General features: G+C 47.7%; 2 protein-coding genes across 6 annotated transcripts; one reads left to right on the top strand and one right to left on the bottom strand.

Annotated features, from left to right (window-relative positions):
* Positions 1-926: 926 nt before the first annotated feature.
* LOC122384372 (neprilysin-2-like) lies at positions 927-34,803 on the top strand. The gene is made up of 19 exons (XM_043371731.1): positions 927-1,078; positions 16,312-16,421; positions 17,080-17,388; positions 17,657-17,740; positions 18,037-18,251; positions 19,316-19,501; positions 19,718-19,837; positions 26,148-26,278; positions 26,485-26,619; positions 26,793-26,889; positions 27,075-27,173; positions 27,389-27,466; positions 27,822-27,925; positions 28,160-28,221; positions 28,505-28,556; positions 28,745-28,812; positions 29,024-29,154; positions 33,093-33,254; positions 33,570-34,803. The coding sequence occupies exons 1-19, from the start codon at positions 960-962 to the stop codon at positions 33,744-33,746; spliced, it is 2,439 nt and encodes an 812-aa protein (XP_043227666.1). The 5' UTR covers positions 927-959; the 3' UTR covers positions 33,747-34,803.
* A 13,515-nt stretch (positions 34,804-48,318) lies between these two features.
* LOC122384367 (alpha,alpha-trehalose-phosphate synthase [UDP-forming]-like) lies at positions 48,319-71,339 on the bottom strand. 5 transcript variants are annotated; one of them, XM_043371723.1, is made up of 11 exons: positions 71,235-71,339; positions 58,621-58,747; positions 58,239-58,395; positions 57,013-57,138; positions 55,596-55,754; positions 54,174-54,291; positions 53,500-53,646; positions 51,216-51,400; positions 50,675-50,957; positions 50,320-50,498; positions 48,319-50,070 (listed from the first exon to the last, which is right to left on the bottom strand). In XM_043371723.1, the coding sequence occupies exons 2-11, from the start codon at positions 58,722-58,724 to the stop codon at positions 49,033-49,035; spliced, it is 2,496 nt and encodes an 831-aa protein (XP_043227658.1). In that variant the 5' UTR covers positions 58,725-58,747; positions 71,235-71,339; the 3' UTR covers positions 48,319-49,032. The 5 variants fall into 5 exon arrangements, with proteins under 5 accessions (XP_043227658.1, XP_043227656.1, XP_043227660.1 ...); XM_043371721.1 differs by lacking the exon at positions 71,235-71,339 and adding an exon at positions 65,500-65,632; XM_043371725.1 differs by lacking the exon at positions 71,235-71,339 and adding an exon at positions 61,024-61,033.
* Positions 71,340-72,089: the final 750 nt, after the last annotated feature.

A 72,089-nucleotide genomic window follows, 5' to 3' on the forward strand; every position in this document is an offset into this window, starting at 1 on the left:
GTCATTTATCGTATATTGGGCCATTCCGACGCGTTTTAGTGGAAAAAACCGGAGGTTGATTCCCCCCCCCCCCTCATTGACTTATAATGGAGTGGTCAAGATATTGTCCTGACCTTAGGCCATCGATATCAAAATTCCGAGATGTTCAAATTGTAGCTATCAATACACTCATCAGATCCTACAACTTTCAAAAGTCTCCGTTGTCTATTGTAGCTCTGACACGATGACAAAATTGCAAAGAAGTGATTTGAGGTTGGGTCATTCGAACTGAAGTCACCTGTTGACCTGACCTTGAAAGATAGGAGGTTCAAACTTGCACACCATGTGTAAAATTGATGAAGAAAAAACCATGCTAAATTTCGCAGCGCTAACCGCTGCAGTTTTTCCACTATTTACGAAAAACCTCAGGGGGGGGGGGGGCGGTTGGTGCGCGGGCTAAGTTGCCAAATAACTGCACTCTTGATAAGTTATACTTTTGATTTCTAATATTTTTTCATCAAACTGTTGATATTCGTATAGGGAAAGCCAATACAAAGGCACACATTTTCCCACTGTACGTCAGAAGTTTAAGGTCCTTTATTTTCATCGTGATTACTGCAGACAGCGAGCTGCCGCTGCTGTCTGGAATCTGTCCACATCAATCAGCCTTATTAGCGTGGCCAGCGGCCCGGTCCGGCGGCTGCATTCCGCCGCGGTGCGCCGACAAACTGTGGACGGCCGTCTGCGGCCGTCGGCCCGGGCGGCAGCCGGCACCTGGCCGCCGCGCTGCAGCCCGCGCCGAGCGAGACGAGCTGCCGCAGCTCGCCGGAGCTGTCGGCGCCGCCCGGGCCGACGGACAGAGCTGCGGAGCGTCGGCCGGGCAGAGGTGCGGAGGGCAGCGCGGCCGGGCGGCGCGCGGCAGCCGCCGCCGGCGGCCCGCTCGATCGATCTCTCAGTCATGGCTGGCGCCTCCCGCATCCATGGGCGATAAGATACCGGTGTCGGCTCAGGACAGCACGGCCGAGCTGCTGACGCCGCTCGACCTCGGCTCGCGGCCCAATGGCGAGGCTGAGGTGCGACTGGCCGGCCGCCATCACAGGTGGGTGACAGGAGCGCGGCGTCGGCACCGGCGGGGCTGCTGACCAGCCGGCCGGCGGCCGCCGCAGCCGACGGTAGGATGTCGGACTGTCTAAGAGGCCCAACGGTTAAAAATTGGTGCTTTTTAAATTGCAATTGAAGAGATAATTAGGCCTTCTGCTTTCATAGTGAAAAAAGGAGTGAACGTTTTCCAATTTTAGTGCAAACATGTTCAGTAGAAATATCTGTATATACCTATGGAAGTGGTTACTTTTGTGAGTTTTTTTTTCGGAGGAAACGTCTCAAATAATTTACAGAGTTGTGCATGCTGAGTGAGATCTTCTGTTTGTACGTATCGAATGTGGATTTTTGGTGGAACTGCTCAAATGATCGGCATTTGTAAAGTATTCGGCTCCCATGGGACATCAAGCAGCACTCGGATGTGAATATCATTCCTTCCCCTTTTTCAAGTTCTTTCTTTCGTTCCTTCTTTCGGAGGCGAGTCAGTCAATGGTGTACACATAAGTCGCTACACCTTCTGTGGATGGATGTAATTTTATAGTGTGGTCGACTAGTCTAGTGAGATAGGTATGACTGAATGGATATATCGGTAATCCAAGTGTTTATTTATTCGTATGCTATCGAGCCGTTCCAAATGTACGAATTATATGTAATTGTAATTGTTCAACCGTAAACCAACATTCGTCACATTCAAACGACAAAATCCACTCACAATAGCCTAAATCGTTCAATTCGTTTCCTTAAAAGCCTACTCGTATTAAGCACATTTCCAATGATTTTTTCATAAATACTGTCGGTTGTAACAATGTGTGACTTGTGGTACACTATTACGACGAATATATCACGGGTTAGCATTTACATAACGTCGCATCATATTAGGTACAATGTGCATGCATAGCATATTGCATACATGTATGCTTATAGGTATGCATATAACGCTCTTTCAATGTTCGATGGATAGATGATCGATGCAAATATGAGCGAGCTTCACGATTATTTCATTCGTTTAACCCTCGCCCATGTAGGGGGGGGGGGGGGGGTTGGTGCAACCCCCCCCCCCCTGAGGTTTTTCTTAGCTACACGCCGAACCGTTTCAGATAGTCTGATCAAATTTTCAGTACCCTCTGGGGCATCCTTTGCGCAACTTTTGTTTTTTTTTGTCATGGTCATGTCAGGTCACGGAGTTATGACGTCATAAAGGGAACAACCTCCGGCCAGATTTACGCTAAATTGGAGATTGCTTCACATTGGTATAAATGCCGACTGACCTGACACACTGATGGATTGTTTTAGAATCATAACTGGCTGATTTGACATTGGCACAATGTCCGTTGACATTTTGAAGGTTACTAAAGGTCAAGGTAAGGTCAGTGACCTCGGTTGACCTGTAATGACTTCTTGCACTTGTATGCCTTTTCGGGGTATTTTGATGCCCTGAATTCGAATTTGCTATCCATTTCAGGCATCGTCGGTTGTTTCTTGTAGTTCATTTTGGGTCAGGGTCAGGTCAGTGACGTCACACGCCTGACGTGACCCAATGCACAAATGACCTTGCAGACTTCCGATGCTCCCAACGCATCATTTTTAGAGTTATGACATCGAAATACACACCAAACGATAGAGAATTGATCAAGGATCACGATAGTGAAAGTTTCAAGTCGATATCTCTTACCGTTTTGCCGCAATCGGCGCGGAAATATGAAAAAGTTAGATTTTTCCGAAAATTTGACCTTTGACCGGTCATAGGTAGGTCAATTGTTGACCTAGGACCAAAAAATATACCACCAATCGCGAGATCTCGTTGAGAGCAATCCGTTGGCCTTTTCCGCTAAGCTCTACGACGCTCCGTTTTCAAACGCCGGGGGGTCCCACCAACCCCCCCCCCCTGCATGGGCGAAGGTGGCAAAACACCGTTTACGGGCGAGGGTTAAGCATTAAAAAACCTTACCACTGAACGACAGTTCTTTACAATGCCTGGGATGAAACCTCACCGCAAGCTGAATATAAAAACAGGGTAACTTTTAAAGGGGGGAGGGGAATTTCCCCCTTCGAAAATTCCGCTCCCCTTTTCAAATTGTGCGTGAACGGCTAGGGAGGGAAGGGGGAATTTCCCCCTTTGAAATTTATTTTTGAGCCCATTTTCAATCATTTCGCTACTCAGATTCCATAATCATCGTTGATCAGACTCTATAGTCATCAATCAACGTTGCTGGCGCTTAGATAATTTTCAATTTAAGGTTCCATCCAACCATTTTACGTTCAGTGCAGCGGGAACTCCAGATTTGACCCAATACCGATGGGATGGTCGGTGGGACCGTCTCTTGTCTTGTCTCTTCCGTCTCTTCGCAATCACTGACGTATCGCTACAGGCGTCGGCGTAGAAACCGGCGGGGGACGGGGGTGATGACCTCTCCGAACCAAGGGTCTTCCTTCGAACCAGGGTCCTTCAATCGGTCTTGGCCTAGCAAAAATAGTCACGAGTTAACCTCTCTCTATTAAGAAAGGCGCTACTTGATGTTTGGTCAGGGCAATAGGTTGATACTAGCCGTTTTCACGACGGGCTATCCGGCGAATGCACCTGATTTGACCAAATCTGCACCTAATTTCTTTTACAGCAAATATCTTCATTTTATGAATTTGTTTCAGTGTTTTAATCGATGATGCTCTCTGATAATATGACAAAGCAGGCATATAAGCAATTAGTGGAACCCTAGCTGATAGCTGCTAAGAGACACACTGAACCTGATTTGAACAAATCTGCACCTAATCTGTATCAGATGTGCACCAAATGTGTAACAGATGGCCATCGTGAAAACGGCTACTACAGGGTGTCTCAAAAGTTCGTTGACACATTTCCCATGCCAATAAAGCATATAAGAACCGGCCAAAAATCTAAGGTTTTGGTGTCTGTGTGTACACTAGACAAATATGCATGCTTTGACAACTGATTCGGAAGGTTGGAAACCAAACCCTTTGCTGTATCTCCAAAAATATTTGCCCATACCGATTTTCGTCGCTCCGTCAGCTGCCGGAGGCTGATAAAAGGTTACCAGCTTTCAAGCTCTTGTAGGTGAATCCCCTGCAGTTTCTGCGTCGGATTTAGGTTTGACGAGCTCCCCAGCAACATCCGCTTCTCCCTGAAAGCCGACAGCTTGCATCGACATCATCCGTGAGTATTTTGTAGGTCTTCTCTGCAGAGAAGACCTACAAAATAGACCTTTTTCAAGACCTTTTTCGCCCTTGCTCGGATCAGGGATCAGGGCCGCCTTCGCTTTTAGGATGGGGTGGTAGTCAAAATGACTCCCAGTGTAACTCAAAATCCAAGAGGGCTAGAAAGAAAAAAAAAAACAAACGAAAGCTCGTAATGAAAACTCATGAAGTTGCCTCGACCATTTTTCACTTAACAAGAAATCCCAGTCAAAAATTGACTATTTCGGACATTACCGGATAAATGCAACCGTAACTCGAAAACTGGAAAAGTTAGATTGACCGCACAACACATTCGACATGTGTTCTTGTCGACATTCTTGCGAACCGGTTTCGATAATAAAAATGCATGAAAAGTTGGTGGGACAAGTCTCCTGGTGCCGATATTACCCAATTTGGTGGTGAGAGTCTCCATTTTGGAATTTGGATGTTCTATTAATTTTGTCCCATTTAGATGGACTTGTTCGTTGAAAAATGCCTAAAACGTGGTTTAAGCATTATTGTGATAAATTAAAAATAAATTTACTAGACAGAAATGTGGCCTGGTAAATAGGGAAAGACTGATTGGTGATGTCACAGATGACAATTTTGAACAGAAGCTGAAGCCTGCAAACCTAAAAATAGAAGCCAAAGCCCTGATTGAACACCTCACTTAGCTGCGTTCCTGGATCATTTTCCCTAAATAGCAATACACTAATTTGATTTAACACCACATCTCAATCTCAATATCCACACTTTGACTTACCTTCGCAGTTCGACTTGTTGCCCTTCGCAAAATCACCGTTTTACACTGCGCAGTGAGAACCAACCGCAAACTGAAACACCAGAAAATGGCGGCAACCGGAAACCATGCAGCGTGCACGTGCTACCTATAGTGCAAATTTACAAATATAGGTGCAAAATCAACTTTCAAAGAGTAATTTCACTCCACCCCATCGCCATGCTGGTTTGCTTTTACGCTTTATTTCAGACGTTCCTGACGCAGCAAGCAAGAGCTCAAATTCATTTGGTAGCAATTGCCGTTGCTACCAAATGAAGTATTTTCACCTTAAATTGGAATAATTTTATTATCCTTCTGCGCTTATATAGGAGGAAAGGGTGGGTGAAGTGGACGTCTCCACATTAATAGAGATTCCATCGACATGAGTTGCCACGTCCAGGGGCGACGCCACGGTGTGACGACTGGAGGGGACATTGACCATTTTGGAGGGGACGAGGACCATTTCAAGTCGATTCTTTCCATGCAACGCCATAGGCGTAATGTTAAAGTTTTTTAAAAAGTGGAGGGGACGAGATCCCCTCCGTCCCCTCCCCTGTGGCGACGCCCTTGGCCACGTCCATGCAGCCAAGGCCAACCAACTGATTGGTACAGGTCTCGCGGGTTTTAAGCGTAGGTTTTGCCTTTCCGGGTATATCTTTTTTGTCTTCAGCTTTGTAGGCTTGAAGATATGACCGATTTATTCGTATAACTCCCTTTCATGATCATGGAAAAAGGTTTGATCGTATGCCGGCTAGTTTCGGAGAAATTAAAAGAAAACCTCAAAATTCGCCGTTTGGGGCATTCTGACCGCGGCTTCCCTACAGTCGCCTATGACTACAGTGGCGCCACCCGACGAGTACGACGCTGAAACACAGAGGCATGAATGAATCCAGTGCGTGGTGAACGGTGGATAGAGGCGGGACTTGGCAGAGGCTATCACTGCGGCCCGCGCAGGGCGTCCTTGGATGCAGCGGGCGGGCCTTCGGGCGGTGAGGCCAGAGGTCACGACAGCCAGGCTCTGTTTGGCATGAAGGGAGGGGAGGCGCTCGCCTCAGCCAACTCAGCCGGTTTGGTGGTAGTGGTGGTGGTGGTGTGGGCGGCAAGCGACAGGGGCTAGAACGAACGGGATAAAATAGAATGGAAATGTCGTGCCGTAGTCAACTTACAATATTTTTTACATAATAAGCATTTATTAATATTACGAAAGAACCCACCATATTACCCCGCGCACCGACGGGGGTCTGCGCCAACTTCGCACCGACGGGGGGGGGGGCGGATGACCGCCCCCCCCCCCTGAGATCTCGAGAACGAAGCAAGATAGCGACAAGCGGTAAACGGCATCGGATACGCACGGTCAAGATCTACAATTTTTACTAAGGTCATTTTCAGGTCAGGTCAAAGATGACGTCACAGGGGTCGAAAAAGTCAAAATGGCGGCGCTAGATATGGAGAGAGTTTTTCTCGAATAACTTTCGAATTAGTCAAGATAGGAACAAACTAAGGGCATCATCGTGATCCTCTCGTCAATCCGCATCGAATGATATATATGTTGACCTCGAAAGGTCAAGGTCAAAGGTTGACCTCAGGTCACGTGACCTCGAGGTCATCATGTATATCATTCGATGCGTCTTGACGAGCTGAACACAATGAGACCATCCACGCGTCTGTATCTTGTTCTTGTACGGAGTTATTGGCCAAAAACCTTTGGTGACCTTTGATGACGTCACATGACCTCACAGCTGCCCAACAGCAAAACAGACCTCAAGGTAGTGAAGGTTGATCGTATATGAAGTCATGTATGGTATATGGGGCCATTCCGACCCGTTTTAGTGGTAAAAACAGGGAGTTGATTTTTCCCCCATTGACTTATAATGGGGAGGTCGCGAAATTGACCTGACCTTAGGTCACCGATATCAAAATTCCGAGATAAACAAATTGTAGCTACTAATGACCTAATAACATCCTGCGACTTTCAAAGGCCTCCGACATCTACTGTAGCTCTGGCACGGTGACAAAGTTGCAAAAAAGTGACTTGAGGTTGGGTCATTCAAAGTGACCTGGTGACCTGACCTTAATAGGTAGGAGGTTCAAACTTGCACACCATGTGTAAAATTGATGAGGTAATAGTCATACCAAATTTCGCGGCGCTACGCGCCGCGGTTTTCCCGCTATTCGCGAAAAACCTCAGGGGGGGGGGGCGGATATCCGCCCCCCCGTCGGTGCGCGGGTTAAATTGAGAAATATACCTACAGGAAATATTATTTTTCGATGTTACCGTTTACTTTTAATGGAAACCCTACTTCTTATTAGGGGTGATAAAACGAACCCCTCTCCTCGGTTTTTCCTGAATATCTCGCGTAAATAGTGGCGGATAGCAGCGAAGCTTTCAGTGCCGTAATTTATTTTTCTCACCATACCTAAGTAAATTTATACCCATGCGGTCAGGAGTGAGGATAAGTTCAGGCCATCTGCCATTAAAAGTTTACACACCCTGAAAATTTTATGACCCTGACCAAAATGACCTTTGGTCTGTGACCAGTTTTTAGAGCCTATTACAGGCCAGAATGGGCATTCGGCGTGTCAGGTCTCATTAACCGTTCGTTTCTAGAGTAATGATTAGAAACGTTCCAACATGTGAAATTGTGTTTGGTCCCTTGTGTCTTATTTGGCCGGGACCAGCGCAGGAACTTGGCCGGTGCCTTCCATATTTGCCGATCTGCGGAGCGCATGGAGCCGATCTAGCCAGGTTCAAAACCACTAGGAATGACATTGCGGCACAGCTAATCTTCAAGGTTTCCGCGCCCCTAGAATATCTGCTGTTTAGCTGCCGGTTTCCGGTCAGATGGCCTAAAGGCGAGGTCACTAGCGATGGAAATGGAAACACGTTGAACAGGCTAGTGAGAAGGATCCACGTTCATTTTAAATCCGTGCATATGTCGCTTAATACCTATACCGACCGCTTTCTAAAAAGGCTAATTTCTCTCTCTCTCTCTCTCTCTCTCTCTCTCTCTCTCTCTCTCTCTCTCTCTCTCCCTCCCTCTCGCCCTCTCGCTCTCTCTCGCTCTCTCTGCCTCTGTTTCTGTCTCTGTCTCTGTCTCTGTCTGTCTCTGTCTCTGTCTCGTCGGGAGGCCAACTCTGGTCATCCCATGGAGCACTTCGCATAATCTCTCTCTCTCTCTCTCTCTCTCTCTCTCTCTCTCTCTCTCTCTCTCTCTCTCTCTTTCTCTCTTTCTCTCTCTCTCGTTCTCTCTCTCGCTCTCGCTCTCGCTCTCGCTCTCTCTCGCTCTCTCTCTCTCGCTCTCTCTCTCGCTCTCGCTCTCTCTCTCTCTCTCTCGCTCTCTCTCTCTCTCTCTCTCTCTCTCTCTCTCTCTCTCTCTCTCTCTTCTCCTATACCGGAAGCTCCATAAAAGCTCACGACAAAAACTTCTAGGCAGGTCAAGACCCTTCCGACTATTGGGTCATTAAACTGACTTGGAAGGTCAACGTATGACCTATGGTCAACGAATGACCTATGATCTATAAATTGGATATAATCGGCTTCCTCTCATCACGTGCAACAAGCTTCTTCTTTTCAAGAAGCTCTATTTTGATCAAGCCGATCAACTGTGGGGTCTGATCCATCCCCGCCCAAACGTTAGCGCCTGCGAAAACACCGATATGGGTGCGAGTTATGGCATATTCCAATATAAACAATGTTAGGTATGTTTTGCTTTTTTAGTGGCTCACTTCGATTTTGTTCTAAAAATAACGCAACAAATCAGCATACAGTGATGTTACTTAAACTTTTACGCCTGGGGTTTCCTTTCCTAATACTGCAATTTCATTCATGCAACATATTTATTGGCCAGTTTTGTGGAAAAGTTTTGGAAATAAAGTGCAGCAGAAAAAAACTTTGTTGTGAAACGACCTCCAGCATCAGCAGGTCACGGTCAACCCTCACCCCGTTGGGGGGAAGGCAATATAGCCCCCCTGTGTATTTTCCTGAATAGCCAGAAAACGGCGGCACGCAGCCCCGCTAAATTTTCAGTAGCTTGCCGGGGATTAATTTGACACCTTCACACAAAATATCAAGTCTAAGGCTACCTTAGGTCAGGAGTTATTGAGGTCAAAGTGAAGTCATGTTCGAGCAAAAATGAGCAAAAAACATGAAATCTTGAAACGCTCATAAAACCTACAGTTAACAAGCAATAATTTCAAAGCTCTTTATCTGGTCGTGTAGAGGAAAGACGGCGCTACAAAACTGCAATCTGGGATTTTAAAACTTTTCAGTTTTTGAACCCCCAAATAAAAAATTGGTTTGTTATAAAATAGCAAAAAACCCAAAAGTTTTTTTCGAATTAAAAAACGGAATCCATATAATAGTCCCTGCTTTCTTCGATCTTCATAACAAATTGTAGATCGACTCCTCCTTTTTTGGCCAAGTTATGGTGAAAAAAAAAAACAGTTAAAAATTGATGACGTTACTTTTAACTAAATTTTTAGCAATTCTAGACCACGCAGCACCAAACAAAGACCACCATTAGCCTTCCCGTGACGAGCTGCATCGAATCGATACCCATTTTATGCAAAAATATCAAATCAGAAATTTGACCAAATTTGACATGACCTTTACCTGACCTTTACCAGAACATAACCTTAACTAGCCCCAAAGGTTGCCTGACCCACATAATCGCATTTGTCATGTAAAATGGACCAGAAAACATGCATCACATAATAGTTATTTTCATATTGTGACCCTCAGTGACCTGACCTGTGCGACCTGATCTGGTATCAGTGAGCCCAAATAGCAAAATATGTGTTTGACGAACAATTCCTCATCGAAAATTGTCATTCATCGATTTCTTATCGATGAATGACATGCATTTTTCTCGATTTTACAACACATTTCTTGAAATGCGTGTTAACGGTGAAAATTCGACATTTGACCTGTCCTGTGACGTCATCGGTTTGACCGAGGTCAATGAAATTGAGCCAAAAGGTAATTCGTCGTTGGGGCTATCCAACACCGTTTGCTGCTTGTCGCTATGTTGCGTGCTTCTCGAGATCTTCGGGGGGGGGGGGGGCAAAATACCCCCCCCCCAATGGGACCGATGCTTGGTAGACCCTAACGAGGCGCGGGTTAAATGACAGGACTGTTCCCAAGAAATAACATTACAGACCAGTCGTCTCCCGGCCTCAATGGTAAGCGGCTAAAACTTTGAACGACTACCTATGGATCGGCACGCTGCCGGCTCACTCCGCCCGCTGGCTACGGGTGGCCTTAACCGTTCAATGCCGATTGGCCAACGGCCGAGGTCGTGCGCTGGTCAGCACGCAGAGAGGACGGGCCGCAGTACTGCACATTGTGAGTGACCTCTGACCTTTCCCCGTTCCCTGACCGCATGCCGTGTCGCCGGCCCAGACGATAGAAACCGGTTCTAGCCTCTACGCAGGCTGCCACTCTGACCCTTCCCTCCCCACTTTACTATGTGCCGTAGTACGCACTCGCGAGTAACTGGGCGGAGCAAATGGTCACCGATACAGAGGCGGAACTGGTTGCCCTCCCGCTCGCCGAGCGACCTACCGCTAAAACCCGCGAGACCTGTACAGTGGCGTATGTACAGTGGCGTATTTGGTGGTGACATGGGGACAACCGGAACCATATAGGTGTAGGTTTGCCGAAAAAGTTGGAGGGGCTCAAAGCATAAAAATGACCAAAGTACCCTCAAAATTCTTCAAAAATCCGGATTTCTCCTCGGATTTGATCCACTTTCTGACCTAAAATGGGAGGGCTCAAACCCTAAGTTGGGAGGGCTCGAGCCAAGTTGGGAGGGCTCAAGCCCACCCAACTGCAACGATCTACGTCCCTGACCGGGACAAGTTCCCCACTTGGGCGTCGAAAGCGCCCTCACAAGACTCCTACGACGCCCTAAAAATTTGTAGCCTCGGAGCCACTTTTCAGGGCCCAAAATTTAGACGGCGCCCACCAAATCAATTTTAACAGCCCTGCCTGGGATACCAAAGGGCACTGCTGCCATTTATGAGCTCCGTTGCCGCCCAAATGTCCTGGTCGACCAGGGTGCCCTGGCTCACCAAAAGGCCCTGGGCCGCCAAAGGTCCCTGGGCTTCCAAAGGACCCCGAACTTCTGAAGGGCCCTGGTCCACCAAAGAGCATTCTGGGCATTTGAAGAACCCTGTGCCACCAAACGACCTTGGGCCACATAAGGGTCCGAGGTCACCAAAGGGCCTCCTAGCCCGATTTTTTTTATATAGAAATGGGGAAAATCGTAAATTTGGGCCCCTTGCCAAAATAGTGGGCTAAATCCGGGGAGTTTCCGGTTTTGGGGGTACCCTACCCTGGGCCCCTTTGAAAAGTTGCCCCCCAAAGAAAATCCTGCGACCGCCCCTGTAGCGAACTGAATCAGAGCCTGCTAAATCAGGGTCACACAGGTCAAAATTGGGCCCCTGTGGACCGAATCAGTGTCTCCGTGGGTCGAATCAGGGCTCCGCAGAGCAAATCAGAGCTCTCGCCGGTCAAATCAGGGCCCCACGGAGCAAACCAAAGTTTCGAATCAGGTCGAAGTTGGGTCTCCACGGGCCGAATCAGGGCCCCCAGGTCGAGGTTGGGCCCCTGCAGACCGAATCAGGCTCCCTGCGGACCGAATCAGGGCCATCGCCGACCGAATCAGGATCCTCACGGACTGAGTAAGGGCACCTGTAGGTCGTCCTGCTGCGACCAATCAGTCCTGAATTATGTCCTGGGGGCATCTGACCCCCTCCCCCCCCCACCCAAACACACACAGCAGATGGTGTGAGCGAAAATGCCTACCTCAGCAAATGGTGCAAAAAAACACCTTCAGTGTATAATTACCAAACAACAGTATGTTTCCACACCCAGGTATATTTTTATGTCTCAGATAGAAATTTTACATCTGAATATGTTCTAAAAATACTCTGCTTACCAATCATGGAGTAGAATTATACTAGACAATTGGTGTCAAATTACGCTTCGTTGAAAATAACTCTTAGTGGAGTATTTATGCACCCTATGAAACAGAGCGTACAATGTATGAAAGAGTGAAAGTACACTTCTCTTTCCTCTGTATTCCATATAATGGAGTAGTAATGCACCCAGGTGTAATTTTGCACTCACTTTTTCAGGAAAAGAGTATAAGTACTCCTAAAACTGGTGTAAACCGGATAAAAATATCTTGCATGACGGGTGGTAAAAATGTAACCCAGGTGTACTTTTTTTCAGTGTGGCGCTAACTCCTTCATGAATGACTGGCGCCGACCTCCCAAGCACCATTTTCCTTTTCAAAACAACCCCATTCCTGAACTAATGGGAAGTGCCAGGGGCAAATTTTTCGCAGCATATCGTAGCAGAATGTGTCGGCCATCTGTTTCTTAGACACATTTTGCAAATTTTGCAAAACCCAAACGCTCGTCATTCCCCATGCCAAGACCTTCGCTGGGTTCCGGAGTGTTTTCCTCAGGAGAGGTTCTGCTTTGTAAACGGCCAAGACCTGTCCATCGTGTGGTTTTGTCTGGATTTTGTGTGTAAAAGACAGCTATTTGCTACAGATCTGCCTCTGGAAACTTCGTAAGATAAAACTTTACATTAATTGACACTTTTGGAGGGTCACTTCTCCTCGGCATTGACGATTTTCGTGTTATTTTCCCCAAAAATTTAGAGTTATCGATATTGTAAACAATTTTAAATGATATTTTGTCTTTAGTTTATTATGACCTGCAATTTTTTAAACTGGGTAACCTCTGTGAGCTTCTAGTCAGTTTTCAATAGTTAGGACTGCATTTTCAGCTGCTTTCCGGAGCACGAGTCTGTTGCCGTACAAGGGCCGTTCAAAACGCTGTTAGTCTCGCAGGGCTTCGTCCTTCAAAAAATTTAGCCACCGTTTTTTATTAGATAATCATCATGTTATACTCATCCTCACCGATACTTTGCCATGTGTCATTTCCAACCTAACCATTCCCATTACTCCTGAAACAGAGAGTTTCTCAGCCGACCCGATTTTGCGACCTCAATTTTCATGACTGATCCATGGTCCTAACCATTCCCATTCCAACCTAACCATTCCCATTACTCCTGAAACAGAGAGTTTCTCAGCCGACCCGATTTTGCGACCTCAATTTTCATGACTGATCCATGGTCACAGGTGAACCCTTTTTGTGAGCTCATGAAGGGTCGAATGCGCTTGAAAACAATGAAACTGCTAAAGGAAGGTTGTTACCAATGCCCATGCAAAATTTTGACTGATAATTTCTTGTTGATTTAGAATTATTGACAAAAAAAGCATGGCTGGTACCTGTCAACGAACTTTTGAGACACCCTGTACTGATTGACATTTGCAAGGGCGCAGTCAAGTTGGGACCTCCCCCCCCCCTTGCCAAGGTAGGTACCTGCGTATATTTTTTAGCTAATTTATTTTTTGGCAACCTAACAACATAAAGTGGCCAGAATCCGGGGAGAGAGTAGGATTTGGGGGTAGGTAAGGTTCTGCAGGCGCCATCCTAACAAAAACCTAATGGCATTGGGCCCCCCTTTCAGATGCCCCTGGATCCGCCCTTGCCCCGAACTTTATTTCCCCTCTCGACTTTTCCTATAAAAGTAACCCTGCATAAAAATGAAGTGTGTAACGGCAAATCATTTTTCATTTTTATATGCAATACTCATTCATGTCTCATAACCTTTATAATGACTTGCTTTTAATTAAATATGAAATAATTTTGTCTATTTTATCCTAATTAGTAACACACAGTACACAAAAATAAGAATATAAGAGCATGCGCATAGGTGAGGGTTACCATTGTGCGCCCGCTTAAGCGGAAACTTTTCCTGTGCTTGAGCAATGTGTCCGGTGAATGCGGTCTCCATGCTTAATAACGATCACTCAACATTTTGGTAGTTGAATTTACCTCCACTCTTTCAAATGAAGTTAATTTAATGTATACAAATTACGTTTTTCCGAGCCCCTGCAAAAGGCGCATTTAGGCACAGCATGCCCTAATTGCGCCACGTTAAATAATGCATTAAGGAACCATGCAAAGTTAGCCCTTTTACTGGCAAGGGAAGTAATGTTACCCGAATGCCCATATTGGTCAGCACGGGCCCCTCAGACCTACTGGGGTCCAACACCGGCTTCTAACACCAATAATTGAAAGACCACTTTTTATAAGTTTTACACGATACCAGTGAAAGCCTCGATGACGATGTCTAGACATAGCCCTAAATGCGCCCATGTCATGGCGCAATATGTGTGGGCGCGATTTGGAATGTATCTTTTGACAGGAAAATATTGATGATGTTGCACATGAGGCATGTACCGTCTTGTTTTTTGTCTCTCCATGCTTGACACATATGCCATAGTACTACTAAAATCACTTTGAACCACCCTTCCTCACGAACAACAGTAACAGTGCAGTAAACCAGCAAGTTCAGGATAAGAAAACACCACATTTTACAAAACCACTCCTAGTACGCGGCTTACGACCTTACGCTGGTGGCGGTAGGTCGAAAATTATTGATTTGATGATTGTGATTAATAAATTGCATCAATCGACCTATTGGTCCACAGAAAATGACGTGGGCGCAATAAGGAGACCTGGTGCAGATTGGGGACTCTCCCCTACAATCCGGATATCTAACTAACGCTCTCGACAACCATATGTTTGCTTCTTTACCATTGCTCCTCTTGTGACGCGCGAAACTGCGCAAAAATCCAAGGGCTGCTCGATCAGTACTTTTACATCCACCCATTTATATGTGGAATTAAATGCAATCGAGCGAAAGCGGGACCATTTGCGGCGGTCGTTTTCCTTTTGACGTTTCCGTCGCCTGGAACGGTCAGCTCGTCGGGCTGGCCATCCAAGGCTTTTACTATTTGTCGCTGACTGAAACGGCCCGCGGCTTGGGGCAATGGCCACACTCAGAAGGCGGTTATTGGATTTTGACAGCCTTTTCAGACTTCATTGCATTTACGACTGCTGATGCCGTCATTGAACTTTTTGGTGACGCAGACAGTTTTAGGAATAGCATTGCCACGCATGTTTGCCGTGACCAGAGACGCACAAACTTTTCAGAAAACATTGGAATTAAAGTCAATCATTCCGTAAATGTCACATTATCGGCTTTCGGAATCCAATCAATACCTCCTATCGCGGCGTGCATGACCCGCTGGTCTGATCCGATTGGTTTCTAACGAACTGCTCTGCCGAGACGCAATGCTTCCCATCAGCAGCTCGCACGGACCAATCACCGGCACCGCTGAGAGTGGTGCCGGGCGGCGCCCGTTCGCGGTATCGACACACCACATGGTCAGGGCCACTGGAGCGGCCTTATTGCCATCAGTGCCGCGCGGCCGCAGCTGGGACAGACGGTCACGTGGTCAGGGCGCGGGGGGGAGGGGGGCAGGCTTACGTATGCAACCGCTCACACTAGATAGTGCGGTTAGTTAGAAATCAGGACGGCAAAAGAAAATGAACGGCTAATTTGCAAGTCATTAAAGGCAAACTAAGTGGAAGGTAAGAAATCACAGTCACAGGCAAATCCAGAAGTCACATCAGACACCTGCTAAGCCTGAATTCCACACCGAGAATGCTACAAGATAATCAAACCCGATGATTAATTCTCCTGACATAGGCTTCTCGATACAAGCCTTCTTATTCTCCTGGCACGAGTCTCGTGATAGTTCGGCTGCTGATCAAAATCAACGTCTATATGTCAGCGACCGGTGACCTACACGACCACTGAGCCGTAAGCCGATCGGGTCACCGCCACAGACGGGTGTATGATCATGTTATATTGATTGGCATGACATTCTGGATTTGATCCATCTCGTGGGCGAGAGTACGAAAGGTCATGTAAAAAAGTGTTAGTGAAAATGTGGATGAACAAGACGATTGAATCATCCTTGGCAGGAAATAAGACAGATGATGTTTAGATAAGCATATGCTTTTGAGACCTACGGCATTGGTCAATGGTCATGCAACCCATTTTAATAGATAAAAAAAAGTTGAGAAAACACTGCGCGCTGACCCTATGTCGACCATCGCCCGATATTTCACTCAACTTCTATGAAGGTGCATTCAGGATTCTGAGAGTATCACTCATAATATCTCATAAAGCGCCAATCATTATTGGCTGAATGGAAGCGTTCAGCGGTGTGAGGGTGCAGCGAATATACTAAGCAGGCTGTTGCTGTTCTTTCTGCAATGTTACAGGCGCAACCACAGACAGGAGCTGTTGCCGACCTGCTCTTATGTTACAGGCGCGGTGGCCGGTGCTGGTACCGACTCAGCGTACTCGAGAAGATCCTTCTGCTGGTGGTAGTACTGCTGCTGCTGGGATGCACCGCCCTCCTACTAAACCTAGCACTCGGTAAGAAATTCACCGGCTTCTGATTTAGGCATTCGTTCTGACAGAGAAAAGTCACACAACAGTGTGCACACTTATTTGCTTCGCGACTGTTTGATTTTGTTTTTGCTGTTAAACAAAAAACAGCCAATCCAGGGTTGCACAATAATCACGCTTGGCCATGGCACGTCTTCTCTCTTTGTTGTGGCTAACGCAGTTGCGTGCTGATAAAGCGAGACCTACGAGTATTACTGCGATCGTCGGTTCAAAAATTAAAAAGGTAAGTTATTAATAACGAGGGTGAAGGCCCATATTTGTTCTTACAAGTTATCTACTAAATGTTAATCACGTTACTTTGCCGCTGAATGTCACCCGCTCGGCCTCCCACGCTGGGAATAACGGCTTCAGGCCTTGCGGTACAGCCTACCAGCAGGCGCTTGATACTGGTGCCATCTATGAGCAGCGGAGAGAATTAACACTAGCCCGTGCGAAGCAGCCCGACTGCGGCCCGCTGGCTATGCTATTGTAGTGCTATCTGTTGCACAAACCTGGCATGGCGGGTCCAGCCATTCCAATACAGCTTAGCATCCTCTCACTGCCTTCATGCTTCACTTTGGATATAACGAATCGTCTTCAGCGTCACTGGAATGTCACTTTGATATCGTTTACTTTTCGCCCTCAGTTCTTTCCCGCGAACGGTCGATGCTAGAGCGGGCGCTAAGCGCAGGATCAGTCTCAAAATCTTCTGCCGTCAACTCCAAGCCCAACTCCAACTCCGACCCCAGCCCGGAGCCGGAGCGATGTCTGACTCCTACGTGTCTGCGCGTGGCCTCGCGCGTGCTGGACCGGATGGACCTGACTGCCGAGCCGTGCACGGACTTTTACCAGTACGCGTGCGGCCGGTACGTGCGCACCCACGCCGTACCCAGCGACGCCTTCTCCAGCTCCAGCCTACAGCAGATGCAGGAGCAGATGCTGGTCGACATCAAAAGTGAGCACTGAAGATTAAAAAGTGATATATCGGATAACATGTAGCAAGGGTAGTCTGAGGTCAGAGCAGCTTTCTGCGACTGTGCTAATTGGAAAGACGCATCCTTAAACTACTTTTTTAACTACCGTGAGTCATGCTAATTGCAATAAGCACATTGTAATCGGCAAATAAAGTGCTGTTTAAATTGCATTGACAGTTTGCTCATTGCATATTTCTGTATGTAACTACTTGCGTGCTATATCACCGTCATTATATTATTATTTTCCAGAGCTCATTGAAGACCATGAAGTATCAGAAGACATACCAGCTATCAAGAAGGTGGAGAAGCTTTACTACTCTTGCGTCAACATCAGTGAGTTAAGCGTCCACTACGCCCGTATGCGTATCTTTGCAGGGCACGGATGTTTATGTTTTTAATGGAATTATTCACTTGCTCATCTGCAGCATATTTTGTGTGTGTGTGTGTGTGTGGGGGGGGTGGGAACACATGACATACCTATTCATGAAGGTTCTCGGTCATACTTTATTTGTGAGCATTTTGCTTCGAACTCGGGAGTGCGCTTTCCACATTAAAAGTCAACGTGCAATAGGAAACCCAAAATCTGGCATAGCTTCTGAATTTGACCTTCCTGCCTTTTCGTGCATCAGGCAAGGACCCAGCCACGGATCTGGAACTGACCCGGGCCGTGGTCGGGGTGGAGCTGGCCCGGCTGGGTGGCTGGCCGCTGATCGACCCCGACTGGGAGGCGGAGCGGTTCAACCTGACCGACCTCATCACCCGGCTGCACAGTGTCAAGGTCTACAGTCTCCTCGAGGTGCACGTCAACTCGGACTCGCGCGACACGTCCACCTACATCATGCAGGTGGGGAACGATGATTGGTAAGGGAGCAGAGACCTCAGGAGAGAAAGATGGGAAAGGATCTCATGAAGCATGCATACCGTGGAAGGTAGGATACTGAGCCTATTTGAAAATTCTAGTAGAATTAGCATCATTAGTGAAAGAAGGGCAGTAGTTTGCAAATGAATCAAATCAGGCTGTATCGTGAATATTCGCATGATTGTCAAATCAAATGACAGGAGCTTGGGAGAACTCCTGGAAATGAGCAGATGTCGTAATTAGATTTGAAGCGTGGTACTCGAGATTTGCAAGCATCATAAAATGCAACACAATTTGTCCTTTCTGAGAAATGTATTGCGCAGCATCTGTTGAAAAATAGACGTGACATAATACAGGACATTGCATGCTGCGTCACATATTCACATTTGAAATGTTTTCAAATAAAGCAAATCTCTGAGAAGATTTACTTTGAAGAGCTTTACTCGACGAGACTTTGAGGCAGTTCATTTAGTAGCCAACGGGCATGCATGTACTTTGCACATTTCTAATGAGATGTGTCAGATCGTAATAATTCCTACCGGACTTTTAACGGTGTCAGTTAGCTTCACACAACTTTATGAAACAAGATCAAACACACAGACAGGCAGATTTAAGACACTGTAACACAGCACAAGGTCTTTTTCATTACCTCATTTCGTTTTTTTTTTAAATTAGCCTCTCCAAATTGAACTAAGTACAAACTCCTAAGGTTAGCTCTTGTCGTCGATAATGAGATAGTCTCTGTAGGGTCTGGACCGGCGCTGTGCAGATGCCGGGCGGTACGCGGCCGGCGGTACAGTCTGCCTGCAGGGGCAGCGACCGGGCGCCCTGCGGGACAGTCTGCCTGCAGGGGCGATGACCGGGCGCCCGGGGCGGCCGGACGGTGCTGGGCGGCGCGGCGGCCGGGTGGGGTCGCGTGGCTGGGAGCCGCGAGGAGCGGGGCGCGCCGAGAGTTGAATATCATCGGTCAAATTAAATGCACGGACTTGAAGTGGCAATCAGTGGACGGCCGCCCGACACTAGAGTCACGAAGCTCGCTCTTTCTGCAGCTGTTCAAGGGTTCGCCGCTGATTGAAGAGGACTACCTGCTGAACAAGACGGACGCCCACGCGCGTCGGAACCTGGCCGCCTACCGCCAGCTGCTGAAGGACACTCTGGCGGTACTGGCCGACCCCTCGTCCGACACCGACCAGCAGGCCAAGGAGATGATCGACTTCGAGATCGAGTTCGCCAAGGTGGGTTTATGTGGAAAGGAGACATGGGGCTCTGTTCGGTTGCGTGGGTGACCATGATAACGTTTGGGTGGATTTTTACACAACTTGGACTGTGAGCACATGGCTAGGATCAATGATATGAGTACCGTTCCAATGATATGACCACCTGACTGCTTCCTCATTTCCGTCTTGTTTCAACCATACTTTGATTTGATGACCGACTTATGTGCCGCACAGCTGCTGAGTCAGACCTCGTGTGAAGACTCCTCGGTGCTGCTGAACACCACTGACTCAGACGTCCAGCTGGCGGAGCAGAGTCGACTGACTCTGCAGGAGCTCACCGAGCTCACACCCTACGTGAGTCAATTGCCCAATAGGGGTACCCATTTTTGGGTCAATTTTTCAAATTTTAGGTGGGGGTGGATTTTCCCATTATTTGGTCTATTCTGATTCCATCTGTGCCAAATATACCGAAATCAAACCATTTCTAGGGGTCGCGAATTCAAATTGAAAATGCCAATTTTAGCGAAAAATCGGCCAAATTAATACTATTTAAGTTTGGAACAAGGTTACCATGCCAGCAAGTTGGGGTCAATTTTCCCATTATTTGGTCTATTCTGATTCCATCTGTGCCAAAAATAACGAAGGCAAACGATTTTTGGGGGTCACGAATTCAAAATGAACATGTCAATTTTAGCAGAAAATCGACCAAATTACCATTATTTTATGGTGGGACAAGGTTACCATGCCAACAGGTCGGGGTCGATTTTATCATTATTTGCTCTGTTCTGGATCTATAGCAGTGACAGAAGTAACGATATTAGATCACTTTTATGGGTCGCAAGCTTGCATTGGAGTTTTAATTTTAGTGGAAAAATGACTTCATTTCAACGACTATAAATATGCAAAGCCAACGTGTTCCATTGGTATTAATGGCTGTTAGACACCGTGCAACATTGCTTTAGTTGTAGCCTGTAGGTATATTCGACGTGCAGCGGTAAAAGAGAGCACCAAAAATATCATTTTGGTCAATGAACAGCATATGCTCATTTACACTCACTCTGGCTTAGACCGTCATTACCACCTACACAAGACCGCAACTCTTAGAACGAATGGCTATGTAGTCAGGGGGCTAAAATCAGCGATCGAGGCTTTCTCATTGGAACCACCTAATTTTCAATGAGTCGTCTCATTCAGCAAAGGAAATGACCAATCCCCAGGACATGAACATTGGCCTATCGATACAATTTGGGTGGAAGGGGCATTAAAAACCGTTACTGTATAACCATATAACTCGCATGCCGTATTTTAACGGAAATATGGCATGAAGTAGATAAAGAAGTTATCAATTGCTTCTGTATATCTATACCGAGATAAAAACAGCACTAAGCTATGCCGGTATGCATGAATGATGACCTTTGCCAATTTGCTAGCCGACCTCCCCGAGTCCCGGAGTTGCAGAGACGGATGAGGGAGGGGCGCAAGCCTTACACCACCGTCGGGTGGCTGCTGTATGAGTTTAGCTTTGCCCCTCCCCCACAAACACCCAAACCCGCACACAGCATGTGCGTTTGAGCATATGGAAAGGAAGCTGGCCAAGAACATCACAGGACAGTAACACCGAAACTCCATCCTCACCCCATTATGAAAGAAATATGTTTGCATTTTTGCTTATGACGGACAGCACTGGCCTGGCCGAACGCGTGCACGACTGCTCGTGACTCCAATTCTGGGCACGTGCCACTCCTATACCAGCTGATGACTTGAGACGGGTGCAGATAGCATGTCATGGAACCAGTGCCTGGTGACGGCCGCTGCCAGCAGTATCCTTTCAAGATAACGGACCTTACACTGCACACTGCACTCTACAGGCTCAGTCCAAGCCCTCAGCTGATGTTGAACTGAAGTCGACGAATGCCATCCGTCTCCCTCATCCGTCAACCGTCTCTGCAACTCCGGGACTCGGGGAGGTCGGCTAGCAAATTGGCAAAGGTCATCATTCATGCATACCGGCATAGCTTAGTGCTGTTTTTATCTCGGCATAGATATACAGAAGCAAAACGAAGATGAAGATGAAGATGAAGATGTCATTGCCTAAAGCTGGAAATTAGGAAGGTGCCAAAGTCTAGACGGCTCAGCCAACTCCGAGGTAGAACCGTTTACTGACTCCTGGCATTGCCTGGGGGCCGACACAGTGGGTGGGCCATTGACCTTAGGTGGCGGACCTGGTTCTCCTCGTCTTCAGTCTCTGCACGCACACTCCCTCATATGATGCGTCCTGGTAGGGGAGAGTGGGGTGGGTTGTATCAGTTTTTACTCCGAGACCCATAACCTCGTAACTATCCGTGATAAACTCATTATTTCCATACTATCTCCTTCCTTGATTCTTCTGCTTTTTTTGTGCCAAGTATCTTTTCCGTTACCTCTACCAGTTTTTCTTCTACGGTCTGCCGAATAGAACAATGTTTTTGATACAACTTGCCCCATGGCTTGGGTGAGTTGTATCACATGGTGGGGTAATTTGTATCACTATTTCACGTTTCAGGGTGTGTGCTTTCTACTGGCTTTGAACATGACAACAACATTAAATGGGGTTAATACAATGTATATGCTCAAAGGCTTTACTTTTATTAGGCCAAACTTAGGTCAATGCAATCCGAACGAAACATCGAAACGTCAAACGAACGAAACATCAACAGACTAGACGCAAAAGTGGCCCGTTAAGAGCAAAGAAGCCAACACATTGTGCCGAAATGGAACGAGTATTGACTAGCTATCTACAAACGCGAGCCAGGGCTTAGCTTTCGCGATCAAAAGCAACATACCCATACATACATAGTACATACATACATACATGTTACAACATACCCCACCCGGCTCTGATACAACATGTACCTCGCCGCCATCTTGGAAAAAACATCCTCGTGCTCAAAAACAGCGGACAGCTGGAGAAATCCATTTTCACTCACACAGCCTTAGAACCTACCCTCACCACCGCTACGGAGATCTTTCAAATTCGTGCACATCTAAATGCTCAAAACACACATTTTCTTGCAACTTATTTTTTTAGAATGACATTAAAAAACATAAAATCGGCTCTCACCTCGAGACGCGTCCACCCAGCCACACGACAGAACAGGGAAAGATTGCGCCCGGAAAACCTCGTCGGCTGGTCGTGTCACGAGCGCCATCTATTGGATAACTTTGGCACAATTCGCCCTGATACAACTTGGGCATGATACAACTCTCCCCGCTCTCCCCTACCACCATACGGCCCATGCAGGATGAAAATCTCCTGCTACATTAGTTTCTTCAAACTCAGACGCCAACTAGGTACCACCTGAGATCACAAGTGATCTGTGCAAGAAGCTGTGAAAGGTCTTTGTCACATATCAACCATGCACGTATCAGCGCATGGCTAGTCGCCTGTGGTCGAATATGAACTCGTAAATGTTATTTCCAAATTATTGGAAAAGCTTATACACAAACGACTGGATGATCACTTAACAACAAACAGCATACTTAATATAAATCAATTTGGATTTAGGAAAGGTATGGGCACACACATGCCCATATCACTCATCCAGGAAAGGATTACAAATGCATTTGAAGCAAATAATATTGTGTGCGGACTCTATTTGGATATTCGGAAAGCATTTGACACAGTTAATATTAATGTTTTATTAAACAAAATCAAATGTTATGGAATCAAAAGTAAAGCATATGATATGATAGTATCATACTTGAGTGATCGATCCCAATGTGTACAGATTAACGGTGTCAGATCAAACACATTGCCAATTGATATGGGAGTCCCTCAGGGATCTATTCTGGGGCCTCTTCTGTTTATCCTTTATATAAATGATTTTCCAAACATAAGCAAGGAGTTCAATGCATATTTGTATGCAGATGATACCGCAGCCTTTATGGAATGTAAAGATATAGCAAAACTACAAGATACTGTGGACACAATTATGCCCAAAATATCAGAATGGTTTTCTGCTAACCAACTCTCGATAAATACTGATAAAACTTCTTATCAGATATATTCAAACAAAAGAGATAGACAAGAAATAAGGTTGAAACTAAATGGAGTAGAGATAAAAAGCTCTAAAAGTGTAAAATACCTTGGAATGTTTATTGATGGCGATTTTAAGTGGAATACTCATATAAATAAGCTATACACTACATTGTGTAGAAATGTTGGTATCATTACCAAAGTGAGGTACTTTTTAAACACTGAACACTTATTATTACTCTACAATTCTCTATTTTTGTCATATGTCAATTATTGCTGCTATATATATAGCAATACTTATACTTCAACTCTATCCAAAATTGAAAAAATTCAAAAGAGAGTTGTCAGAATTATAGATGGGCAGCCAATGATGGCTCATACGGATCCAATTTTCAAAAAACTAAAACTCCTTAAAATTAAGGATGTGGCACATCAGCAAATGATACTTATCCTGCATAGAAAAATATGCAACAATCTACCACATGGATTCGACCAATTGTTTAGATTTCATCCTTCACTCAGAAACATTCGTAATGTAAAACACTTCGAAGAAATATTCACTTTCAAAAAATATAAAACTCATACTTTGTCATGGACAGGTCCTAGAGTGTGGAACAATGTCATGACCTCGATCTTTCCTCACGTTCAGTCTGTGCCATTTGCCAAAAGCACAATAAAAAAGCTAGTTAAAAATCATTATATCAATCAATACTGATTAATTTAGCTTGATACATCTTATAATTCAAAGATAGGTACTTCAACCATAGGTACCTACCAAACGCTGATATGCCTGTATGTGACAGTTGTATGTGTAATGTGTATGTATGCTTGTGTAGGCATACATAGGTGTATGTATCCGTCCGGTATATGTGTAATATGCAGTATGTGTATTTTACTCATTTTTAGTGTTTTGCTAATGTCACCCTGCCTGCCTGGGCACTTGGAGCGCCCGACAACAAGCCTTGCTTCGTGGGGTGCTCCGAGTGTCTGGGCTAACGGACCCTCATGCATGCCTAGACCAGAGTATTATGATGATGATCTTGCCTTGATGAGAGAACCCCCTAACCAACCTTCCCCAGCGATTATGCCTTTTTCTCGTATTGGATGCTGTGTATGAATGTTACGAATGTGAGCGAGTGAATGAGGATGGGCTTTCAGTAGAGGGCAGTCACCACTGTTTACAGTGTCGACTACTTTGCTTCTTATTCATTCATATTAACCATGGACTCTCTCTTTACTGCTTTTTTATGTTTCTTTCATTTCCTAGCTGGGAGTGCCGCGACTTGAAATTTTAAGTTATTCTGGTGTTAACGTAAGGTTCTGTGTGTCGCTGGGATAGAGGGAGGGGGCACTCCTGGTCACCTGATCATGGGTGGCGGCTTAGAAAAAAAAAAAATGATCTGCAGTTGTATCGGAAACTCTTACCCAAGAACGGTGTGTATCTGTCCCCACTGAGGAAATGGAATAGTACATGATTGGTGGGCATGGAATGAATCGACGCTTTCGAGTTTGTTTTCGGATTAGAAGTTGATATTTTTGGGTAGAACACCCAGATTTATCCTACCCTGTCTCATAGGTGTATTACATCGTAGCCGTGAGCGATCAGGACGGAGTTTCTTGTGGAAGCATACGGTCAAAATAGTTCGATCGTTTTTTAATTACATGATTTGAAATCCATTCGAAGCCATGATCTGTGAGATGTATCCTGAGCTCATTTGCACAAACTTTAATTGTATGGACACAAAGAGCCTGTCATGAACAGAGACGTGGCAACTGAAAGGTCACATTTTAATTTGACCTCACAGGTCATCAAAGGTCACCATTACAACTCATGACCTTCAAGAGGCAGAAGATTTCAAAAATGATTACACGCTGACCAGAATGATACCAAGAACAGGGCAAAACATCCCGGGCCGGGATGTTTTGCTCCTGCTGTTGGTCGCCGGGATTCCCGGCGCTTTTCACCAAATATTAACCGGAGCCACGTGATGGAGCACATCGATCTGGATGAGGAAATGAGCGCTCAATGACCCCTCTACCCGACTTTCAAAACAAAAATTTTGCCTTTAGTGCGATTTATTATCAGCGTCAAATAGGCATATTTCTAGGTAAATACGCAAATTTCAATCTCAATTCGCGACCCCTAAACCACCTTTGATTTTAATATTTTTGGCATCATTGGAATCACAAGCCGCAAAATAATGGGAAAAACCACCCCCACCCACAAATTTCCAAAATCGGGAAAAATGGGTACCCCTATTGCCCAATGACCCCGTGACAGGGTGGAGAAACAATCCTAGACACGGCAGAACAGGATGAAATAGCCCTTCGCTGTGGTCTATCGCATATTGCAGCCTGCAGGGATGAAACACTTTTTCAGTTTATTTCACAGGCCCAATTGAAGCAAGCAGCAGAATGCAACCAACAAATTATTTCCATTAAACACGTTTATGTCAACGTTAACGTTAAAATCCAAAATGATGCTGGCAACGTTAACAGTTGACTACAAATCGTGAATGCTAATCGCAACATCATAGCGCTCTAGAAAGAATGAGTACCTGTATGGTGGCGCCGTCATGCGGGGATTCTCTGAACTAGCTCTTATCCACCGGAGTGCCAATCTTCACCGTTCGCATGTTGTTCTGACAGTTTGACTGGTCGGCGATGCTGCAAAACTTTCTAGCGGTGAACAACATCAGTCACGACATGCAGATCGTCGCCGTAGACTGCAAGCCGTTCGTCCAGGCGGTCTCGAAGTTCGTCAACAGCAGTCCAAAACGGTGGGCTTTTAAACGGCGTTAGCTCTGATGATCGCCTTTGCCTTTAAAGCGATACCTCTCTTGGAACAAATATCATTTAAGTTTCCTTTCTGTATTTGAATTCGCAAGTGATATCGATAGCTAGATGACGCGGGCATTGTCCTTACTGGCGTTCTGAAAATCATTCCCGTCATTATTTTGTTGCTGACCGACCTACGTTGTTACAGAGTGGTAGCCAATTACCTGGTTTGGCGCTTTATGTTCAAGAACATTCGCTTCATGGGCCAGCAGCTGCACGAGATTTGGCAGGATTTCCGAAAACAGGTCCCTAATCTATACGAAGAGCGGGTCTATTCGGTAAGGTATGTGAGAGAATATCCGTCGGCGACTCAGTTCGAGAGAATAACGGAGCATCGTTTTGATTAAAAAATATGCGGAATATATATTTTTTCCTGGATGATGTTGGCTGATACCGCACTTTTCCTTTTCGATAGAATTACTCATTTTCAGGTGACTTTGTGTTTGTCACCTGCAGATGGAAGGGATGCGCGGAATTGGTGGAGAAAGGTCTGGGAAACGTCCTCTCCTACATGTACATCCAGCATTACGATAAACACGGAATTAAAGCCAAGGTAAGTACTAAGTTCGATATGACTTTCGTCGTGCGGAGCATACTGCTTGCTGAGTATCTACATATGTCATTTGAATTTAGTCGAAGCTCGTTTACATAGTTACAACTGTGCGAACACTTCAGAGATAATTGTTGTAATTATTTGCAAGAATGCAGTTGTTATAAATTACATTGCATTTTATACAGGTGGAAGAGATGATCCATCATGTCAAACAAGCTTTCCGGGAGAGCCTTCTTAGCGAAGACTGGATTGAAGCAGACATGAAAGCAGCGCTAGTCAAAAAGGTAATGTGAGAAAAGGATAAGTTACCTGTCGTCTAATCACTTAAATACACGATGAAATGTTACAGCCCCACATAAATGAGCTCCTAGTCACATGCAAAGAGTTGTTTCTGATTGAGCCTGAGGTATACTTGCGAAATACGGGTATACCTACATTTCCAGGGATTCCAAACCATTAATCATTGTTGTCTAGGTATCTGATCAGTATTGTTTTTCAGCTAGACATGATGGGTCAGAAGATTGCGTACCCCAACTCCGTGCTGAACATTACTGCTCTCAATGAGGAGCTGGCCGATGTAAGTACCCGCGTATTTCTTATCATGTTAAAAAGAAATCAATGAATTAAGTCAGATGTTATAGCATGTGCTTGAATGTAGTTTGACAAGAAGTAACACCTATTAGTCATTTTGTGGTGAACTTAAAAAAAAAAACATTCATATAAATATGGAAAGTAAGCAAATGGTACAATATTGTTCATCATCGCTCTATGGCTTATGAATTTAACCGTACAGCTCGATGCATGTTTCATATTATATTTGGTGGCAATTGAGACGTATTTTTCGTAATGGACATCAAGCTGTGTCGTGGAAGTTAAAGTAGATATTGATAAAATGTTGATAATTCATGTTCAATCTTTGCCCACGTCCTCAGCTGCATTTCGACGACCAGCACCTACTGAATAACGTGCTGCGACTGCGGAACCACGAGGTGCTTCAAGACCTGCAGAAGCTGCTGCGGCCGGTGGACAAGGACAGGTCCGGATAGCTATCTGTTCCGCGGACTGCGATATTGATACTTGATACATTTGAGATACTTACGGAGGATTGAGTAGCACGTTTAACAAGTAAAAGTAATGTCTACAACACCAAACGCAGTGGAATGTCCCAGTTATTCAGCCAGGCCTTCATTTTGCAATATTTTACTTTTTACTCGACTTCTTTTTACTCGTTTTTTTTTTTTGTAACCCTTACTGTTTTCCCTTTTCACAGAGATTGGGTTGTTAGCCCATTGCAAGTAAATGCATTTTATTCGCCCATGCACAACGAAATATGTGAGTAATTCATGCTGCTAATGCATAGTTGCTAATGCAATGGCATCCGGCTGTATTGCGACGAGTGTCTCGATAATCGCATTGCAACATAGAGCGTCGTCAAATGTCAAAGTCTTTTGATCATACGTATGCATGGGCAACTACACAGAAGCCATGCATTTTTCATGGCAAACAAATTATCATGCACGGCTCACTAAATGCTATATCATATTGAGACGTTGCTGGAATGGTAAAATCATTCAAATGTGATGACTGAAATCTGTTTTAATTTTCCGTGTTTCAGTGTTTCCACTCGGCTTTCTGCAAGAGCCGTTCTTTGGCTTGGATTATCCAGCGTAAGTGTTTCTGTTTCAACGACATTCTTCAATTGCACTAAACATTTATCAACTTTGTTACTGAGCAGAGATGAAAGCAAATACAACTATCTGAATTGGAGTACCAGCTGCACCTCTCGCCCGCTAAACGTTTATTGCGAAACGATGATTTATTGATAAATGTTACTGATGTATGCGCTACTTTTCAGCCTGGCCAACTTTGCTAACGTGGGTGTGGTCATCGGGCACGAGCTAACGCATGGGTTCGACAACCACGGTAAGTTCATATGTATTTGCCGCAATACATATGAACATTTTTTTTTGCTACTGCGTAGCGTGTTTTGTTGCATTAAACGCTTTAAATCGTCAGATCAGCGGCTCAATGTCTAATTAATGTGGCGGATTGACGCTAACTGAAGACATACGTCGGTTTCTTCGATGTTAGACATAGCTCAGTTATGAATCCTGGCGCTGTGACTGCTTTCCAGGTCGTCGCCACAACTGGGGAGGAAACGTGACCAACTGGTGGTCAGAGAAGCTGCTGACAGACTTCACCAGGCGCGCCATGTGCATCGTCAAACAGTACTCCAAATATAAACTGGATGTCGTCGGCAAAAACGTGAGTATCATATTGACCAAGCAAATTTAAATATGATGGACGTGTGAGCTTTATGTATCGGTTAGCTTTGATAGGCGCTTAACCTTTATGCGTCAATTAGAGTGGACAGGCCTATGGCCTTCATATGCCCTTGGCCTATCGTTGCGCTCGTTACTTGTACACTCGTGGGCAGATTGATGTTCCACAACTCTTTATCCACCGGGTTCCTATGGCTCAGCATTGGCAGCAGCCGCCTGGTACCGGTAGACTGTGCCGCTTCACTTACTTGTCAAGCGGCACAGCCTACCCACACCGTATGACACCGGTCTGGGTCGGTGTCTGGAAGGTGATGTGGGCCGCCTGTGACGTCAGCGCAGCGGTGAGGGCCGAGCCCGGAGGCATGGCTCGGGTCGGCGCGGCGCGGCGGCTGGCGAGGGCTGGGGAGTGAGGCGGGGTGGAAGCATGGACCATCGCGCGGCTTGGCGAGCGTAGTTAAAGGTAGTGTGCCACCTTCCAATGATTTCCCATTTTATTTTTCCTAGGATAAGAAGCTTCTGTTTTTACCTAATATCGCAAAAAAAAATCAAAAATGGGCCTGAAATAGTGCTTTTTTCGCCTAAAAGTTTATCGGTTTTTCAATACACATAACAACTGTAGTGGGCTGACCTGCAAACAGGCGTCGGCAACAATCGCGAATGCGGCGCATATGTGACAATAAGCAAAGGTCATTATAGAGTTACGACGTACGGGAATGAGTTACCTATCAGCTGTCTAATCGTAGACAACACAATGTCGAATTTAAACTGTAAGCCTGTATTGGTATTGTTTCTTTAATTTGGCTGTCGAACATTAATTTATGGTTTGAAATATTATTTTATGTAAAATAACTGATATGAAACAGCCGTCTCTAAAGTTATGATCCCCATCTCACCACATGAAAGTGGCAGAAATGAATGATCAGCTGACGCATTTTTCTTGGCCGAAGTCAGAGCGCGCGGCCCGACGCACCACCACCGCACCACAAAGTATGAGCAGAAGCCGTGCCCAAAGCCAGGGCCCCGGTAACGTGAGGTAGCCGAGTCGGGGCAGCGTGCGCTGACTAAAGCCGGGGCCGCGGCTTTGGGCGCGGTCTACCGCATCCCCGCGGGCAGCCCCGGGCTATCACATGACACCGGGAGGACGCGCGGCCCCGGCTTGGGTCAGCGCACGCTGCCCCGACTCGGCTACCTCACGTTACCGGGGCCCTGGCTTTGGGCGCGGTCTACCGCACCACCTATCAGGCGTGTTCGAAACCGCAGGAGATGATGATGAACGGGTTTATCGAAACTTGATTGGATGAGCCTATCGGTAATAGCGATTTCAGTGTGTGCATTTATTGTTCATAGTGGTGTGAAATGTGGTTGGGGTACGACCGACAACCCGTCGGGGCGAATTTCGCACTGGGGTACTCAAAATTTGAAGAATTTAAGACGTTTCCATGAGTTTTGAAGGTATGGATAAGTTCTAAAAATCCGGTTCTCCTTATCTGGGCCATTAACTCCATACGGTCCAGGAAAGCTGGCACACTACCTTTAACTTTCGCGTCTCCATTTGCCAATTATTCTACCTATCAATTGCGCTAAAGCATTTGTTAAAATGTCCTATGCCCAAGACAGCGCCTATCATTTACTTGCTATGCGACTATGCGTATTACGACGCACTGCGGAGCTATATTTTGTATGACATATTAGTATTAAGGCCTTAATTGAGCAGATTGGTGTCTATTGTTTCGCACGGCAATGGTCTAGAGACGTGGAAACTAGGGGTTATGGGTATAGTGCGGCAGCCAACACCCCAATTTAAAGCGATTATTACTGTTGCTCAAATATGTGGTCGCAGCCGCCAATAGCAAACCGTTCCAACTAGGAGCCAAAAAGAGGGTCAGGAGACGCTCAGGAGGGTTCGAACCGGGCTTCCCCACCGGTCAGCTTACGATACGAACGTTCATCCACTGAGCTACCGAGAATGGTCCCCAGCAGCACAAAACAAAATGACATTCACCCGCTGACCGCCAATGACAGTTTTGTGACATTTGATCCCGTTTGACCGCGGCGGGGTGGTCGCTGGTCTCGGTAGCTCAGTGGATGCACGGTAGAGTCGTAGGGTGACCGGTTGGAAAAGCCCGGTTTGAACCGTCCCAGGTGCGCGAATTATTTGCTCCTAGTTAGACCGGTTTGCTATTGGTGGCTGCGATCACACATTAGAGGAACAGTGAGATTCGCTTAAAGTTCGGGCGTTGGCAGCCGCGCTATCCAAAAACTGCAGTTCCCACGTCTCTGGACGATTGCTGTGCAAAATAGTAGACACCAATGAGCTCAATCAAGGCCTTAACCCTCGCCCATGTAGGGGGGGGGGGGTTGGTGCAACCCCCCCCCTGAGGTTTTTCGGAAATAGTGTAAAAACGGCGGCGCGCAGCGCCGCCAAATTTTGGATACCTTATGGGGCAAACCTTGCGCATCTTTTGATAAAAAAAATTTGACCGGGTCATGTCAGGTCACGGAGTTATGACGTCACAAAGCGAACAGCCTCCGGCCGGATTTTCACAAACTGAGTGCCAACGCCCGAGGCTTCCTGCCGGTGGTACGGACATCGGTTGATGGATCGTGATGAAACTTCCCATGCATATTGGGGCAAGTATTGGCTATCATATGGTATAAGAAACTTGACCGGGTCAGGTCAGGTCACGGAGCTATGACGTCACAAGAGGAACAGCGTCCGGTACTATTTTTGAAAAGCGCCCGAACCACTATTTTGCTAATTCTTGTCACCTCAATGGGAATATGCAGCAATATTAGCTTCTATAGGGAGCAAATGGACCTCCCAAATCCAAAAATACAATCAGATTTCAAAAATTTAAATTTTGATTTTTCGAATTTCTGCCGCCGACTGTGACCTTGCCGACTTCCGGCGCTCCCAACGCGCCATTTTTAGAGCTAGGGAAACGAAATACATACCAAACGATAGAGAATTGATCAAGGAACACGATAGTGAAGGTTTCAAGTCGATATCTCCAACCGTTTTGCCGCAATCGCCGCGGAAAGTTGAAAAAGTCTATTTTTCCGAAAATTTGACCTTTGACCGGTCAAAAGTAGGTCAAATGTTGACCTAGGACCAAAAAATATACCACCAATCGCGAGATCTCGGCGAGAGCAATCCGATGGTCTTTTCCGCTAAGCTCTACGACGCTCCGTTTTCAAACGCCAAGGGGGGGGGGGTCGCACCAACCCCCCTGCATGGGCGAAGGTGGCAGATCGCCGTTTACGGGCGAGGGTTAATACTTATGTTATAAACAATGCAGCTCCGCAACTCGATGCACGTGTGATATAAATTCTATCAGCTGTCCCAATGCTACGTTAAAGTGTGTCGCAATGCACATGGCAAGTATGATGATAGGCGCTGTCTTGAGCATAGGATATTTTAACAAATGCTTTAGCGCAATTGTTAGGTAGAATAATTGGAGCCTTGAGACGCGAAAGTTAACTACGCTCGCCAAGCCGCGCGATGGTCCATGCTCCCACCCTGCCGCCCTCCCCAGCCCTCGCCAGCCGCCGTGCCGCGCCGACCCGAGCCATGCCTCCGGGCTCGGCCCTCACCGCTGCGCTGACGTCACAGGCGGCCCACATCGCCTTCCAGCCACCGACCCAGACCGGTGGCATACGGTGTGGGTAGGCTGTGCCGCTTGACAAGTAAGTGAAGCGGCACAGTCTACCGGTACCAGGCGGCTGCTGCCAATGCTGAGCCATAGGAACCCGGTGGATAAAGAGTTGTAGAACATCAATCTGCCCACGAGTGTACCCTTATCACAAGACGTTACCTCAGCATGCCCGTATATTGGCCAGTGGCCACTCCACGTGCTCTCGTAACCCAGCGGGCAACAAAGACTGACCTTCCGTGACCTCACCTCTGACCTGACCTTTCAGGTGGACGGTAACAAGACGGTGGGTGAAAATATGTGTGACGGATCCGGTCTGAAGCAGGCCTTCAACGCGTGGCGGATGTATCGACAGGGCCATCCAATGGAACCCAGCCTGCCCGGCCTGAACATGACCGACGAGAAACTCTTCTTCGTATTCTACGGGCAGGTGAGGTAAAGACGGCACGAATTAGTCATATATCTAGAAATGGTGCCACTAAACGCGTCCCGCTGCGGGGTGAAAAGATGTCTTGTGTCGATTAGAAAATCACACGGGCAGCACTATCAGAATCTTTTCAACACTGCAACATTGGCATAATCTGGCATTGAGCATTGTGGCCTGACATCGGGTATTATGGTGTGATCTGTTAATTAATTGACATCTAGGTTCTGTGGTCTAAACTGTGGGGGAGGGAATGACCTGACCTTTAAGTACCGTAACCTGACCTGTCTTTCGTAGTATGACCTTTACGCGCCGTTTCAGATCTGGTGCGAGGTGGTGAGTCGCGAGGGCTGGGAGAAGTACGCTGTCGACCCGCACAGCCCGGGTCGGTACCGGGTGAGCGGCGTCCTGCAGAATTCACGCCAGTTCGCCGAGACCTTCAAATGCCCGGTCGGATCACCAATGAACCCACTAGAGAAATGCGATGTCTGGACCTAAAGAACCAGTCGCTGTCTCCCCACTAGCAGTTGGAGGGGCCCTCCGGGACGTCATCTCTGTATAAGGAATGGATTTTTATGCGTTTCCGCGGAATAGCGTTAGACAAAAGAAAGGAGACATGTTCTTTTTTTCTTAATGAGGTGAGCTGCTTATTTTTGACGCTTTCCAAACTACGGTTCGTCTAATGGCTTTGACTGCTATTTGTCGTTAAAGTCAACGTACTTGATTCATTACAATCGAAGATGGATGCACAAATAGAATGCCAAAATGATGGGCGATGAAGTCCTCATAAGCGCACAAAGGAGGCATCGCAGGTGTGTGCGACCGCGTGTGTGCTCTATTCACTCTCAGATCTCTAACGTGACCTCTTCTGCGCTCGAAGTACAACTGGCAGCAGGATGTCACACGTATAGTCAATGAATTGTAGGTTGCTAGTGATGATTGGCAGGGGAATTTTATTCTCCGCATTTGTTGCAGTGGGTGAGTGCAGGCGCTTTGCTAGGTGAGAGGAACGTATGCGTGAGTGTAAATGTGCCAGATATTTCACCAGTTCTTACAGAGTCGGCAGGCCGCTCTCATCTCTACTCTGTCTGTATACTTCTGCTCTTCTTGTGTGGTCATCAACCGGCCAGAGAGTAAAGTCCATAAGAATGTGCGTTCCTTGTGTCCGATGAATTTCATGGAAATATGGTTATTTCATGTAGCTATAATAAGGAGTAACATACAAGTAGTTTATATTGTAAGCAGTATTATATATTATATAAGTTATTATAAGCAGTTTCACCAGGATGACCAATTATATTTTCAACCTTTGAAATATCTCACCGTCTCATAAAACATGACACAAAGACAACTTCTCAAACTAAGCCATCTCATGTTATGATATGTTATAGCACAGGGAAAGAAATATAAGAGTAAAGGCTGTTAAACAAGAGTAACGTATGGTGCATTATTTCTCTTCTGAGCGTTGAAACACAACTTTTCATGTTGTAACTGGTGTAAGTATATCAAAACTTTTAATGAGATTCAACATCAACTTCAGTTCATTCATTCTGTTTGAGAAATGGGCGTAACAGTAACAAAGTACTTTCCAAGACAAAGCATAAGTTTTTTTTACGAATTGTTGTTCTAACTCATTAAACGCCACAATATATAAGCTCAGAAACTGTAAAACACGTCTTCCACTTTCCACGGCGACATTGCTGAAATCAAACTATGAAACTTATTTGATGTCACGAGCCTACAAATACTGGATAATGCTGTAATGCACAGTTCTAGAGGATATTACACTTTAGTTGTTACATGAACGTTGTTTTACGTTTGTTGAATTTCCATGTAACGTTTGGCTGTGTGCGTGATCACCAAATTGCTATAGGCGGTAGCTAAAGGCCGAAAGTTTGATCGTGCGTGCAGAAATGTTCCATGTACTGTTCGTTTACTCATAGACAAGGAAGTATGCATAGACGTTATAGCACCGTTAAAGTACTCTACTATTATTGCATGTACTGTAACCATTTCATGCCATTGCAGTTAATTTGATTCCATTTTGGATCTAGAATAACCTGACCTATATAGTTTTATATTAAAAATCACTTATATTTCGACACTCATTCAACCAAATTGCTCTGTCACCGAATGGATACCGAATGGACATGTTTGTACGTAACGCTAGCACATCATTACCCCTCTCGAACTTGCCTATTTTGAAGTATAAAAAGCTTCAAACAAACACAAGATAACAGGCATTGCGGTTCAAGGTTATCTTGTCGTTAGGTTCATCGCAACTTTCCATATTTTTGTAGTTATTCTAATTTTGAATTTAAATCTACGGGTGTGCTCTTGCCTCTTCTAATAACAGAAGCTGATAGATTTCCCCACATTTAATTTCGTTTATGATACCGTTTAGTGAATTTGTCTCTACATATGGTAGTTACGTAATACGTAATATACTTTGGCTCAGTCTATCCAAAAGAACGATCATTGCTGTTACACACAGGTACGAAATAGTAGTCCATTAAGTGGTGATTTCTCAATTCAAATAATGGGTTCTCTTTTACGCTGGTGTTTCAGCTTTTTGTATTCTGCTCCGGATAGATAAAGCCTTGAAACATTTTTATTATATCTTGCATCATTTTTATCTTATTCTAGTTGTTTGCTACGCGTATTTAAGAACGTCTCGTGCCAGAAATGTCCTATTTATATGTATGCACATTCCCTTTATGGGTCTTACTGGTGGTGTAAAGGGGTGTTCCTTTAACGCGATGTTGTAAATTTTATCTCTGTTTATAAGTAGTCCAAAGTAGTTTCTTATATGTAGACGGCTACCGCGATCTCTTTCAGAGCTGGACGTTTGCCCTCTATTCACTCATCAGCCAGTCGGTCGTTCCTATATGTGGGTAATGATAAGTTGCCATTACGTGTAGTGCTGCATGGTGTTACCATGTATGTACTTTTGGAATAAAATGTGGCTGGAGCTCTGCTTCTTTGACTTAGCTGAATGGTATATGTGGAGTTACTTTTCATAGTCAGAAGATATATTTTCTTTTAATGCGTCACGACCTACTGTATGCATGACTTATTTATAATGATAAGGTCAGAGGTCACGTGACCGACCTGACCTCAGGTGACACTGAGGGAAAATCCGAGATACCTATAGTTGTGCGACTTCTTGAGTATACCAGGTTCTGTAAGTTTCATCTCTCTGTAATAGGTCTTCTGGCACTGAGGGCGTTGCAAAGTTGCAACATTTTTGGACCGTGCAGAGGTTTACTTATGACGTCATAGGCTAGTAATCTGACCTGACTTGAAAATGCGGCTGCCCGGCTGGTGTCAAAAGATCCGGCTTGAATCAACGGTCAGGTATGCGAAGTTTCGTCTTTCTAGCTCTGGCGTATTCCGAGCAATTGCAAAACAAGCCTATGAGGGGGAGGGCACCCCTCTCGGCTGGCGAAGGGTAATGCTAATCGCCAGACGTGTGGGCAGGTAGTTAGTAGTAAGTATACTAGGTACTAGGTAGTAAGTACACCTATTGCCTAGCTGAGCGCTAAGCCCAAGTCCCACACAACTGCTTTCACTCAAACTGTCTGCGGGTCAGTCCACTGCCGTTCAGCACGGGGGAGGACGCACGACACCTGTGTCGTGTTCCGCGGCCGGAGCAGTACTTTCTCCTGGCTCTCCTCTGCAAAAATGGACTCGCCCGCTGGCTGGTGACAGCGGTGGCCTCGTGAAGGCCGATTCACTTTCCTCGCCGCCCTGATGTCTATACTGACACGGTCGCTGATAGAAAGTAGTGAAGGAGGTGACCTGACTGAAAGTGAATCGGCCGGCCCGTTTCCCGGCCGGGAAACTAAAGGTGCCGTTGAAAGTGAGCGCTGGGCACTGGTGAACCAGAGAAGGCCAGGCTTCACTCGGTGAAGGTCGACTCAGCGCAGCGCCGGTGTCAACTATCACTGTTTCGCCTTCACAGGAGACAGTGCTCTCCAAATGAAAGGCGTGATGCACGGCCACAGCTGCACGCTGTTCGGTGGTGAAATGCAATGACACTTTTAAAACGCATACTGCCCACCTCGCAGCCTGATACGCTGTCCGCCAGCCTCACGCTTCGTCGTCATGTCCATCAGCGGAACACGCGGCAGAACGAACAGCTGAATGTCCCTTCCATTAGGTCGGAATCCGGAAGGAGACAATTTATTCAGCAGTGGCCAGTGACCGCTTTTAACGAACTGCCCCAAACTATTCGTGGCCTAGGCCCGCTAGCATTTATAAGAGAGTTGCGGAGCTATATGCTCCAACAGCAGATGGCTGTCAGCAACGCCGGGCTTGTCGAACCTTACATTATCTCGCTATTGATAAACAAGTGTTGGTGACCTTTCACAACGTTACACGATTTCGTCAAACCGTGATTGTTGACCTTACGTCATAGAAATAAAACCTGTGATACGTTTTCATACATACTGACCTGTCATCAGGCGCGCACACAGGATTTTTGAATGAGGGGGGGGGGGGCACGACCTTCGAACTGGGCCCCCCATGCCGAAGGGCCCCCCCCAAAAAAATATGGCTCACGGGGCTATATTTAGGTTGGTTTGAAGCTTGAGCAATTGGTTTGTCAATGCATGGTAAAACAATTATTTCGGTACTAGCTTAATTTTCAAAATATATATATTTTTACGCTAGCATGTTTTTTTATCAAATGCTCAGAGCCGGTACATATGTTACAGGGAGTTTGAGAAATCCGTGAGTTTGCAAACTCCCTAGTGAGTTTGCAAACTCCCTGACCCATCAGTGAGTTTGCAAACTCACTAGGGAGTTTACAAATTCACTAGGGAGTTTGCAAACTCACTGACCGGTCAGGGAGTTTGAGAAATTTCAGAGTGATTGGGCCAAATAAAAACAAGTGTGCAGCATGTTGGTGGCATACGTGCCACTGCCGTCCGTGATGTTAAAACAAAGGAGGCTAGCTGTAAGGCCTCGCACGCTGACAAAAAGCTTATAGATCATATGCACACCATAAATACCTTTTTTATTTTAAAATGTTCAGTGATTTACCCATGCATGTACTGCCGCTTTATTTAGTTATACATTTATTTAGTTTACGTCCCAATTAGACCCGTTCCACTCAAGTGTGGCTATTCCAGAGTCAGGCTAAATATATCAAAGTAGAAACAGCTGACTGTTGGTCACTTAGGCTAAAGTACAGGCACACGCATCAATTCACGCCCATTCCCATTCCGCCATAGACGTGTCATCGAGAGCCGGCGCTGCTGGCAGCCAGCCTAGCTGCGACTGGCGCACGCTGCTTGTTTGTTTTTGTTTTGTTGGGTTAGGCCCTTTCGGTCTGACAAGACCATTTCAGAGTCAGACGAATGATAGGAATTATAGGGGGAGACATTGGTCTGGGCAGACACCCTATATGCAGAGTCGCCGGGGCTGAGCCCGTCCGAATTGACAGACCAACCAGCCCCCCAAGCACTCTTTGCACCCGGCTACGGGGTGCGCTCCCTCGGGAGCAGCGGTGCCGCTCCAAGGGAGCAGCCCGCATGAGATAAAGGTGCACCTGTCCAGCCCGGAGTGGGTTTCGGCGTGGACGAGAAGGATTTCAGTATCCTGATTCCTGAGGATGGAAACGGCGGAACGGAGGAGCACGTTGCTCCGAACCTCCCCATACATAGCTGCGAGTAGCTTTTTTCGGTAAAACAATGAAGGATCTGTAAGCTTTTTGTCAGCGTGCGACGGTTATATAGGCCGTACCACTATTCGCTTTTGTTTTAACATCACGGACGGCACGTATGCCACCCTCATCTTACACATTTGATTTTATTTGGCCCAATCGCTCTGGAATTTCTCAAACTCCCTGACCGGTCAGTGAGTTTGCAAACTCCCTAGTGAGTTTGCAAAGTCACTGATGGGTCAGGGAGTTTGCAAACTCACTAGGGAGTTTGCAAACTCACGGATTTCTCAAACTTCCTGTAACACATATACCTAATCATCTAATTTATTACGTAAAACATTTCATTAATAAACATTTTACAAGTCCCTCAGAAATCAGCCCAGGGCAGCGACTGACTGCCGGCCGGCCGACCGGCCCCGGGTGGCTAGAAGCAGGGGCCGGTCACTGTTTGGCCCGGATGTGTAGGAGCGGGAGCAGCACTCCTTTTTTACGTATATTCGCATATTTTTTTAGGCACATCGACATGAAATGTCATTATATCTGATACGATGCGGGATCACAGACTAGAGAATAGAGATCCAGCTTATAACTTATATTTAATGTTTAACCAATGAATCAAAGCAACAGGACTATGTACGATGCATGTCGGACACGTACCCAGAATTTCGCCCAAGAGGGGGTCACCTGCTGGTCACCTGACCCCGGGCCCGCGAGTCACCCGGGGGCCCGGGGTCAGCTCAGGCATTATGTATCCAGGACCTTTCGATGGGAGGAGGGAGGCACGGTGGGTCCAGTCTCACTGGCAGACGGGCCTCTTTAAAACGGTCTTTGCATGCATGAGAAAATGTGGAAAATGGGCAAGCAAAAGTATCATTTATGTCCGAGGAGTGTGCCTAATGTACACTAATGCCTAATTTACATGGTATTTTACGAGCGAGCGAAGCGAGCGAGCTCCTCAGAGTCACCGGTGTGTGGCGCGCTCAGAGGTGCCAGTAAAAGGCCGTCAGATGCGCTGGTGTTGGGTCCTCACAGGCGCTGTTGCGGGGTCTTAGGGCTTAGAGACACTGGTGGGGCCATCATTGGCATGTGTGTGGCCCTGCAAAATGGCCTGCAAGTGGAAAGTGGCCCGTCATAGGCTGGCAATGACACTCAGAGGCTGGTAAGAGGCCCTCAGAGTCACTGGTACGTGGCCCGCAGAGGCGTCGGTGGGGGACTCTCAGAGCCGCCGATGTAGGCCCTTAAGATGCGCTGGTGGGGCCTGGGGGTCCCTTGGAGGTGGGGCGAGGGGCCTCGCAGTTGCCGTTGTGGGTGCCTTTAGAAACACTGGTGTGGACCGTGTGTCTATCACAGACGGATGTGGAGTCATAGCAGCCAATCCCTCGTTGGCCGTTACTAGGGCCCTGAGCGGCCGGTGAGGTCTCTCAGAAACCGGCATTGGGCCTTTATGAAGATAATTGTGGCTACATAGGAGCCAATAACGTCCCCCCACAAGCCCTGTGGTGTCCTTCCGAGTTGAAGTGCGGCCAGCGCGAACCCTCTGCTACCAACTGGCGCTGCAGCGCCCCTCGGTTTCGAAGGAACCCTAAACCCGAGAACGGGCACGTACCCCCTCGCTCCCTTGCTTTGTCACTGAATCCAAGTGATTAGGGACCCTTTAGGTAATCATGGGCGTTTCAGATGACCAGGGGTTTTCAATTGATCAGGGGCCCACCAGGTGACCATGGGCCCCTCTGGTAACCAGGCGCCCCTCAAGTAACCAGGGACCCCATCAATAGCCAGGGCCCCTCAGTAAACGGGGGCCACTCAGGTAAGTGTAGGAGTCCCGCAGATAACCAGGGCCGGCAAGGCTTCTCAGGTCCGTTTTTGACAAGGCTCTTATTGACTCAGGTGCGAGCCCTTTGCCATCAGCAGATGGTCCTTTCAAGCCTTTTGAGGGCCGTTTAACGTCTCTTGAGTTCCATTGAGGCCTTGCTAAGGGCCCTTTGAGCAGTCGAGGGGCCTTTGAGGCCTTTTGAGGGCCTCTTGACGTCAGCTGAGGACCGTTGGACGCCAGCTGAGGATCGTTTTTGGGCCTTCTGATGGCCATTAGACGCCAATAGAAGACCCTCTGACACCAACTGGGGCCCTCTGACACCAGCTAAGGGCACTTTAAGTTTGACGCTAGCTCAGGGCCCTCTGACATAAGCTAGGGGGCCCTCTGACGCTAGCTCAAGGTCCTTTGACGCTCTTTAAGGCCTTCTGAGGGCCCACTGAGGTGTTCTAAGGGCCCCTCGAGGCTTTCTAAGGGCCCTTTGAGGCTTTTTAAGGGCCGCTTGACGCCAGCTGAGGACCGTTGGACTCCAGCTGAGGACCGTTGGACTCCAGCTGAGGACCGTTTGAGGCCTTCTGATGGCCATTTGGCGCCAGCTGTGGGCCATATGGCACCAGCTGGGGGCCCTCTGACACCAGCTAAGGACCCTTTAGAGCCTTCGGAGAGCCGTTTGACGCAAGGGCATGGCCCTCTGACGCCAGCTCAGGGACCTTTGACACCCTTTAAGGCCTTCTGACGTCCGTTTGACGTTAGCTGAGGGCCCTTTGAGGCCATCTGAGGGCCCTTTAAGGCCATCTGAGAGCCCTTTGAGGTCATCTGAGGGCCCCTTAAGGCCATCTGAGGGCCCTTTGACACCATCTAACGGCCCTTTGACACCAGATGAGGGCCCTATGACGATGAGGGCCCTTTGAGGTCATCTGAGGGCCCTTCGAGGCCAACTGAGGGCCTTTTGAGACCATCTGAGGGCCCTTTAAGGCCATTTGAGGGCCCTTTGTACACGGTCTTCGGTGGTCTAAGGATTATTTAGAGGCTCATTTGAGGCGGCCTTCGGCCGCCTCAAATGGGCCCCTATTCCTTCAAGGTGGGCCCCCCAACTCGAATGGGGGGGGGCACGGGCCCGTGTGCCCCCCCCTTGTGTGCGCCCTTGCCTGTCATGAGGCTTTCAAGCTTTGCTGAAGCCGAAGGCATTGTTCAGGCTGCTAAGCTGGGACACAGTTTATTTATAAATTTCACTGAACTCACCCATGGACTATATGTACATAGGGCGGCTATTTGCCCATCCACGGCTTTAGCTGCACACGAATATATGGCGTAAGAAGGATGGATGTGCAACTAAAGTATACTAAATGGTTAATACACCATTGTTTTCAGATTAATTCGTTAAGCGATCTTTTTTATTTATCCGCAAAAAAAGAAATTGAGGAAGAGAGTGCTTACTGCCTCCGCCACGTCGCGGTCGGAAAGTCTGAACTGAAAGCTGAAAGTCTGAAAGTTCTGTACTGAATATGAAAACAGAGATTCAATGGTAAAGCGTATGAACTATAAAAGTAATTCAAATGTTTTAAAATTATAATATCACCAAATGATAATGATAATGTCAGACGTCAAATGATAAGTTGCTAACATCTCGTTTATTGCATCCGGTGGAAGTACTAGTAAAACATCCCTACACAAAAGGCGACAGTTCCTTATTGATTGCAATATCATGAAAGGATTTTATAGGTAATTGAACCATTCAAGTTACCCTTCCATGAAACGTTTCTTAAGTCTGCTTGGACTTTCCCACCTACAAAATTGCTAACAATCATTGCAGGGAAAATCCAAAAAGCATAAGGAGTAGTCTCTGTTTATAATTCTTGCTCCATTCCCCACACATTGGCGAGGGTCCCTGTACTTCCTTGACCCTTCCCGTGACTTTCTACGCAGCCTCTTTTTTATCGAATAAACTGCAGGGTCCAGAACCGCCGCGAGGCAGGTCAACAACGAGTCCTCGTGCACTCTTTCTTGGCTGATGAAACGACCCCCGGTGTCCGGTGGTGGCGGTGACGCTCGGGGGCGGGTCTGGGACGCCACCGGGGGCGCGGCTGCCGACCGGGGGGCTCGGCAACGCCCGCAGTGACGCACGCTGAACAGACCCAGTCGGGTCTGGTCCGGCCCCCAGACCAGCCTCCGCGGTCCGGGAAACAAAGCAGCGGCGTGGCGACATCAGTCCGGGCCTGTCCGTTCAGTCACAGGTGTCCGTGCCACGGGCCGAGACTGTCACGTGAGCTGGGGTCTGCCGAGTCGCGTGATATGAGCAGTCAGTCACACGATCCCTGCAAGTGGGCATGTTTAACGTCCGCATTGTTAGGAACGCGACCGGGTCTGGTGTACCAACAGACCCTGAGTTCTGAGGACCACCACTGCTCGCAGCGGTAGTAAAGGGCTCATTAGCTCTTGCGACCTCCCATTCAGCGTCAATATGCCCACAGCGTGACCAGGACAAAACAGTCATAAAAGGTTGCAGTAATGAGCCGTCCAGTTTGCAAAAATGTTGTGTAACATTCATGCTTACCTTCATATGAATCAATAAATTCATTTTCTCCTTGGGATTCCTGCTCTAAAAAATTATGCGCCTGTCAAGACAGCTCATATTTAGCCCGCGCTCTGTGGGGTTTCCGCCAACTTCGCGCCATGGTGTGTGTGTGTGTGTGTGTGCGTGTGCGTGTGTGTGTGTGTGTGTGTGTGTGTGTGTGTGTGTGTGTGTGTGTGTGTGTGTGTGTGTGTGTGTGTGTGTGTGTGTGTGTGTGTGTGTGTGTGTGTGTGTGTGTGTGTGTGTGTGTGTGTGTGTGTGGGTGTGTGTGTGTGTGTGTGTGTGTGTGTGTGTGTATGTGTGTGTGGGAGGGGGGGTGTTATTTGGCCATAGACGGAGTTATCTCGGATAAGAAAGCTAGAAAGATGCGAAAAAGCAATATATAGCTCGCTATAAGATCTTTCAGAATTATGCACTTCATTTATCGATTAGGTTTTAGCTGAGGTCAAGGGAGGTCACCAAAATGAAAACTGTCACAAATATTTTCCCGAGTCTGGCAATTTTTCTCACTAATCGGCGCATAACTCGGGAACTTAAAGAACTATGCAGCGCCGCTGCAATGCGCATTTGATAGCTCTTTAACCCGCGCCCCACTTGGTTCTGTGTATAACACGCCCTACTGGGGGGGGGGGGGTATTCATAGCCCCCTCCTAACTCCGAAACTACTGGGCCGATCGTCAAAATTCAAACGGCATCTGATAGCCCCGAAAAAAACTGTCGAGCGAAACCTAATTTCATTGACCTCGAGGTCACTGATGACGTCATAGGTCAGGTCAAAGTAAAAATTATCGATGCTTTGCTTGTTCACATTTTGGGCTCTGGCTGCCGTCTTACAAGTCAAATCAGGCTGATTTTTGGCTTACACACTCGTGAGCAGATGCTTTAGATACCCTGAGGGTACCAAACTTGTACTTTGATTTTCAGGTCAGGGTCAGGTCATCACAGGCTACGGAAATCTTATATCATAAGTTGGTCACGTGACACATGTTTTATGGTCCATTTAGGCCATAGGTTTCGAATTCGGTGTCGCCTGTGTCATTTGAGGCCATTTTCATCTGAATATAGCTGAGGTCAGGTCACTTTCAGGTCAAAAAGGTCAAATTTTAAAGTTGATTTTTTAAAACAAAAAACATGTCTATCGGATGCAGTTTGAGCTCAGGAACTCAATTGTATCATTTATATTAGTGTACGATGTCAAATTCGTACTGAAAAATTGATTTGAAAAAATTAAATTGTGAAATTTTTGCTATAATGCGTATAACTTAGCCATTTTTGAAGATATCTAGCTATATTTTGCTAGAGTAAGTCATAGGCATATGTTCTATCACATACAATGCCGTTTTTTTTTAAGTCGAACACTTTTCGAAAATAGATAAAAATATTATATAACTTTGAAGTTTAATATGATTAATTTTCAAAATCTTCAAAATTTTCAAAATCCAACATGGCAGTTTAATAGCTCAGTCCATTTTGAGTCCTCTCATGCAAAGAAATTGGATCTAGCTCAAAAACTGAGCTCTTGGGAGCGATTCCCGTGGTTCAATGTTTTGCGTCGAAATCGGCCGAACACGACGTCACTCTGACGTCATTTCCGGCCGACCTATGATGAATACGAGGTTGAAATTTTGACACAAGGTGTCAAATTGATGCAGCCGAAGGTACTGAAAGTTTGGCGGCAATACGTCAAGTGGTTTAGACGTTATTGCAGAAGAACGGGAGGGGGCTATGAATAGCCCCCCCAGTGGGGCGCGGGTTAACCCGCGCCCCGTAGGGCTACCGGCGGACCCTACCACCCGTAGGGAGGGGGGGGGGGGCGTTACGGCCCCCCTAAGATCTCGGAAATTTACCGGCCGATTTTCAAAATTCAAACGGCGTTCGATAGCCCTATCGGGGAACTACCTTGTGACCAAATTTCATTGACCTAGGTCAAACCGATGACGTCACAGGTCAGGTCAAAGGTCGGATTTTCACCGTTCACAGGCATTTCAAGAAATGTGTTGTGAAATCGAGTAAATTGGTAAGTTATTGAAAACCATCGATGGTACATTGTTCGTCAAACACATACTTCGCTATATGAGGTCACTGATACCAGGTCAGGTCACAGAGGTCAGGTCACTGGGGGTCACAATATGAAAGTGTCGTGTGATACATGTTTTATGGTCCATTTTACATGACAAATACGATTATGCGGGTCAGGCAGCCTTTGAGGCCAGCTTAGGTCACGTTTTGGTCAAGGTCAGGTCAAGGTTAGGTCAAATTAGGTCACATTTCAAAGTTAATATTTTGGCATAAAATGGGTATCAATTCGATGCAGCCCGTCACGGGGAGTCCAATGGTGGTCTTTGTTTTGTCCTACGTGGCCTAGAATTGCCAAAAATTGAGTTTGCAAATTTGACGTCATCATTTTTGAACCGTTTTTTCGCTATAACTTGGCCAAAAAAAGAGATATCGATCTGAAATTTAGTATGTAGATAGAAGACGGTAGGTAATATCACCTACATTCCGTTTTTCCGAAACTCAAAAAGCTTTTTGATTTGTTGGCTAATATATCCAAAAATTGCTTTGTTGATTTTTGGGGGTCAAAACATCAAAAATTTCAAAAATCCGAGATAGCAGTTTTGTAGCCCTGTCAATTCTACACCTTTTATGTTTGATCATTTTTCTGTATCTTTAAAGCTGTAGGCCTGATGGCTCTTCTCGCGAAGGTCTTTTTTCGGTCGAAAATGGCAGAACATGACGTCATTCTGACGTCATTTGTGGCCAACCTATCATAGCCTCTGGATTTTTTTTTAAATCAAAATGTGTAAAATGAATGCCCGGAGGGGTCCTGAAAGTTTGGTGGCGATATCTCCCGCCGTTCAGGAGATATTGACGGAAAAGTACAGGGGGGGGGGGCGTTTCGGCCCCCCCCCCTACGGGGCGCTGGTTAAGAAGTCCTTCTGAACCCTGTGCTCAAATTAGACACAGGGTCAACGGCTTAAGGCTGAAACAAACTCTTTCCGCATTCAGGAAATCGCATGCGAAAGCCTATTCAAATGCATTATAATTCTTCTCGCATCAATCGCTTGCGGGAGGTGCGTGCGATTGATGCGAGCGTGCTTCCATGTATTTGAATAGGTTCTCGCATGCGATTTCCTGCGGAAACAGTCTGTTTCAGGCTTTAGTCTCCAGAGAGCAAAAACTAAAATTTTTGATTTGTGGAAAAGGTTTTTCTGCAATAATTCCCGACACAAAGCTTGTATTTTGTTGCTTTTGCTAGCATCGCGTTGCTCTCGTTGAGACGCGTCTAATGAACTACATATACGTTGACCTGAAGAGGTCAACTTCAAAATTTAACCTAAGGTAAAGGTCAGGACCTTCCAAAGGTCATGTTGCACGTCAGTCGACTCGTATCGTTGACCTGAACGCTTCCAAGGTGTTTTAATCGCTTTAGAATGTTTCTGTCTAGAGTTATTGTAAATAGCCGCAGGAGACCTTTCATGACCTCAGATGGCCTCAGGGATATGAAGAGGGGTCACGAGTGCAATATTCCGATTCAGTGCCTCATCTTCCGATCATCCGATCTCCCCGCGCCTCTTGCCTGCCATGACCTCGCCGTGCCCACCGTCCGGCCTTCATGAGTAACGACCGGGCGTGCGTCGTGTTCCTGTCACCACACACGTCCTCTGGTCCGCTGACTGACGAGCAGACGTGATAAACACGGGTCCCATCGCCCCGAATCAGCAGCGAACATCGCCCCGGAGCACGGGGCATCGGTAGCAACCCAACCCGGCCCGGCCCGGCTGCGTGTCCCATGGTTTATGACGGTACTTGGCTGGCAGATATCTGGGTCAGTGCGTCTGGTGGGCCCATTGAAGGGGTCAGCAGAGCATAGGACCACCGGTTCGAGTTTAGTCTCGTCAGTGCGCAAACACCGCTCGTGACATTTAGTAATTTATAGCACTGTCATAAACAAAAGCAAATGTCACAGAGTCCATAGGCGGCGGAACGGGGAGGGCACCGGGGCACCGTGCCCACCTTTGATTTTGGCATTTTTACATTAGCCCTATGGGCGTTGCATGGAAAGAATGGGACTTAAATTCGGCAGTGCCCCCCCTTAATTGAAGGTGTTCCGCCGCTACCGACAGAGTCACGCTATAATATCTGCTGCCCTCAGAGGCTAGAGGCTCACTGAAAATCAGGACTCAGTTCTGCTGTATCTAGTGGTATCGAGTGAGTACCTATGCCATCATGCGGCATAGTGGCCTGCTCATTTAACTTTAATTTCAGCTACTGCTGACAAGTCGATCAGGCATATCTCAAACTCATTGAAACCTTTGCTCAACGCTCCCTTTATAATTCCATTACTTCGCTCGACTTCGCTCGACTGCTTGATTAATTTTATTGTTTTGAACTTCGGGGGATTAAATGGGTGACAGGTTGATGAAAGGCTTACCTATCTCGAAGTTCTTTTCTTATATGGGTGACCCAGGGTAAGGTCAATTTTCATTGCCAGGAACCGCGCAATGGAGCCTAGTGTGATTAATGGACCTCTGTATAGCTCTGTTCTCCGTGCACTAGGACTGGACGCAGAAATTCTTCCTTCACCGTTGCATGAGAGAAATCCATCTCGTAGATGCTCATGACCGAACCGAATTATTAACGTGTACTTTAGGGTCATTTTGGACTATGGTCACTGAGACTACCATGTTTCCTCTGCCCAGTCAGGGTATTCTTAGGTCTACGATTCTACCGAGCTGTTCTAAAGATGGGTTTTCCCACCCTTCATGCAAGCATCGGGAAGTTCAACTATTACTAATCGCCTATTCGAAAGCTCTTCTCTCTAAGAAGTTATTCCTCCAACTCAGTCTCCTCCACTTTCCGTCTTTCTCTTTCTTATCACTCTCTTTCATTCTCCCTGCTTCTCGTTCTCTCTCTCCCCCTCTTCCCCTCTCCTGTCTCTCTCATTCAGTGCCTTCCTGCTCTCTTGCGATCCTTCTCGCCGGCAAACGCATAGCCTAGTCACCGATTGACACAGTCATTATTTGCTCACAATGCAATATATTTAGAGCACAGTCATAGAAAACACAATCTACAATACACAGAAAGCGCTCTGTCAACACCATATCTGAAATACAAACAGTGGCCAAGTCTGAGTATAATTACTAGAAACTTGTACCCTAATCCTTTCACTGCCCATATGTACGCTTCACAAGATCTCAAAAACAACAGCGTAAGGTAGAACACTGGCCATCGCTGGCTATTCAGCAGTCAAGCTTGCGCGTTGTCCAAAATATATCGCAATGGAAGACAACGGAAAGCGGCAATATGCGTGGTTTTACACAATGATGGCTCCGAATATCAACGCGGTAAAATACTCAGGGGCGGAGATTGCCGATATATTTGTAGCGAGACTCGCTCATGGGAAGGTCTTTAAATAAAGGCGCGATATCTAACCTTTCTGGGTTTATGTGTGTATGTGTGCACGCGTCTGTGAGAGAATGCTTGCTGTGAAAGCAAAATAACAATCACGAGCCTCTATTGGCGTCAGCTACACCAAGAAGCTACACAACAAATACAATCGCTCGACGGGCGCGGCTGGCGAAGCTGTCGCCATCTCGTCTCGCCCCGTTCAGACTGTGCCCGCCAGTCTCCCCAGATCGGCTCCATCAGCTGCTGCGCCAGCAGCGCCTCTCGGTCCACCCTCTGCCAACCCCATCCCCGCCAGCGTCCAGCGCTGCACGCCTTGCCGCGACTACGCGCCGTTGGGCACCTCGGGCACGATCTCGATGGCGCTGGGCGACGGCCTGCGTCCCCGGCCTCGGCCGTTCTCCATGATGTGCTCCATCTCGCCCTCCTCCATGGACATCTGGAAGTTGAGCAGCTTGGTGCCGTCGGGCGGCGGCGAGCCAGAGGTGGGGGGAGTGTTGCGGCGCGCCCTGCACGCGGCCATCTGCCGCTCCACCCACTTCAGCATCATCAGCACGGAGTCGGTGTCGGGCAGGCGCCGATTGGCAGCCGTGCGCACAGACGAAGAGGCCGTCACTCGGAAGCTGACCGCCATGCCCTTGAGCATCCTCATGGCGTCCTCGTCGGTGTTGTCGTCGCCGGCGAACAGCACGCGCACGCCCTCCTGCCAGTCGAGCCCGTACAGGGTGCGCAGGATGTAGATGGAGGCGCGGCCTTTGTTCCACTTCACCGGCGGCCGAGCCTCGATCGCGCAGCGGGCCATGGAAGGTGTGAAGTCGAACTTTGTGAAGAGCTTGCGCGCTTCAGCCACCAGTGGAGGGCGCTTCTCGATGGGTACCTCGCGGTAGTGGTAGGTGAGGATGATGCCTTTGTTCTCGACCCAGGCGCCGTCGCGGCAGCAGCGCTCCTGGAGCGCGCGCAGCAGACCGCTCAGGTTCTCCTCGTACTCGCTGGGCACGGGGTGCACGAACCTCGTGCCGTCCGGATGCAGGATCTCCAGGCCATGGTTGCCGGCGTACGTGATGTTGTTGATGCCGACCATGCTGCGGACGTTCTCCAGGCTGCGGCCAGAGATGATGGCGATGTTGACGGACGAGACGTTGGCCAGTCGCTCCAGCACTCTCTTCGTCTCCACCGGGATGGTGGCGAAGTCGGGGTGCTTGGCGATCGGCGCCAGAGTGCCGTCGTAGTCGAGCAGCAGCGCCACGCGGTCCGTGGGCTTGATGTAGTCGCGCAGGTACTCGTCAAAGTCCGCCATGCTGACAGGCATCAGCTGGGTGGGACGCACCTGGTCGCCGTCCTCGCGTCTCAGCGTGCCCATTTCCTGCAGACAAAAGTACAGAGGTCAGCTTCCATGGTCCTATTGCAAGTCCGAGGGATCATCGTAAAGTGCTCCATTGTGTGGACCTTAAACCACGCTACCCTTCGCTAAAAAGTACAATACAGGTCGTGCGTTTTATCATTGTGGTAACATATGCACAAAAATAAAACAGCGAACACAAGCGTATGAATTATCGACCCGAAATGATGTCTGCCTTGTAAAAATATGGCATACAATTCATCGCCTTCATACCTTGAGGAAGGAGCGCAGCCAGAATGTGACATCGTACTGCTTCTCGCGTCTGCGCAGGCAGGTCATGCGGAGACGCCTCTCGTCCTTGTCCATGGTGAGCGCGCGGTGGATGGTCTCGGCGACGTCATCGATCTCGTATGGATTCACCAGCAGCGCCTCCATCATCTGAGCGCCAGAACCTGCCGAAGGAAGGGCACCACCTTAAGCTAATAGCCGAACATCGACAACCGGTCCTTGCTGGCGAGGATTGCGGATACAAATGAGTCGGTTAAACTCTTACGGTTAACAACCCCATCCTACTTAATCCCTCAACCCATACATCCCCCGTCTCTATCCCGCAACACTCTTCACTAACCGGCAAACGGTGACAGGATGAGTACGCCCGGGTCCTCCTCGGTCTGACAGGCCACGAACTCCTTGGCCACTAGGTTCATGCCGTCGCGTAGCGGGGTGACCAGTGCCACGGATGCGTCCCGGTAGAACCCAGCCAGCTGCTCGTGGCTGATGCAGCCGTAGATGTAGCGGATCGGAGACCACATCGGCGTGGTGAAGCGGCCGTTCACCTGGCCGATCAGCATGTCCATCTCCTCCTTCAGCTCCTGGTACTCCTTGACGTCGGTACGCGAAGGCACTGCCACCTGGCGAGAGACAGAGGAAGCGTTATTGATTTAGAACATGCGGGATTTGACGCGTCACAATATTGAGGCAATTAAGACCTCCATGGACTGGCGACGTCGTAAAATCAATAGAGTATCAGCTATACAAAGACCAGCATCATTACGGAGGATAAAACGTGAGATAAGAAGTACTCTCCCGAAACTCTAGCGCTTGTGTTCCTTAAAGAAGGATCGGATGTCGAGCAGGATAGCCATTAGCCACTGCGTGCAGCCACTTACCTGGAGGAAAGTGACCTTGTTGATGTACTCCGGGTGCTTCTCCAGGAGCCTCTCGAAGGCGCGGATCCGGTTTACCAGACCCTTGGTGTAGTCCAGGCGGTCGACGCCCAGAATCAGCTGCTGAGAATCGGAGAACGTTCTCGGCGCGGACGCCGCCAGGGACTTGAACCGGTCAAACGGAATTCCTGCAACGAAAGAAAGAGGGATCCGGTCAGCATTAGGTAGCGAGGGGCTACTGTGCAAGACTCGCACACCTCAAAAGGTCAACCGGGTACAGTTTACGTTCGACATTGGCGGAGATAACTCCTGAGCAGCTTGGTATGTGCTGAATAATCAGGTCACATTTTTCTTTCGACTTCGCATTTAAGAAGTTCTTATCGATGAGTACGAAATGAGTAAACAGTGGCGTTTATCGCCGATATGACAGGATCCTATGACAGGAGCGGGTCAGACTGGATGACTCCCGACACTATTCGAGACGCAGTTGAGGGCCGATGCACTGCCACTGTGCCACCATAAGCAACGTGCGACCCCGGGCTCGACGGCTCTTTGTGGTATGACGCTGTTTTTTTTTTTAGAATGTGGACCTCCCATGCGCAAAAGGAACTGCGACGATTCAGATTACTCCAGGATCTCAAACTGCTCGGAGTGTTGCAAGACTTATAAAAGAAGATATTATCTGTCAACAGGACCTATCATCATCGCGCTGGCGTGGAACACTATTGATATATGCTATTTGCCGGTGGGATGATATCCAGTTACGAAAGTTGGCCTGTGAAGTCTGCGGATTATTAATGATAGCAGGGCTCAGGGTGTTTGAACTGCAAACACTCGATGAGTTACGTAACAAACATTATGTAACGAGATATTCGAGACTAGTTACTATGCGCTCAAGCCTCGAAAAAGACTTTCTCCAAACAGAACAGTGTTCAGACGGCCTACAGAATACATGCGACACCCTCGTTGAACGCTACATCCCCGAACAGATAACCTCGATTTAACCCGCGCCCTGCTGAGGGGTGCTTGAACACCCCCCTTTGTGGTTTTTCGCGAATATCTCAAAAACGGCGGCGCACTTATTATACATCAATTCTACACATGTTGTGAAAATTTCAGACCAAGGTCATTCAAGGTCAGGTCACCAGGTCACTTGAAGTGACCTCACCTCATAAAAAGTTTCAATGTCTGTCATAGCTACACCGAGTGACCGATCGCTTTGAAACTTTCAGCGATTGCTAAGAGCAATAGCATATACAAAATGTTTATCTCAGAATTTTGATATCGATGACCTAAGGTCAGGTCAATTTTGCGACCTCCCCATTATAAGTCAATGGGAGAAAATTGAAATGCGCCTCTTTTGGACGAAAGACATTATAAACACTCCCAAACACTGAATTACAAGTGGTTTAGACACACTGAACATGAAAATGGTGTCCGTGACCCCTGTTTATGCCCTGAGGTCATCTTAGGTCACGAATGGTATCTAAAAGTTTTTCGCAAATAACTTTTGATAGAGGCATGCCAGAGCGATGAAAACGCCTTAGATGTGTTCAGCTCGACGATACGGATCGACTGATATGCAACATGACCCTTTCCGGTCAGGTCATGACCTTGACCTGAGGTCAAATTTTCAAGTTGATCTTTCAAGGCCAAGTTATAGTTCATTCGATGCGTCTTCACGAGAGGAACACGATGCCGGTAAAAGTAAGCTCGTACAAGGCTTGGGTCAAAAGTTATTGCAGAAAAACTGTTTCCGAAAAAATCTTCTATTTTTGCAGTGTTTGCCCCCTGCAGGCAAAACCGTTGACGTTAGGTCAAATCTGAGAGTATTACTCAGAAAGGGCGTTAATAGGGCTATCGAATGCGCTTTTCCGCGGCGCTGTAGCTCTATTGGTTCCCGAGTTATGCGTTGGCTTCTTGGAAATTTTCGACATTCGACCTGGAAATCGGCGATATTTTGCCTTCAATGACCTCTGGTGACCTGACCTTTGACCTGACCAAAAAATTGACCGAAGTGATTTCGTCATTATTTTTGACGCTCTTTCGAACGCCGCCTTCCGCGTATCGCTACGTGGCCCAGGAGCGTGGAAATCCAGGACCCCCAGCCGGGCGCGGGTTAATAGCCTAATAGGCCTCGTATGTCGCGCGAGATTCAGATTATTCTAGACCTTCTAAACCTAAGCTCAGCGTCTTGCAATGCCGTAAGATGAGATCAAGCTCATAAATCTACCCACCTCCCACTATGCCCGAGGAATCGACCCACGGCCTCCGGACGTGGTCTCACCGATGGGAAGGGCGCGGACGCGCACTGTGCGTCCTCCGTGCTCCACCAGCATGTTGCTCCGGTCGACACGGCAGCCCAGCCGGCGCTGGCAGCAGTCGATGAAGTTGAAACAGTAGTCCTCGATGTGGAAACCCACCATGTCGCAGCCTGCAGGCGAATAGTTAGAATAGGTCAGGTGGTGCTGTCCAGTGTCCATACATGGCGAGGAAATGTTACAGCTAGGGAGACGCACTAGAAGCTGTAACACACGGTTAAGATAACAGCCGCGCGTTTTTCTTTTGCGTACAAAATAAGCCAGAAAATGCAACAGGAAGAGCAAGAGCTCTACATTCCAAAGGTCTGGCACACTGAACAAAGGCCACTTTAGTAGCATCTCGACTGCTGTTGCCGAGAGTGACCGTTTACGAGCAGCGTTTCAATGTCGCTACGTGCGAATTTGATGGATCAAGTACACACTTCAAAGATTAAGTGGCAGCCATCGACCCAGTTCCAAGTTTGGTAGTGGGCACTTGACAACTGGTTTGTTGTCTCCGACTACTTCCAAACTCAAGTGTGCCGGGAACGAGAGGAACCGTTCCACTACACAGCTCGCAACCTTAGGCATGATACGCATTACCAAAGTCTGGCGCAATACAAATTAAAAGTAGGTATCGATTTATCGACGAAAGACTTACCGAGCATGCCTTGGAGGATCTCATCGTCCCACGGGAACAGCCTCATTATGTCCCAGCTGGGACACGGAATATGCAGGAAGAAGCCCAGCTTGCATCTGAGATTCTTCTCCTCCGCTTTCTGGGGACAAACAAACAACCAACGTGAGTTGTTGATAAATAACTTACAGCGAGCCATCCTTCCTCATTGCCGCCCAGGACCATTTTATCTGTTCACTTGTCACCATCTGGACGGCGAACAGCAGCCCTGTCAAAAGAACAGGCATGACACTCCCCCGCTTTTGTAACAATAAACTGTACCGCTGACCAGTTAGAACCAGACGGCATCGTTCCGGTGCTGTTATTGACACCTCAGCCCCCCCCCCACGCACACACTGGGCCCCACACACCGCTAGAAGACCGGGGCTCGGGACATAGCGAGGCCTGGGCTCTATCTGCCACTGTGACCACAGACAGTGGCATGTTTACGGCTCCACTGTGAGCGCTGAACAGAGACCGAGTGTGAGGAAAACACGAAACTGCGCACCCACTGCCATCCGTGTTTGGTCAGTTCCGCGCTCCCAGAGGAGCTAGATGCTTCACAGAAGTGCTAACTTGCCAAACATTGTACATTTTGATGCTTCAATATTAATGTATGCTATTATAAAACATATCTGGTAGAATTTTACACCAGTCAAATCTAATGAATGAAAAGGAAATTGTCGTTAAAATATCCCATTAGCATAATGTGAGGCAAGTCATAAACATATTTTATCGTTCCCTAAGTTTGAACTTGTGTACATTTATATTTATTCCCAGAAAAAGCAGGAGCATACCGTTTACGACTATGTACCGTCTGTAACCCTTTGCCCCCTCTATAACCTGCCCTCTGTTTATTTGACGCGGGCAGAAGCGTCACGGCGCCAGATGCCCGCTGACGCAATATTCGTGCTTTCTATGTTTTCAGCACTCAAAGGTGTAATGATTATAAACGAAATATCTCTCATTCTTCTAAATCCGGATAGAAGTGCATAAGTAATGAATCAAATAAAACCACGACTTGCGTAATCTCTAACGGGCGTATAAACATTTTGCACTCAACATTAGCCAGATCAATAAACATTGGAACAAACAATGTCGACACGTTTACCGATCAGTGCGCGCACATCAAACAAAACCTAACATTTATTTGCAAGCGGAACCATTTGTTAAAGGAAAAGTTTCTCAAAGAAAAGATTGTTCAATGTTCATCTCAACCTCTGTCGTCCGATTTCTACCACTTATTTGCTAGATAATACCACAATACTCCAAGCCATCCAGCTGCTCCAGCACGTGTCGTATAGCTCGGTGTCGGTCGCTGTCTTCGACTGTCCCCGGCCCTGAGAACCCTATTCACCGGTCCTTCGAACTGACACATCTGAAGCTTTACCGTCCCGTCGAACTGACCTGTCTGATGGTGTTGGCCGCCAGCATCAGGTGGTAGTCGTGAATCCACACCAGGGGAGCCTCGTCAGCCTGCGCCAGCTCGTTGCCGCGCTCCTTGTACATCAGCTCCAGGGCGCGGATGGTCATATCGGCAAACTCCAGGTTGGCCTTCTTGTAATCCTGCAGGGACGACCAAGGGGGTGTGTCAATGGACTCAGGGTGTAAACGGTAAGCAGATACGGAGGGTGTGTGGCAGTGGAGAGGGAGAGTGATGGTACGGAGCCGGCCACAGGAATTCGCAAGGGCGTTGACCATCGTTTGTCCGCCGTGCAAATTGCTGTAAGCCTTGGTAAAGGGGTCAGGCTGGCGATAAATATGTCTGGTATTGAAAAATATTATCACGATTTCTTCGTACCTTCCCCTCCATCAAGGCCATGTAAAATAGCAAGATGGGTGACCGACAGAAGAAATTGGGCTAAGTGGCAACACGTCGCACACACCGAAAACGAATGGGCATGTTTTTCATCGTGGTGTTTTGAATTCAGCGTTATTAAAGCAAACATTTTTCACCAGCCGGTAGCACCCATATACCATAAACACGCGCCGGTTCAGGGTTCAGACCCGCTGTCACGCAGCTGATATCGAGCGAGAGCCATTCTCAGCGTCTGAGACAGGTCGTTCGGATAACATCTGGTGCGATTCAGCAAACTGACGGCGCCGCCAGCCTGTTTGCGTCGAGCGAGACACGTGGTGCGCGCGTGAACGGGCCGATCGAAGGTGTCCATCAGACGGCGTCAACAAGGGCGACTGAAGTGCGCACCACCGGGGACACTGCGCCACGCCGCTGATCACGTGCGGGAGCTGTGCTCGAGTTTTGCCCCTGTCTGGATCAGGGGTTGAATGGGCGCTACTGCGCGGACTTTGGGCGGGGTAGGATACCAAGGACGCTGCAGTTCCATAACTGACAGACTGTCAACACTCGAGCTGAGACAGTCGCGCTTCAGCATATACTGTTTGTAGCGTGTGCCATGAACCTCTGGAGAGTTCCGGGCACGACCAGTGCCGTGCCACGTGCTCAGATTGAGTCAGTCGCAAAGTCTTTATGACTTCTTTGTTCATGCTTTTGATGATGCTCAGAATTATATGATAGGTATATTTGAAAATATCTTACGCATCCAAAGCGGCTAGCTATTAGCAAGAGTAGCAGAAGACTCGCAATGTAATGCTAACCATGAACTTGGAGCGGGCAATTTTGGATGAACGAGAGAGGAAATATGAACCATATTAACAGCGCATCATGTGATCTTATCCCGCGATCAAAGCATAAGCACCAGTATCTCACGCATCTCGGAGAACAATATAAAACACCGACTACTTAAGCATAAAACGGTGGTCAAACACCTTCCGACAGGGGAGAACAGCTGAACGTTGAGCTCACCTCCCAGTAGTCAGCTTTGAAGATGGCGCGGTCCGGCATCGAGTGGAACAGCGGCCAGAAGGTGCCGTTGCAGCAGCCGTTGTAGTAACCGTCGAACGTGTTCTTGTCCATATTGACAGTCACCACCTGGGAATGACGTCATATGAGTGGGTCAGGGCCGGGAGGGGTCGTGCAGGGCATTAAAACAGCACAAAAACATTGATTTTGCTAGTATGGTGTGCACTATGGGGGCTGCAGTGCTTATATACAGATGCTTCATTGATATAGACTGTAATTTGACTTTTAGTGTCCTTTAGTGCACTTTAGAGGTATTCGGTGCCCATACTTCATGCTGTAAATTGCAATGAGAGACGAGATCCAGGTAGCACATCAGGGCACCCACTAACGGTTTTTTTCTGTGTATTTTTTTGCGCTTAGACTGATTCATTTCAAGTTTTATGCTCCGCAATCACATGACCTCGTCCATATAAAAGGCACGCGGTTCACCCAGCGATCCGGATCGTACCGGATTGGATTATGTGGAAACTCGCTGTCTGTGGTCCCATTGGTCGATAGCCGGCCAGGCCCTTCTGACGTCACGACATGAGCCATCAAACGAGCGGGTGGCACGAGTGCCGTGATCGGGGTCGGGTGTCGGGGCGGTAACCTCATACGATTACTACTGGCGGGCACGACAGCCGCACGCCAATAAACTGTGCTAGTATACACCGGTTAAAAGAAGTGGAAGAGGTAACCGATGAAGTATCGTAAAAAATATGTGGGCCAACACCGGCTACGTAAGTAATTATTGCATAAGCGCTTGAAACCTTTGTTATGCTAGTTACCCCACCACTTTGTTCTGACAACGAACCAGGGAGTTCTGAATTAAAGGGCAATGCCGATGCAAGCTTCAGAGCCGTTCACAGCCGCGCAACCTGTATACATCTAAAGCGTTTGTGCCGCGCGGCGCAGCTTATCTCCCAGTAACTGTGTGTTGCGGCACAGCCTATCTCCCAGTGGCTGTGTATTGCGGTGCAGACTATCTTCCAGTATTTTTGCGAGTTGAGGCGGAACATTTTCCTCGCGTCAGCCTGCTACAAGTGCTACACCTTTCAACACATGGAAACAATGCTGATTTTGAGCGGTTCGATTAGTAAATTTTTAATGTGTTTAATTTATGTCAGTCAGTGTTTCAGTGAGGAACACAATTAATACGAAAATGACCTGTGTGGCAGGCCATGACTGACCTGTTTGGACTTGAGCCCGGCGCACGGTGACAGGTCCTCCGGGTCCGACTCGGGTATGGCCACGTTGGAGTCCTTGAGGTGCATGCCGGGCCATCCGACCCACAGGCCGCCGCTCTCGACCACCACGGGGGCCACGGCGGTCACCAGGCCTCCGGCGCTGCAGAGGGAGCGGCACACCGCCGTCAGCGGTCACACGGCACACCGGTCACACACTAAAGGTCACGGGTCACAGACTGATACATACCGTCAATAACAAAAGCATTTTGCACGACTCGTTGAGATGAATTATCATTTACAACATCTACTCCCCTTCTATTATTCAGTGATCAGCCGCACTATGGAAAAGTTGCTGTGACCGATTGCCGCCATCATGCCTCCTTACCATTGTTTCCTGTGCAGGGTGCCGTCCTCCGCCTCCCGCAGGATAAACGGCAGACGGTTGGACACCACAATCATCGCCGATGACGACATGATTGTCTCCTTCATCTTGCTTACTTCTGGCTTACTCTCTGCAACAAGTAGAGACACGTCAATGATTGTAGAGATGTGCCTATTTACTATGAAGCTGATTCTGTTATAGGTAGGTACTTCATCACTTCGAAGTCGATTCTGTTACTGCGCTCAGCCTTATCGACCAGGATTACATGATCGTCATGTAACAGCTAAATACCGCCGTATCTTCTAAAAACATGTTGTCGAATAAAGTTGAAGTGTAGATAACACGTGATAGAGTAGTGGAGTGTGAGTAGAATCATGAGGCTGTCTTTCCGTTGATAACGATTACTCTCTTTGTAACCATGCCAAGCTCCTAAACTGTCTTGACCTATGTCAGCTCATGTTAACGACGGAAGGCGGGCTGCCAAGGGTGACTCAAACCTTACTCAACATCACCGCGCACTGCCCCCGCTCCCCCTCAGCTCTCACGCCTAGCAACAGCATCACGGCCGGATGAGGTGTCCAGTGGGAGGGGAGGGGCGGGTCAGCTGGCGACGGCGACTACTGCGAACTCGGAACAGGATTCGCCCGCTTTGGCGGCTGGCCCGGATCGATGAACACTAGCGGGCCACGTGATCACGGGCTGCCAGCCCCGACAGACACCGTGTCTCGGGAGGATTCGGTCACGTCCGCGAGGTAGCTGAGACAGGGGAGGGGGCGGAGGTGGGAGGGTAGACAGCCCGGCGCCGTGGCCTGAAGGGCACGGCCTTCTCGTCGGAGAGCTGCCAACGGGAAACGCGGGCGCGGCGGAACTTTCCACAGTGCCCCAGAGCGTGATCAATAACTGACTGAGCCGTGCGTGAACGCCACTGTCGCAGTTTCTCGACTAAGACCTCGGGCAGTGGAAGATTCCACGTGTTTCAAATAAATTTGACGGCTTGTTTGTAGTTATGCTGTAATATCTGGATTAAGTCATCGGCTTGTTTTGCTAAGAAACAAAAACAAATGGTACTTGGAAACGATTCGGCTGATCCGACAATTTTAGGCACCAGCAGAAGAAGCGTCTCGCTAACGCAGCACAGCTGAAATGTTTTTGCACCAATAGTTACGGAAAAAATTGAAAGGGTTGCGTATTTCTTGGCTGGGGTTTGCTAGGTAAATCTCTCATGTTATACAAACAGGAATGGTTATTTCTTATAGATTTGCCTTACGTTCGCCCATGCTTGTGGCTGAGAGCAATGTATTTCCGATAGATTTTAAGATCCAACGTTGCGAATGTTGTACACATTGAGACATCGGTTTGAAACATGAAATGTAATGATCAAGAAATCATTGCATGCATTTACCTGACTTGAAAACGAAGCGGCGACGGTAAATATTTCGTAAAATACCGCTGGAACGATTCAAAGGCAAAACGAGTGATAATTGCAATTCCATAGTTCCAGCTATAGAAGGTTACTTTCATGAATTTCAATGTTTCATTTAAAGTCCTCAAAATGCATACAAATAAATGAAAAAAAAATAACCGGATGCTCATATTTCTACTTTCCTGTAACTTGATTAAGTCATGACGGCATGAATTTAGTGCATTTGCTTTTTAAAACGTCAATTAATTACGGAACAATTGGACGCGATTGAACGGCTGAAATGTCTGGTATGACATTAAGGCCTGGCTAAGATAACTTCAGTGACAGCGGAACACCTTCAATTAAGGGGGGGGGGGGGCATTGCCGACTTTTGGTCCCATTTTTTCCATGCAACGACCATAGGGCTACTGTTAAAATGCCAAAATCAAAGGGGGGCACGGTGCCCCGGTGCCCCCCTCGTTCCGCCGCTTATGGATAACTCAAGTTATCGCTTGGCTGAACTCTAGTAGAATTCAACAGCCTATGGGAATGTTATTGAAGTTGCATAATGTATCATTTACTTTCATGTTAAACTACACATATACGAATCGGAACTGTCTTTAGATCAAAGTCCAATGCATACTAAATGATGGCTTGGCAAAAGGCTCCACTTGTTAACTGGTCGATGGTAATATTCATGATCGAATATTATACGGGGTGAAAAGGGAGGGAGACAAATGCGAAATATGACTTGACCTACGCCCCCGAGGAGCAAATCACAGGTCTCATACCTGTCTACGAAGGGCAACGTGCAGTGCGAACTCTCACACTTGTATCAAATCACGGTACAAAACACAGCCTGTAGTGATCGGCGCTGGCCAGCAGACAACCGATCAGGTTCGGCACCGATGGGGAACTGCGTCTCTCCAAAGGCGCTCGCCGCGGCCGCTCTTTGGCACGCCGCTCCTCCCTGTCCGCCTCGGTCGGGCAAGACCGGCGCGTACCGGCGTGACGGTCACGTGGGCAGTGCGTGCTGGCGGCCGTCAGGTGCGTGGCGCGTGCCAGCTCGGCCGGGCGGCGGGGAGATCCGCCGGCCGCCGGCCGCCGCCGGCCGCCTCCCGGCCGCTGACCGGCGCCGCAGCCAATCACAGCTCTGTGCGGAGCTCCGACCACAGCCCGGCAGCGTGATCGGTCACCGCCGGAACAGAGCCGACTCGAACCGGCACGGCGGCCGGCGCACGGAGTGCACCCACGGAGTGAGTGCACAGGGCGTGGGGAGAGCGTGGGGAAGAGCGGAGAACCGGCGCCCTGGGGCGGGGCGGCCAATGACGTGGCCTGGCAGAAAGGCTGGCAGCTGGCAGGAAGGCTCCGACACGTAATGCTAAACCGAGAGAACTGATTTGTTGATTTCTGGGTGCAGGGTGCCAAGTTCAAATGTGCATATACAAAGGTTTAATTTTAAGTCTTTAACTAACACTTGAATGGAGTGACAGGTAACGAAAAAACTAATCATTGAGTAAATGGAGACGGACAATGCATTGACAGATAAGATCCTGCATGCCACGAGGATGTTTTCCAATGGAGCAAAAATAACAGCCGTTCGACCTCAATCAATAATCACGAATCGCTTTTAGTTTTTAGCCTGCAGTAAAAACTGCGTTAGCCCACTGATGACACCCCGTCGTCTCTTTCTTCCTTTGTTCCTTTTTTCGCTATGCCCTTCACCTCTAAAAGGCTTCCCAGCAAACAAGGCCGGGGGTGTTGATTGTGCTATCAAACTGGGCCAGCGTTGATCCATGACGGGCAAGTTGAAAGCATTATTGTTGAAGAATGAAGGTTGAAATAAGATAAGAGTAATGAGTGGGCTAATTAAGCAGCCATGCTCGTAGTGGTGACTTCATTGTGGGGGGGGGGGGGGGTATTCATGCAATTTACTTTCTTTTGTTAAATGTAAAGGTTTACAAAAAGGTTGGATATATATATATATATATATATATATATATATATATATATATATATATATATATATATATAATTTTTGAAACTATAGGCAATGTGCATGCTCCAAAACATCATAACTTCTTCTACCCTCGACCGTATGCTTAACCATCTCTTTCGTCAATGATACAATGTCATCGACTACAAAGATGTGCCTTAAAATTATTACGACATCAAAAAGAGACCTTCTAGTGTTTTCCTAACAGTAATTATGCTAGCGCATACCTATCAGTCTCAGCATCGCTGCGACTGTTTTGGCAGTTCACCAAACACGAGTGACAGTCTCCTGGCTGGCTGACGCGTCACTTATGTGTCATTGCGCTAACAGCTGATCGGTCCGAGTGCAAAGGACACGCTCGCACCGACGGATAAATATTGTTGCAAAAGTCCCATGTGTGGGCCAGACTAATGCCCGGTGGCCTAGATACTCCTGGAGTGGTATACACGGGACTCTGAGCTACACAAATCACAGACGACAGATGAGCTGTCACCCACACACAGGACAAGAGCCGTCAGCTGGCGGGTGTCACACTTCGACAGGCCTCGAGATTGAACAGCGCATGAGCGACTGCAGAATAGCATGGTCGCTGGTCGGCGGTATAAACGTTGTGCAACGGGCAGCGACATAGCGTCTGGTGTGGCGGTCATTGACGTTAAATAGTCTGTATGGCTGTCATGAACATGGAACTGTGGTGTGTGTGATGGTCGGCTCTTGGTATCATACCAGCGTCCGGTATGTAGTTTTCATTGACATTTAATTAACCCTCGCCGGCCGAGAGGCAGGGGGGGGGGGGTGCCGCCCCCATACGGTGTTTTCACGATGGCTCGAAACACGCTGAAGATAGAGAGCTGAAACTTGGTACACCTGACTTTTGCTTCAAGCTGGGATACCAACCACATTGTCAGGTCCGGTCAGGTGGCTGGTCTATGACGCCATAGGTGAACCTCTGCATGGTCTTAAAATGTCGCAGCTTCGCAACTCAATCAGTTCAAGAGGAGCTTTCACAGGCAAATACGTTAACTGTTATTTGTTGCCGAGAATGATCTCAAGACTCAAACTACCAACTCAAGCACATGAGATCGTGATTTCGTGCATTTCCTGCAAGGTCTGATGCTTCATTTTTGTAATGTTGTTTTCAATGTTGCAATCTGACGGCATTTATGATGTCACTAAGGACATGAAAGTTTTTGTCAATAACTCAAGATCAAATTGAGTTAGCGAATCGGGAAAGCCATCAATGATCTAGGGAATACCTGTCAAGTGTCAAATAGAGCAATATGTAATATAACATCCTTCGACCAACTTCGTAACTTCAGTGGCTCTGACCTAATCTTGACCTGAGGTCAACACCTTGAGTTGACCTCATACAAATAAAAAGTATATATCATTCGGCGCGCCTGAGGATGACGAATACGATGGTGCCAAAATCCGACTCTTGACCATTTTTGGCGAAGTTATTCACCAAAAACTGAACCCGCACCTTGGGGCACTTGACCTGCCCTTAGAGGTCACCGGCTGACCTAAGACCTTAAAATCGGGTACAAATCGCTGCGTCTCGCAATGGCGCACACGATCGATTATTCTGCAAGGCTTTAGCTTCATAAAGTGGCGAAACTGCGAAGGGGGATAGTAGTACCCCCTCGGTCAGGGTGTGTGTAGAAGACCATAAGGTCCAGCGGGGGTTGAAAGTCTGGTATGGCGGTCACTGGTCCTTGTTATAAACGACGACCAACGATCATTGGAATTAAACATCTTGTATGACGCTCAACGACCAGCGAAATTATGCGTCCGGTATTCATACGACAGTCATTGTCATGAATCACTTGGTATGGTAATCATTGATATTACACGTTTTTACGTATATCAGTATTCATTACTTCTAACATCACACGTCTGGTAATGGTATGACGGTCAGTGGTCATTGCCATACATGTCTAGGCATTGAACAGTCATTAAAGGTAGTGTGCCAGCTTTCCTGGACCGTATGGAGTTAATGGCCCAGATAAGGAGAACCGGATTTTTAGAACTTATCCATACCTTCAAAACTCATGGAAACGTCTTAAATTCTTCAAATTTTGAGTACCCCAGTGCGAAATTCGCCCCGACGGGTTGTCGGTCGTACCCCAACCACATTTCACACCACTATGAACAATAAATGCACACACTGAAATCGCTATTACCGATATGCTCATCCAATCAAGTTTCGATAAACCCGTTCATCATCAGCTCCTGCGGTTTACGAACACGCCTGTTAGGTGGTGCGGTAGACCGCGCCCAAAGCCAGGGCCCCGGTAACGTGAGGTAGCCGAGTCAGGGCAGCGTGCGCTGACCCAAGCCGGAGCCGCGCGTCCTCCCGGTGTCATGTGATAGCCCGGGGCTGCCCGCGGGGATGCGGTAGACCGCGCCCAAAGCTGCGGCCCCGGCTTGGGTCAGCGCACGCTGCCCCGACTCGGCTACCTCACGTTACCGGGGCCCTGGCTTTGGGCGCGGCTTCTGCTCATACTTTGTGGTGCGGTGGTGGCGCGTCGGGCTGCGCGCTCTGATTTCGGCCAAGAAAAATGCGTCAGCTGATCATGGTCATTTCTGCCACTTGCGTGTGGTGAAATGGGGTCATAACTTATGAGACGGCTTTTTCATATCAATTATTTTACATAAAATCATATTTCAAACCATAAATAATGTTCGACAGCCAAATAAAAGAAACAATACCAATACAGGCTTACAGTTTAAGGCTCGACATTGTGTTGTCTACGATTAGACAGCTGATAACTCATTCCCGTACGTCGTAACACTATAATGACCTTTGCTTATTGTCACATGTGCGCCGCATTCGCGATTGTTGCCGACGCCTGTTTGCAGGTGAGCCCACTACAGTTGTTATACATATCGAAAAACCGATAAAGTTTTAGGCGAAAAAGGCACTATTCCAGGCCCATTTTTGATTTTTTTGCGATATTAGGTAAAAACAGAAGCTTCTTATCCTAGGAAAAATAAAATGGGAAATCTTTCAAAGGTGGCACACTACCTTTAACATTACATGCCTCGCATAGAGGTAACCGACATAAATGCCAGTTGTGAAATTTTGTGATTATTCACCATTGCAAGTACTGGTGGTACTTGCAAATTTTGTTGTACTGGTGTAGGAAGTGGCTATGGGTTTTACTATAATTTATCTTTACTTTGATTACTGATTATGAATTATAAAAAATGTATCTACAAAGTAGAAAGGTTTCGACGTTCCGACACCAAGCACAACGTCGATCCTCACCAGATCCAACCTTACCCCCTCGACAGATATGCTTATGATGAGACATAATAAGCTCATTAAACCGCCATAGTTTTTACCGAAAGACATTTTTTACCGAAAGACCTCGGTTCCATAGCAATAACAAAGTAAAAGTTTGGCCTGCATTTCGTACTGATAAGATTAAATGACTTGTCTTTAACCGACAAGCAAGCAGCGTTCTCAGTTCTCACTCACCCATGGCTAGAGACCGTCGGTCAAGGTCAGGTCACCTCCTCAAGGTCAGCGAGGTCAAGCGTGTCGGCCGGCGTGCGCGCTCCGTCGACCGTGCCAGCGGCGGCGTCAGTATTCGGCCATCGATCCGGCACGGTCGTCTTATAACGGCGGGCTGGTCACGTGGGCCGCCCGGCCGAGTTCTCTAGATCGTGAGCAGTCGGCGCGGCCGCTGATTGGCTGACAGCTGCTAGCGTTAGCGCCAGCAGCGACATTGGCAGGATGGACAGCTCTGGGATCTGGTCCGTTCAGGAACTAGGTATCATGTGCGTATGACGTATGCTGATACATGGTCCCAACGAATGCAGAGGCATAGAAAAAAAAAAATACAAAACAAAACAAAAAGAAACTAACGTGTCTGTGTGTGTGTGTTTTTTTTTTACAAAAAAAAGGATGTTCTAGGTGCCGTGTACTTGTGAAGTTGTGATTTGACACTCCTTGTATATAATTTGGGAATTGCCAGAAGGGCAGATGCTTCTCCTACATTATTATTTCCAATGAGGGGTAGCATTTACAAAGTATGGTTTCATGGGTGAATAATTTGCAATGCGCCGAGCACGGACGGGGTATGCAGCATGGAAGGGGAGGTCAGTGCAAAAAGACTTTGAGGCAAAGCCGACGACTTGATGCCTGATCTTTTTTTTTGCGAAAAAATTGGAAGCTATTTTACGCACTTGACGTGCATTCAATGGTTTTTATAGCTTGTGTGGGCGATAATTCTTGTATAATACCTACCTTGCAGCACAACGCTTTGCTTCTAATTATTTACAATTTAAGCTCCGTTTATTTAAAATGTTTAATTTGATACCTTTGTGTACTCTAGTGACCCCAAGAATGACCCGACCTTTGGCCCTGAGCTAAAAATGTAACAAACGTTTTCAATCATTTTTTGATTACATTTTAGCGATGCAAAAAAAGAGAGAAGAATTTATCTGCTAAATTCTTTAAAGAAAAGTTCTTCAAGTAGCTTAATGATGAATTTCAAATGAAATTTCTGCATAGGTGAATTTCCCTGCCAAAAATGAATCATAAGTTCTTCAAGTGGCTTGTTGACGAACTATTGTTCGAAATTTTGCCTAACAAATAACATGCATACCTTTATTGCAATTTCAACAATTAACGAGGAAAGGTCATACGAAAGCAAAATATGTAGGCATTGAGGTTAATCAAGGATTCTACTGTAATAAAAAGGAAACTTAACAGGGCTTAACGCTTAACCCGGCAGGCGGTGGGCCTACCAGCCACCTTCCGCGCGGTGGGGGGGGGGGCATTTTTTTGCCCCCCCCGTATCTCCGAAACTACTGTACGGATCCGGAAAATTCAAACGGTGTTCGATAGCCCTGTCAAATTTGTCGAAGGAAACCAAATTTCATTGACCTCGGGGTCACCGATGACGTCACAGGTCAGGTCAAAAATAAAATGTTTCACCGTTCACGAGGCTTCTAGGGAAAGCGCTATAACACCGAGTAAAACGCATTTTGTCGAAAATCAGCGATAAGGCGTCAGTTGTCTAGTACATATGTTGCTATTAGAGGTCACTGGTCATACCAGGTCAGGTCACAGGTCAGGTCACCAAAGGTCACCAAGGGTCACCACATGAGCCCAACTTTACTAAGGTTATGCGATGCATGTTTTATGGCCAGTTTTTCATTTCCAACTTAATGGTGTTGGCTATAAGACCATAAGGTACGGTTTAGGTCACTTTCTGGTGGAGGTCAGGTCAAGGTCAGGTCAAAAAAGGTCAAATTTCAAAGTTGATATTTTTGCATAAAATGGGTATCGATTCGCTGCAGCTCGTCACGGGGAGTCTAATGGTGGTCTTTGTTTTGCGTTACGAGGTCTAGAATTGCTTAAAATTGAGTTTGAAAATTTGACGTCATCAATTTTGAACAGTTTTTTTCGCTATAACTTGGCCAAAAAAAGAGGTATCGATCTCAAATTTGGTATGTAGATAGAAGGCGGTAGGGACTATCACATATATTCCGGTTTTTTCGAACTTCAAAAATTTTTTTGGATTTTTTGGCTATTATATTCAAAAATCTATTTTTTATTTTTGGGGTCAAAATTCAAAAAATTCGAAAAACCGAAATAGCAGTTTTGTAGTTCTTTTGATTTCACACCTTTTATGTCTGATACATTTTTCTGTATCCAGTGGCGCAGCCAGGATTTCGTTTCGGGGGGGTCATCGCTTCCAAAGCGGGCCCCCTAGTGTGCGGGCCCCACCCATTTTTCAGAATCTCTCCATATTTCATACGCATTCTGCTGGGCGGGCCCCCTTTACCTGCACGATAACCCTGAGCGAGTTTGAATCAGAAAATTTGCATAGAACAGTAGCTCGGTAATCACCCGGTCTTCACTTTTTACGCAAATTGACCACGACAGAAATATGTTACTATGACGTATGACTTCGTATCTTTCGAGTCCGATATGAGCCCGAATTCCGCAATATGCATAGCATATTATATGCAATCGGAACTGTTGCCTGCTTCTGTCGCACAAGATTTAAAAGTAGTCCCATGTGCCTGTCCTAAGTCATCTATTGGCTGCTGTAGTAGATTGTGCTTTTATTCTTCTTCATTACGTGAATTCGCTCGTAAGAAGTTTTAACCCTCGCCGGCACAGGGGGGAGGGGTTGATGCAACCCCCTAAGGTTTTTTTTTTCGCGAAGAACTCGCGTAAAAAAGCGGCTGATCGCGACGTAACTTCCATAGTGCGCTGAAATTCGCGCAACTTATAGAACAAGGATGGGTAACGTGCCTGTGAAGAGTCACAGCTCGATCGGGCCGGTGGTGAGCACATGGCGCGTGCTCAAAAAGTGCAAATTCGCGTCATAGACTTAACATGCATAAATCGGCTTGCAAAAATGGGCGACAATGGCTCAACTTGCCCGACACGGGTCCGGTCCCCGTGCAGTATCTCGGTAACCGTGGGTCCGATCGGCACGAGGAACACAGTATCGTGCATGAGAATCGAACGGGCTATCGAATGGTGTGCGGTGCAGGGATGGCACGCGCCACGTGCACCCGTGAGGGCACTTATGCTTGAAAAATTGACGTTTTGGACGGATTTTGGACTTAATGCTATTTTTGGGTGACTGTCAGACGGAGCGGGTTCAAACAACGCTTGTTGGCAAGAGAAATGTACCTACCGCCTCTCATGGGAAAATTGTGAAAAGCTAATTGATCAAAAACAAGGTGGAACAAATTGCTGGAGAAAATAGCATTTGCTTATGACTTACTTAATTACAGGGGTTTTGCTACATAACCTGGTATGTTTGACAATTGAAATGGGCATGGATTGGAAGAGCATTCAATTGTGACCAAGGTCCAATCATCGCTGTTGCATGACGAGCAACAATATTCTTAAGAATATAAATGTTTCAAACCTCTACATAGTAATTCATCGATGGCTTTCACTCTTCAATAACCTACGCCAACCTATGTCATGAAATACACTTGGCATGTTCTATAGTAGAACGCATGGTTATTATCAGACACGAGTACCTCGATGCGATGGATATTTTTTCCCAAAACCAAAATGCTTAGCCGTCAAAAGGCAATCGACCGTAATGGATACATAACCCACAGACACAAGACCAACCAAACGCCCACCGATCGAAAATACCCCTTATTCGCGTTGCGAAGCAAGCGGGTCACCCTAGCGGGCCCCATTCACCCGGGGGCTCGGGCCCTATCCACATGGGGGACCAAGCCCTATCCATACGGGGGCCCGGGCCACGTTCACCTGGGCTCCGGGCCTCGTCCACCCGGGGCTCCGGGGCCCGCCCACCAGGGGGCCCGGGCCCCATCCAGCCGGGGGCCCGGGCCCCGTCCACCCGGGGCCTGGGGTCCGTACTCCCGGGGGCCCGGACCCATCCATCGGGGGGCCCTGGCCCCATCTACCCGGGGGGCCGTGCCCCATCCACCTAAGGGGCCCGGGCCCGTTCTCCCGGGGCCCGGGCCCCATCCACCCGGGGGCCTGTGCCCTATCCACCCAGGGGCCCGTGCCCTATCCACCCAGGGGGCCCGGGCCCGTTCTCCCGGGGCCCGGGCCCCATCCAACCGGGGGTCCGGCCCCGTCCACCCGGGGCTCAGGGCCGTTCTCCCGGGGGCCCGGGCCCCATCCAGCCGGGGGCCCGGGCCCCCTCCACCCAGGGGGCCCGGGCCCGTTCTCCCGGAGCCTCGGGCCCCATCCACCCGAGGGGCCTGGACCCGTTCTCGCGGGACCCGGGGGTCCGGGCCCCGTCCACCCGGGGCCCGTTCTCCCGGTGGCTCGGATCCATCCACCGGGGCCCCATCCGCCGGGGGGCCCGGGCCCTATCCACCCGGGGGCCCGGACCCATCTACAGGGGGCCCGGGTCCCATCCACCCAGGGGGCCGGGCCCGTTCTCCTGGGGGCCCGGGCCCTGTCCACCTGGGGCCCCAGGCCGACCCCTCACCCGAGGTGTCGCAGTGGGCATTTCTCGAAGCGGGCTCGTCCGATTAGATTAGGACCTCTCTCTCTCCTCTCTCTCCTCTCTCTCTCTCTCTCTCTCTCTCTCTCTCTCTCTCTCTCTCTCTCTCTCTCACTCTCTCTCGAGCGGGCCCCTGACAGAAATTTCGGGGGGGTCAGCTGACCCTCTGACCCCCCCCTGGCTGCGCCACTGTCTGTATCTCTAAAGCTGTAGGCCTGACAGCTCTTCCCGCTAAACCTTTCTTTGGGTCGAAAATGGCAAAAATGACGTCACTCTGACGTCATTAGCGGCCAACCTATCATAGCCTTTGGAAAAAGTTTTGGTCACCATGTGCGCTAGCTGCTCCCGGGAGGGTACTGAAAGTTTGGTGACGATCGGCGCAGCGGTTCTCGAGATATATTGAAAAAATCTAAAGGGGGGCAAAAAAATGCCCCCCCACCGCCTGGAAGGTTAAAGGTTAAAATGGTTTTACTTTTTTGTGAAGTTGCGTGACTATGCCATGTTTTCAACCCTAAAACATAATTTGTCGTCAAAATATGTGCACCGAGGCTTTGCTGGATTTCGGAACAAAAAGTAGGTCATTTCAAAGCTCACAAACATTAATTTTGAGCGATGTTATGACGTTTTACAGCGCCGACACTGCAGCATTCATTGTCCTGACCAAAGCTGACAATGGGATGGGCTGCATTGCACGCCCACAGCAACTGTTGTATCGTTGCCAAGTCCAATGCTGGCGACTAATTCGAATGTATCACAACCAGCATGGTTTCAAAATAAACAGAAGGCATTTCAATAAACAGTTCGTATTTATGTTTCAGACAACTGAGAGAGAATGAATCGAAGTTCACCGTACCTTATAGCTTACGCAAGAGAGCTGTTTAACACGCGCACCGACGGGGGGGATATCCGCCCCCCCCCCCGAGGTTTTTCGCGGCGCCGCGAAATTTGGTACACACGAGAATATTGCATGCATTATGTACCTACACAGTTCAAACTGTTAATGGGCCCAAACGGCCAATGTGTCGTGGGCTAGATAATGTTTACATATTTCGATAAAGGGATGCTTGATTAACCAACGCCATAATAATGTCAGGCTGGGACAAAAAAGACCATTGCGCATTTTTATGCTTACAAATGCATCACGTGAGCGTAATAACCCCACTTTGAAATATTTCCATTTCCGAGGTTCTTATAATTTACTGAACGAATTGCATCCCAAACATCCCTCCTCACCTCAGGCACTGACCTGGAAAGATGGGCGTCAACTCTGCCGGCGTGCGGCCTCGTTCCACAGTCTCGGCCGCTGTCCTCTGTCCGGATCCACAGGACCCCTCAGGAGTCCCCGCCTTCCGCCACTGAGCCGTTCACCGCTATCGCTCCCATATTAAGCAATTCTCGTCCAGTTTACATTACGTGCCTTCGTGACGTGTGCGCATGCGCAAGTTCTGCGACGAACCTGCTGACGTCTTCCGAGGGCCTCGATGGGTCCACAACAATCTGGTCACTGTTTTGTCTCCGTCAATGGTATAAACTGACCACGTCTTCCGACTCAGACTGTTTAGTTTAAAATCATTTTGCAACTGACAGTTCTCCCCTGGGACCACTCGATATATCGTTGGATGATGGTCAATGTGAACAGTTTACGCAAATATCTGCGTCGTATTTGCTGGAAACCGGAATTGGATCAGCATAAGTGTCCAAGGTACCATTTATGATCGGCGATGAAAAGTCAAACGACACAATCCTAACTATGGCTAAAGCTTCTTCGAAACTAATTTGTTCGGGCGCGGGCTGCTCTTGATGAAACGCACACTCAGAGTCATGCAGCTACAGGGCATCCATTGATGCGTACGTACAATTATTTCGTCATCAATGATGCATTGTGACATTTGTGACAGTGCATGCACCACCTCTTGGCAAACTTTCGCCCAACCGTCCTTCGAACCACCCTTGACCCTAGCATACCCTTTGACCCAGCGTCAACACCTATAAAAAAAGCTAATGGTCTCGCGGACAAGAAACTAGACAAAACCTGGACGAGCATGCTCCATTCAAGGGCAGATCACCACACATGGATATAGGACAATCGTGATTAGCAATG

Source organism: Amphibalanus amphitrite, unplaced genomic scaffold, assembly GCF_019059575.1.
Source record: "Amphibalanus amphitrite isolate SeventyFive unplaced genomic scaffold, NRLGWU_Aamphi_draft 000187F_arrow, whole genome shotgun sequence".
NCBI lineage: Eukaryota > Metazoa > Arthropoda > Thecostraca > Balanomorpha > Balanidae > Amphibalanus > Amphibalanus amphitrite.

Excerpts from the sequence above, each read along its gene's own strand:
- LOC122384367 (XM_043371721.1), bottom strand. Across the intron at positions 58,396-58,620 it reads ACCCTGCACAGGAAACAATG|CGCCGGAGGCCTGGTGACCG; the intron begins GTAAGGAGGCAT and ends CTCCCTCTGCAG. Across the intron at positions 50,071-50,319 it reads GGCTGCGCTCCTTCCTCAAG|GAAATGGGCACGCTGAGACG; the intron begins GTATGAAGGCGA and ends TTTTGTCTGCAG.
- LOC122384372 (XM_043371731.1), top strand. The coding sequence starts at position 960 with ATGGGCGATAAGATACCGGTGTCGGCTCAGGACAGCACGGCCGAGCTG. Across the intron at positions 27,174-27,388 it reads AAGCAGCGCTAGTCAAAAAG|CTAGACATGATGGGTCAGAA; the intron begins GTAATGTGAGAA and ends ATTGTTTTTCAG. Across the intron at positions 27,926-28,159 it reads CGGCCGGTGGACAAGGACAG|AGATTGGGTTGTTAGCCCAT; the intron begins GTCCGGATAGCT and ends CCCTTTTCACAG.